At 44.3% G+C, this 72,089-nt stretch overlaps 3 protein-coding genes across 3 annotated transcripts; 1 reads left to right on the plus strand and 2 right to left on the minus strand.

Moving 5' to 3' along the window:
- The first annotated feature begins 17,599 nt into the window (after positions 1 to 17,599).
- On the plus strand, positions 17,600 to 23,345 carry LOC125544272 (70 kDa peptidyl-prolyl isomerase). The gene is made up of 13 exons (XM_048707887.2): positions 17,600 to 17,935; positions 19,207 to 19,293; positions 19,831 to 20,091; positions 20,173 to 20,247; positions 20,368 to 20,448; positions 20,525 to 20,719; positions 21,765 to 21,854; positions 21,981 to 22,153; positions 22,243 to 22,365; positions 22,477 to 22,623; positions 22,705 to 22,832; positions 22,900 to 23,017; positions 23,094 to 23,345. Exons 1-13 carry the CDS (start codon positions 17,743 to 17,745, stop codon positions 23,100 to 23,102), a joined length of 1,680 nt encoding a protein of 559 aa, XP_048563844.1. The 5' UTR covers positions 17,600 to 17,742; the 3' UTR covers positions 23,103 to 23,345.
- Positions 23,346 to 37,899: 14,554 nt separating this feature from the next.
- LOC125520314 (uncharacterized) lies at positions 37,900 to 42,280 on the minus strand. Its single transcript, XM_048685209.2, has 5 exons — positions 42,113 to 42,280; positions 41,813 to 42,013; positions 41,607 to 41,717; positions 40,164 to 41,021; positions 37,900 to 39,712 (listed from the first exon to the last, which is right to left on the minus strand). The coding sequence occupies exons 1-5, from the start codon at positions 42,144 to 42,146 to the stop codon at positions 38,076 to 38,078; spliced, it is 2,841 nt and encodes a 946-aa protein (XP_048541166.1). The 5' UTR covers positions 42,147 to 42,280; the 3' UTR covers positions 37,900 to 38,075.
- Positions 42,281 to 65,101: 22,821 nt separating this feature from the next.
- On the minus strand, positions 65,102 to 65,970 carry LOC125546857 (uncharacterized). The gene is made up of 2 exons (XM_048710970.2): positions 65,890 to 65,970; positions 65,102 to 65,806 (listed from the first exon to the last, which is right to left on the minus strand). The coding sequence occupies exon 2, from the start codon at positions 65,708 to 65,710 to the stop codon at positions 65,102 to 65,104; it is 609 nt and encodes a 202-aa protein (XP_048566927.2). The 5' UTR covers positions 65,711 to 65,806; positions 65,890 to 65,970.
- Between the last annotated feature and the right edge of the window lie 6,119 nt (positions 65,971 to 72,089).

Below are 72,089 nucleotides of genomic sequence, written 5' to 3' on the forward strand. Positions count from 1 at the left end.
CAGCTCCACATATTTTTCCCTTGCCTTACCTATTAAGCTTAAATAGTCTTGATCGCGAGGGTGCGAGATTGTTGAGTCCCTGTGGCTCACAGATTACTTCCAAACCAGATGCAGGGCCTTATAATTCCGCTCCAGATGACGCGCTTGAGCTCAAGTGGGAGTTCGACGAGGACTCTCAATGATACTACGTGTCTTTCCCTGATGATCAGTAGTGGTGCCCGGTTGGGGTGATCGGGACCGTGTCGCATGTTGGGTTTATCTTTCATTTTGGCGCCGTAGTCGGGCCATGAGTGTTTGGATGTTGTAATGCTATTTATGTTCTTGATTGACGTGGCAAGTGTAAGCCAACTATGTATCTCCCCTTTATTATTTATATTACATGGGATGTTGTGAAGATTGCCTAACTTGCGACATTACTTTCAATGCAGTTATGTCTCTAAGTTGCGCCTCGACACGTGGGAGCTATAGCCGCATCGAGGGCGTTACAAGTTGGTAATCAGAGCCTTCCCCGACCATTAGGAGCCCCCATTGCTTGATCGTTTTTAGCGGCCGAGTTGTGTCTAGAAAAATGTTTTGAGTCATTTAGGAATTATATATCGGAGAGTTTAGGAATTCTTTTTACTCCCCAGTCTCCTCATCACTCTGGTAAGGCATCCTGACGTAGAGTTTTGACTCTTCTCTTCTCAAATTTCACTAAAAAAAATTTAGGATCACGCGGGTATCTTGGAATCGTTCCGATGGTTTTGTGACGAGAACATTGTCTTGGTGCCTCCTGTCAGGAGTTTTGTGGCAGTGTCCTGGGGAGTTGAGCTCCGAGGTGTTGTCGTCATAATTTTATCGTTGCAGTTCTGGAATACCTGAGTCTAGTACGCCGACATCGAAAATCTCTTTTATGCAGTTCGTTGGTGAGATAACCTCGACGCCACCCAGTACTGGGGCGGGAGTTCGGGAGTATCGCCATAACTTGTATAACGGATAATTTTCGAAGGTTGAGGTAGATGGTTTCCGAAGTTTTTTCTCGGTTATGTGTTGAAGGATGGATACAGCTGGATGTAGGATTTGCTAGATTTGGGTGAGAATTATGCTTCCCCTGTATCCCCAACACCTGATTGCATAACCGGAAAGGTTCGGGAGTTTCATAGGTGGGAATTCTTGTAGCTCTAGTTCTTCTTCCACGGATATTTGGTTTGAGATTGGGATTTCTTACCAAGTATTCGTTCTTGATCCGTACCTTGTTGATTTATTTCTCTACCTAAATTCTAAGTGGCTTCTCAATTTATGGATATGTGAACATTTCAAGAGAAATGCATTCTTTCATTTTGTTCGGATGTGAAGACTTTATGTTGCAATTTTCATTCTGTTGGATTCAGCTTCATTTTATCTGTCTATGTGCTAACAGTGGTCAACCTCTTCAGGATGGCTCCCGCTAAGAGCACCAATCAAAATCAAGATCCGCCACCACCTCCACCTCCTCTGGAGGCATGGCAAGCTGTGATGGCCGCAACCAATGCAAACACACAGTTGATCATGCAAATTCTTCAAGAGCGCAATCAAGCGAACCAAGGCAACCAAGGCAACAATCAGAATCACTTTGCTACACTCAACCAGTTCCTTGCTAACAGGCCAAAGACTTTCAGTAATTGTGTTGAGGCAACTGATGCTGACGATTGGCTCGTGGATCTGTGCAAGCATTTCGAGTGCAGTAACGTCAGGCCTGAGGACTTCGTCAAGTTCGCTTCCTTCCAATTCAAAGATCAAGCTGCAGAATGGTTCCAGCAGTACAGGGATTCCAGAGGTGGACGTGTTATTACCTGGGATGAATTCCGTTAAGATTTCAGAGCTCACCATATCCCTCAAAGCGTGGTTGAAAGCAAGTGTGAGGAATTCCGCAACCTGAAGCAAGGCTCTTTGTCTGTCTATGACTACAACAAGTTGTTTCAGAAGCTCGCCCGCTTTGCTAAGCAGGATGTCCCTGATGAGAAGAGCATGATATACTAGTTCAGGGGTGGTCTCAGAGAAGAAATTCAGCTAGCTCTTGTTCTCTTTGAGCCCTTGAGGTACGTTGAGTTCTACAACATGGCATTGAAGCAAGAGGGTGCTCAACTGAGGTGTGATGCTTCCAAGAAGCGAGTCAGAGATGCTACTCCTTCTTCCTCTACTCAAGTGGCCAAGCAGTAGAAGTATTGGCTTCCTCCTCCTCCGTTCTGTCAGCCGTATCAGTAGAAGAGCAAAGGTGGCAGTGGATCTTCCCACCCACCCAACCCTGGCTTTCAGAACAAGACTTCGTCTCAAGCTCCAAGATCGAGTGCTCCGTATCACCGTCCGCTTTCAGAGGTCACGTGCAACAAGTGCCAACAGAAGGGTCACTATGCCAACAAATGCTTCAATCATAGGCGTCTTCCTCCTCCTCCTGTGAGATCGGCAAGTACAGCTGTGGTCAAGCATAACCCCAAGCATGCCAAGGTCAACTTGCTGAATGCAGCTCAGGCAGAGGACTCGTCAGATGTCATCATGGGTAACCTTCCTGTTAACGATATTCCTGTAAGAGTTTTTTTTACACTGGTGCATCACATTGTTTCATGTCGAGACCTTTTGCATCTAAGCATGATTTTGTTACTCAAGTGTTGTCGAAACCGTTGGCTATTGTCTCTTCGGCCCATCAAATGACATCTCGAGTATGTGTTCCGGATGTTATAATCACTTTGGGTGACTATAAGTTCTTGTCTTCTCCAAATGTTCTTGGCGACTCGGATATTGATCTTATTCTCGGTATGGATTGGCTTTCTAAGCACAAGGCGCATCTTGATTGTGCAGCCAGGCAGATTCAATTGACTCATTCGTCTGAGGATGTAATTGTCTTTGCCGCTCGTGATGATACCATCTGTCTGTTTTCTCTCAATGAGAAGGGTGAACTGGATGCTATCTCGCAGATTCCAGTCGTTTGCGAATATCAAGACGTCTTTCCAGAAGAGCTTCCAGGAATGCCTCTGCACCGGCCAGTTGAATTCGTCATCGATCTTGAGCCTGGCACGGAACCAGTGTGCAAGCGTCCTTACAAACTCGGACCTGAAGAGTTGAAGGAGCTGAAGAAGCAACTCGATATTCAAGAGAGAATGGGTCTCATCCGGCCTAGTTCTTCTCCGTGGGGTTGTGGTGTTCTTTTTGTGAAGAAGAAGGATGGAACGGACCGACTTTGTGTTGATTACCGTCCATTGAACAAGAAGACCATCAAGAACAAATACCCACTTCCCAACATCAACGAGCTGTTCGAACAACTCAAAGGTGCCCAAGTATTCTCCAAGCTTGATCTCCGTATGGGTTATCATCAGATTCGAATCCTTGAGCAAGATATTCCCAAGATGGCTTTCAGGACAAGCTATGGTTCATAGGAATACACTGTCATGTCTTTTGGCCTCATCAACGCTCCTCCGACTTTCTCTCGCATGATGAACTTCATCTTCAACGCCTACACCAATGACTTTGTTTTGGTCTATCTCGACGACATTCTGGTTTTCTCGAAGAACAAGGAAGATCATGCCAAGCACTTGCGTTTGGTGCTTGATAAGCTCAGGGAACACCAGTTCTACGACAAGTTCTCCAAGTGCGAATTTTGGCTCGACGAGGTTCTTTATCTTGGTCATATCATCTCGGCCAAGGGCATTGCGGTGAATCCTGAGAAGGTGTCTGCAATTGTGAATTGGGAACCTCCTCAGAACGTGAAGCAACTACGTAGCTTCCTCGGTCTCGCAAGCTATTGTCGAAGATTTGTTGAAAACTTTTCTAAGATCGTGAAGCCTCTCTCAAATCTTCTCCAGAAGCACGTCAAGTACGTTTGGTCTCCGGAGTGTGACATTGCTTTCAACACTTTAAAAGAGAAATTGATCACTGCTCCAGTTCTGACTCCGCCTGATGAATCCAAGCTGTACGAGGTCTTTTGTGATGCCTCTCTCCAAGGTCTTGGCGCAGTATTGATGCAAGAGAAGAAAGTTGTGGCTTATACCTCTCGCCAGTTGAAGCCCAACGAGAAGAACTACCCCACTCATGATCTCGAGTTGGCGGCAGTTGTGCATGCTCTTTTGACTTGGAGACATCTCTTATTGGGAAGAAAAGTGGACATTTTCACTGATCACAAGAGTCTCAAGTACATCTTCACTCAGCCTAATCTCAACCTTAGGCAGACTCGATGGGTCGAAATGATTCAAGAGTATAACCCGAGTATCGAGTATACTCTAGGCAAGGCCAATGTGATTGCTGACGCACTGAGCAGGAAGGCTTATTGCAACAGTCTTATTCTCAAGACTTATCAACCCGAGCTTTGTGAAGCTTTCCGCAAACTTAATCTGCAAGTTGTTCCTCAAGGTTTCCTCGCCAACCTTCAAGTATCTCCTACCTTGGAAGATCAGATTCGCCAAGCCCAACTTCTTGATGCTATGGTGAAAAAGGTGAAGATTGGGATTGCCAAGAGTCAACCCAAGTACAAGTGCTACCGCCTTGATGACAAGGATACTCTCTTCTTCGAGGATCGTATTGTTGTGCCCAAAGGTGACCTTCGTAAAGTGATCATGAACGAGGCTCACAATTCTCTCCTCTCCATCCACCCTGGGAGCACAAAGATGTATCAGGACCTCAAGAAGGCTTATTGGTGGACTCGAATGAAGCGCGAGATTGCTCAATTCGTGAATGAATGTGATGTCTGCAGAAGAGTGAAGGCAGAACACCAAAGGCCAGCAGGTCTCCTCCAACCTCTTGCCATTCCAGAATGGAAGTTTGACCACATTGAAATGGACTTCGTGACTGGGTTTCCAAAGTCCAAACGTGGCAATGATGCTATATTCGTTATCATCGACAAACTCACTAAAGTGGCTCACTTTCTGCCTATCAAAGAGTCAATCACTGCAGCTCAATTGGCGGAACTCTATACCTCTCGAATTGTCTCTCTGCACGGTATTCCACAAGTGATCTCTTCAGACCGTGGCAGCATATTTACCTCCAAGTTTTGGGATTCTTTTCAGAAGGCCATGGGCACCAACATCCGCTTCAGCACAGCTTTCCATCCTCAAACTAGCGGTCAAGTCGAGCGTGTCAACCAGATTCTTGAAGATATGCTTAGGGCTTGTGTGATCTCCTTCGGCATGAAGTGGGAGGATTGTCTTCCTTATGCTTAATTCTCCTACAACAACAGTTTTCAAGCAAGTTCGGGCAAGGCCCCATTTGAAATTAAGTATGGCAGGAAGTGCCGTACCCCTCTTAACTGGTCTGAAACCGGTGAACGTCAGCTTTTGGTAAATGACTTAATCACAGAGGCAGAGGAAATGTGCAAAGTCATTCGAGATAACCTCAAAGCAGCCCAATCCCGTCAGAAGAGCTACTATGACAGTAAGCACCGTGATTTGGCTTTCGAGATCGGAGATCATGTTTACCTCCACGTCTCTCCTATGAAAGGTACTCGTTGCTTCGGTATCAAAGGGAAGCTTGCCCCTAGATACGTCGGACCTTTCAAGATTGTCAGCAAGAGAGGCGATCTCGCCTATCAACTCGAGCTTCCTTCAAACTTTGCAAATGTTCATGACGTGTTCCATGTCTCAGCTCCGAAAGTGCTTCAAGACTCCTGACCGCACCGTCAACTTCGAGGACATTGAGCTCCAAGAAGATCTCTCTTATCGTGAGCACCCAGTTGCTATTCTTGAAGAGACTGAACGCAAGACTCGCAACAAGTCAATCAAATTCCTCAAAGTCAAGTGGTCACACCATTCCGACCGTGAAGCTACCTGGGAACGCGAGGATCACCTCCGTTCTGAGTACCCGGCGTTCTTTAAGTCCTAGATCTCGGGACGAGATCCTTTCGTAGTGGTGGAGTGTTGTAACACCCCGGATGTGATTTACCCAATATGTACTCCAACTCTTGCCGTTTCCGGCGTTAAGTTATTTTATTTTCTCGGGTTCAGGTTTTTGTCTCCGTGTGTTGTTGTCGTTGTCATGCATCTCATATCATGTCATCGGGTGCATTGCATTTGCATACGTGTTCATCTCATGCATTCGAGCATTTTCCGCGTTGTCCGTTTTGCATTCCAGCGCTTCGTTCTCCTCCGGTGGTCAATTCTACCTTTCTTTCGTGTGTGGGGATTAAACATTTCCGGATTGGACCGAGACTTGCCAAGCGGCCTTGGTTTACTACCGGTAGACCGCCTGTCAAGTTTCGTACCATTTGGACTTCGTTTGATACTCCAACGGTTAACCGAGGGACCGAAAAGGCCTCATGTGTGTTGCAGCCCAACACCCCTCCAAATTGGCCCAAAACCCACCAAAACCTCCTCCATCATCTAGAGCGTTCGATCACGATCGCGTGGCCGAAAACCGCACCTCATTTGGACACTCCTAGCTCCCTCTATGCCTATAAATAGGTCCTTCTCCGAAAATCCGGATCTCTCCCCCGTCCAAACCCTAAAATCGCTCCGCCGCCACCGGACTTTTCGCGCCGCCGCGCCCGGCCAGTGGCTGCGTGCCACGTGGCCTCCCGCCACCCATCGCCGCCCGCGGCCCGCCGGGCCCGAGGAGATCCCCCGCGGCCAGGGTCTTCGCGCGCCGCCGCCCGAGTCGCCTTCTTCGCCGCGCCGCCCGGTCTCCCTCGTCGTCGGCCGCCGCTCCGCCTCCACCGCGCCGGCGCCGCCCCGCCGCCTCGTCGCCGGAGACGACCCCGCCACCTCGGCGCCGCCCCGCGCCTCCTCAACTCCGGCAGCTGCTCCCGTCGACGCCGGCGAGAGCTCCGGCCGGTCCGCCAAGCCCGGCCGTCTTCCTCCTCCTCCATCGCCCTCCAAGTCCCACTCCGGCGGCCCACCTCCAAATCCAGCAAACCTCGGGAAACGTGCCCCGGATCTGGATCTGAGATCCTGTCTTGGTTGACTTTTCTGCCCGAAACCCTAATTATTTGCTCATATTCATCGCATCGTAACTTTGCATCCGTAGCTCCGTTTTGGGCATATAGCATATCAAAATGTTCGTCTCAGAGAGTACATCATTTCATCTCATTGCATCATTTTCATTTGAGTGCATCTTGATTCCCGAAATGCTGTTAGAAGAGTGCTATTTGAGATAATTGTCAGATCTGCTGCTCCAATTAGATATTTGTCATTTTTGCCATGATTATTGTGTGCATGATATGCCCATGAGCTCTACATATGTTTTGTTAAGGGTTTTGCCATCTATCCTGAGGTGCAACCCATGTATTTTTGTGATGTGTGTGGTGACTAGCACAAGCTTGCAAAGTGAGGCATTTGTTAATGCTGATTTCAGGGACTTATCATTTCCACTAAGTCCTTGACCTGTTTATCTCATATGGCCATATGTTCATGTTGTTTCCTAGTGATCTGTGCCTCTTTTGAGGATGATCAGTAAGGATGATTTGTTAATCTTGTAGTGCTCTATCCATCCATGTCTTTGTTTGCAATTATGGAGCACCCTAGCTTGAGTCAATCAAGCTCTACTTTTGTCATTTCGTGAATCTGGGCAGATTGTCTACTTGTTAGCGATTTTGCCGAGGATATTGTAGTTGATCCGTGCATGCTATGTTATTGTTATTGCCATGTCTAGCTTTTATTTTGTGTATTCTTGATGGGTGCATGCTTAGATTGTCATGACTTGCTCTGTAGTGAGTGCATCGAGCTCGTAAACATGCCTACTTGATATTTGTTTCGGCATGCTCCAGTTTTCACTAAGTCTGAGAACTGATTATGTTTTTGCCATGTTCGCATGCTTGCAAATGTATTTTCTGATCCCTTTTGGCTCAAGGTCACTAAGGGACTTTTGTTAAGCTCTATGAGTAGCTCCATGCCATGTTCACTTTGCCATGTTCAGGTCCTATAGCATATTGTTTTCATGCTCCAAAGTGTGCTATCTGATCTGAAATTCCAGACAAGTGTTAATTTCACCAAGTCTGAGATCTGTTTACCAAATGCATTTTTGCCATGCTTGTTTGAACCTGTTAATGGATGAATTGGCCGTAGCTCAGTGCTAGACTTTTGTTAAGCATCTTGAATGAATCCCTGCCATGTATTTTGATGCCATGTTTGAGTGCTGTAGCATGTTCATCTTGTTGCATTTAGATGGCTACTCGCTGTAAATCACAGAACGTGGTCATATTTGAATTGCTTGCCATTTCCAAACCGTAACTCCGATTCCGGCGTTCCTTATATCGTTTTCAAGCGATTCATCTCATCTTTCCAGTGGCACACTTGGATTTCCAAGTTGAGGCCAGGTTCATGCATTCCTTGTCAAATCTTGCATATGCATCCCGCATCGCATCCCGCATAGCATACCATCCTTGCATCATATTGTTTGAGCTTTGCACGTGGTTGATTGTGTTCCGTTTGCTTGTTTGTATTGTTTGGGTAGAGCCGGGAGACGAGTTCACTAACGAGGAGCCCGTTGAGTTTGCTTTCGAGGATCCAGTCAACTCTGACAACCTTGCAAGCAAGATGATCATACCCTCGAAATCACTACTATCTTTGCTTTGCTAGATGCTCGCTCTTTTGCTATGCCTATGCTACGATGCCTACCACTTGCTTATCATGCCTCCCAAATTGCCATGTCAAACCTCTAACCCACCATGTCCTAGCAAACCGTTGATTGGCTATGTTACCGCTTTGCTCAGCCCCTCTTATAGCGTTGCTAGTTGCAGGTGAAGATTGGAGACCGTTCCTTGTTGGAACATTATTTTACTTGTTGGGATATCATTATATTGCCATGTTATCTTAATGCATCCATATACTTGGTAAAGGGTGGAAGGCTCGGCCTCTCGCCTAGTGTTTTGTTCCACTCTTGCCGCCCTAGTTTCCGTCATATCGGTGTTATGTTCCCGGATTTTGCGTTCCTTACGCGGTTGGGTTATAATGGGAACCCCTTGATAGTTCGCCTTGATTAAAGCTTTTCCAGCAATGCCCAACCTTGGTTTTACCATTTGCCATGTAGCCTCTTTTTCCCTTGGGTTTCCGGAGCCCGAGGGTCATCTTATTTAAACCCCCCCCCCCCCCGGGGCCAGTGCTCCTCTGAGTGTTGGTCCAACCTAGAGCCCCTTGCAGCGCCACCTCGGGGAAACTTGAGGGCTGGTTTTAGTTGTACGGATTGCTTATCCGATTGTGCCCTGAGAACGAGATATGTGCAGCTCCTATCGGGATTTGCCGGCACATTCGGGCGGTGTTGCTGGATTTGTTTTAACCTGTCGAAGTGTCTTGAAGAACCGAGGTACCGAGTCTGATCGGAACGTCTCTGGAGGAGGTCTATTCCTTCATTGACCGTGAGAGCTTGTCATGGGCTAAGTTGGGACTCCCCTGCAGGGATTTGAACTTTCGAAAGCCGTGCTTGCGGTTATGGGCAGATGGGAATTTGTTAATGTCCGGTTGTAGATAACTTGAACCTTAATTTAATTAAAATGAATCAACAGTGTGAGTTACCGTGATGGTCTCTTCTCGGCGGAGTCCGGGAAGTGAACACGGTGTTGGAGTAATGCTTGCGCAGGTTGTTCTCTAGTTGCTCGCTCGCGCTTTGCCTCCTCTTCTCGCTCTCTTTTGCGAACAGGATAGCCACCATATATGCTAGTCGCTTGCTGCAGCTCCACATATTTTTCCCTTGCCTTACCTATTAAGCTTAAATTGTCTTGATCGCGAGGGTGCGAGATTGCTGAGTCCCTGTGGCTCACAGATTACTTCCAAACCAGATGCAGGGCCTGATGATTCCGCTCCAGATGACGCGCTTGAGCTCAAGTGGGAGTTCGACGAGGACTCTCAATGATACTACGTGTCTTTCCCTGATGATCAGTAGTGGTGCCCAGTTGGGGTGATCGGGACCGTGTCGCATGTTGGGTTTATCTTTCATTTTGGCGCCGTAGTCGGGCCATGAGTGTTTGGATGTTGTAATGCTATTTATGTTCTTGATTGACGTGGCGAGTGTAAGCCAACTATGTATCTCCCCTTTATTATTTATATTACATGGGATGTTGTGAAGATTGCCTAACTTGCGACATTGCTTTCAATGCGGTTATGTCTCTAAGTCGTGCCTCGACACGTGGGAGCTATAGCCGCATCGAGGGCGTTACAGTCAGCCACTTCATCGCCTGCTCCGGCTCGTTCTTGATGATCCCTCATCAGGATGTGTCGGGGCCAACCGTGGCCTTCCCATCTCAAGCTCGGTACTCTACCCCTCATCTATTTATCTCTAGAAATTGACTTGCGCTACAATTGATTTCAAGCAACTAACGAACTAACGAATAGCAAACGTGCTTGCATTCTCCTCGTCCATTTGCATCTTGCAAGAAAGACAGTACTTTTCCTCATGTCTTCCTTTCTCTCTACATGACCAAACTGCACCACATATACAACACATGCAGATATGCTACACCTTCGTTACTATGCTAGACATGCATATTGTTTGCTAATTTTTTCCTGGTACTTTCTTATTTCTTTTGTAAAAATATATCTGAAGCACCATTAGAACACAGTATAAAATCCAATTTATTCAATATGATAAAATCCACTAAATAATGCCAGTAAAGTATATACAAATTTGCACTTCCATTACTTTGAACGAAAAATATACATACATCCGCGTCCACTACTCCTTTCAAACAATGATAAAACATGATCACTTGTCCGTCTTTCAGCGGACAATCTTTGACTCCTCTAGTGACCTGGGAGCTGCGGAGATCACTCCTCAACTGACTTAGCTGTTTGTTTATCTAAACAATAAAAGGCTTAGCTTTTCGTTAATTTCAGTCTTGCAGAGTTGCAGCCCCTCAAGTATTTGGTCTCTGTATTTTCTTGTTTTTTGTCAGTGCCTTGTTTCCTAATTATCCGATGTATTTTCTTGTAGAGTCAGGCTTATTCTACACTAATTCTAGAACATCCTCGAGTTACCTAGCCTCCGTGGTAGCTCCTCCTCCCTTTTGCCACTCCATGTGCTAGCCTTGAAAATGCCCAATTATATTGTGTCCTTGCATTGTTATGTATGTAGTTCTGATCAATCACACAAATACCTAAAAGTAAAGAATAAAACTAAAGTGAAATTGCTAGGAAAATGTCAAGAAATCACATACTGCTAGTTAGGGCATCAGAATATCACATTATACTATCCTCTACAATGGTTACATGTAAAGCAAATTTGGAGGCATATACAACTAAAAAGTAAATCATTGTATCATGGAAATGACATACAAATATGGACCATGGAATAAAATACTATTGGAAGGCATGTCTGCAAGGATTGTTTAGAAACTTGATCGCTGTATCATGAAAATGATATTGCAAGAGCTGACCTTTCCCTTGGGCACATTCCCATGCTTTGACTAAAATAGAGCATTTGCAGTTCCTGCTTGGACGCTCACGTTCTTTCCGTTTACTCACTTCAGATGCTATCCCCTGATCAAATCAACAGCTAAGCTGATTATCCAGCCAACCAGCTCTGCTTTTGCAGTTTGCATTGAACACTCCAAAGGGAAAATTAGAGGGCACCCATGGCTTCAAGGATGAGGTAGTAACAGCAAGGTCGATGAGTAGCGAGAGCGCACCAGACACGGCCGCCCCAGCCCCTCCTCCCCGACGGCACCGCGGAGATTGAGCCGCTGCCGCACAGGGAGAGCCAAAGGAGCCGGTCAGGGAGACAGTACTGGCACACGTCGTTGTACACACAAGGAGTTAGTACGGTCACACTTCATCCTCCATTAACTCTGACATGGGCATGTAAGCGCCTGCTACAGAAAATGGGCGTGTAAAAATCCGCACGAGAATGCAAAGAAAATGGACAGTAAGGGCTTTGTTAAAAATGGTGCATCTAGTTGGTTAACAAACTGCAGCTCAAAGAAAAAAAATCAATTACTTGGTAAAAATGTCCCAATAATTCCTGGCCAGAAGCTATGTTGCAACAAAGATTAATTTTAAATTACCAATCACCTCCAAGCACGTTCTTACGTCCAGCCAAAGCTATGGCACCTTCATCAGGAAATAATATATTTCAAACATGAGTACATGACTCACGTAGCTAGTTCCATATACATACCCTGGGTGTATACACTACTGCAATTTCAGGCAACAGTGTGATGCTATCCGTTAGTGAAGCTCCATGAATGCTCCATTTATTTATTCAATCAAGGCATTTATGTCTTCCCCCATTCTCCCATCATCTATTTCTCACCTGCAAAGACATCAGACAATCAATAATGTAGAAGAGCCATCGTTATTTTTAACTACTTAAGGGCAGCCAGCCATAGGAACATAGCAGGTACTGAACCAAATAATAACAAAGAGATACAAAGGATTTTGAATTTTTAAACCACAGTTAGTCTATGTAGAGCATCTATATAGCAAACAAATATGAACTTTCACAACAATAAGGAATGACAAGTAATTACTTTGCTCCCTTAATAGTTGATACTGGTATGCACCCATATGATCTTTCTGAAATTAGTACCTTCAATGGACCAATATTAGTATTATCAGTGGGCCAATATCTACTCCAACATGAAAAACAAATCGTGGTGTAAAAAGTGATATACAGCTGGTCCAACTTATTCAAGAGATTAACAAAGAAAGAAAATCTCCGCAATTAGAGTATATAGCTTGCGTCTGAAGATATGGACATGCTTAGATATTTGTTAAATAAGTAATCAATATCAAACTTGAGGTATGTATGACTGAAGAAGAAGCAAAACATCTGCATTAAGAATTCAAAGCCAACGAAGGAAATGCAGAGGATCAGACATCTACAATAAGTAGACTGGGGGCCCATATATACCAATGAGTTCTTATGTTCTTCATGGAGCTGAAATCACTCACAAACTCAGTTAAGGAGGGAGATAGAAATGCTAATTACTCTGCCATATGGAAATAGCAATACATGAGAGAGCAGTCACTGGAAAATCTGGGATCCTGATTTATATGCACGAACACTGATGGCCTGACTTACAAGCATGAACAAATAAGGTTAACCTCTGGAGGCTAGGTGATTTATATGCATGTTTGGCTGCCGGTGAGCTACAACTGGTGCGTGCAGTACGCACTGCTTGCCGGTGGCAGCGATGGAGAAGGGGCCATTCGGATTAGATCAGAGGGCTAGGGTTTGTACGAGGAGGAAGCAAAGTTCTTAATTTCCTGGTTGGCCAAACAAGCATGTGCTTCAGGAACAATTCAGAATTTTCATTGATTGATAAGCTTATAATCTTAATAAGAAAATGAGTTGATGTCTACATCAAAAGAAGGGAATAAGAGCAATACTGTGGATATAGCCATCATTTTTGTACAGGTAAGAAAGGTATCATCTTTCCTGATAAACTCTTCTTATTTAATTACTCATTTAAACATCTCCTAATGTTCCTGGTCATGTAAGCAAATATTAAACCTCATCTCTTTCGAGGGACAAAAAAATCAATGTTCATTTTCACATTGACTGAGTAAATTTATTATTCCTGAAAACAATTGAATGCATAATGTAGTTTATGAAAAGATTCCAAATTGTGCTGATCCAATTTTCAGTTTCAAGGAATGGCATATGTATAGCACATAGCCTACGACCTGTGATCATGACATATTTACTTGCCTGACAATGTTAAATAAATTAAAAATTCTGAAGTGCAATGGCACCTTACTCCACACAAAGCGTTTAAGATAACTTCATTTACATAGTAATACAATTTTTTTTGAAGAGGACCATGTCTTCTGAAGGGGAGACATACCTTCTTGACAGCCTTCACATTTTTCCTACATGGCCAGCTACAAAGAATCTCAGGCGCCATATACAGAGTAAGAATTAGCAAAGCTTGCAAGAATAATACTTCTAAATGAAATCTTGGATTCACCACAATTTTCAGCGAGTCAATTGAAGTCTTAAAAATGCTTTTAATTATTCAGGAAAAAAATCCTAAACAAAACTTAGGAACAAAGAAGCTAATCTCCAATGTGAATCATTAAAATTGATCTGTCCAGGGACTTGGTCGTTGGAGCATTTGCCCATTCGGCAAGTATATAAATACATCAAGAAATACATGAAGTCGATGCAAGTTTTCTTGAGCTAATCAAGAGGAGGTGCATTCTCTTTGCATTTGGGAGGCCTTTTAGTTGGTTCAACCATGATAGTAACTAAACACATGAGGCCTTAACTCAAGATGCAAGTAGGTCATCTAACCTAGAAGTGTCACCCATTGTTGGCCAGGGCAACAATCCTAGAGAATTATTACTTATACGGTGTCCAGGGACAGTAATGCAGTACCATGCACTGTAGATATTTGATTCATGGATGCAGTCAACTTACGCATATGGCTTCATCATCGGATTCAAGGGTGCAGGTCCTGGATAGTCGTTGCAAGCTGCGGAGAAAGAAAAACTCAAATTGGCGTCCGTGAGAAATGAGCGCTAGCATAGTAAGGGGCAGTTTCATTCATTCATCCATCCATTGAGTGTGGTTCAGTTTTCAGCTAAGAGAGCCAACCAATTTTATTTATGACAGCAACTGTAAAAGGACTAAGAATGATAGTTAGATGGGGCAACGAGGAGAGGAGGAAGGCTAATGGATTCTCACCGGCGCCGCAATAGACGCTAAACAGAATAATAACTCCCAAGCTTATCATTAGGTCAACCTCGCCGTCATCATCGGGACCACACCACTACCTCAGCGCAACCTGGTCCTTTGGTTGAAATTACAACTTTCTTCACCATTGGTTTCATTCATCAAGAGGATTTCCCTACAATTGGAAGAAAACATGCCATTATGCAAACTTCTTAGCACAAAAGTACGTGAATAAGCTTAGCAAATACTACCTCAAAACATAATCCTCGTAGTAATTCTTCCTGGTCATAAAGAAATTACTTGTGAATATAATTAGATTATCATACGTTTGATATAAGAAAACACTTTCAGCTTCACATGGGTCAAGTATCTTACTGCTACCTATTATTGTATGATGCTTTAGTTCCAAAAACTCACATGAATCAACTCGATGCCTTTCTTTGAAATAAGAAGAATGTCGCTCCTTATTTTTGCCATTGTTTTTGCTGCTATACTTGCTATTCTCGTTGATGTACAACAAGAACACACATAGTGCAAAGCCCTTTCGTATTGACATGAAAAGGCCGATAGTTCTGTGGTGGCATATATACAATAGCTTTACTCGTACAACCGTACATGCCCTAAATACAGTAGAATGCTTTCAGACTTAAGCACGTGAAGAAAAAACAAACTTACGATGGTGGTGGAGGTCGTTGCTTGATGCAGTGGCCACACACGCGCTGCTTGAGGGCTCATGGCGTACAGTTACTTGGACCCCAAAGGCCACGGCCTTGGATCTGTCAGGAGGAGGTCACGAATTGCTGTTGAGGACATACTGACGGGGGAGAGGCAAGGCCGCTCGTGCTGCCCACAACGCGACCACGCCCTGCCCCGGGGTTCCGCGACGGCAGCGGCAGTGGCGGTGTCGACCCACAACCACTCGCTGACCTGTGGTTCAGCGATGGCGGCGGCGATGGAGGCCTCTGAGGTTGGATGCCGAAGGCTGGGAAGCCTGGTTCCGCGTCGGTGGCGGTGGCGACGACGTCATCCCACAGCCACGACCTAGGAAAAAGATCGGGGGAGGATAGGATCGAGAGATGGGTCGGATCCGCGATGCCCCAGCAGGTCCACCCCATCAACGACGTGACCGCCCCTCTCCCATCCTCGGTGCCCGCAACACGAGTTGGTGGCTAGGGTTAGCCGCAGGGGCGCGCGCAGGGGGGGCGGCGAGGAGGTGCTGGGGATCAATGGGGGAGACAGGGGTGGAGCCGCGCTGGTGGCGGCCGACGCGAGGGGCGGATGGCGTCGGCTGGAATGGAAGGCAGGGGCAGGGCAGGGCGGCGGCGGCAGGCCCTGGCAGGAAGGTGGGAGAAGGGACCGGCTGCGTCTTTTTTCGGCGACGACTCGTGCAGGCAATTGCATCGAGGGCACGAGGGTGCGAACGCCTAGCTAATTTTCTTAAAACCAATGGAGGGGAGTTGGTCGACGGTATGAAAAAAAATCTACCAAGGTTAACCTACGAAAAAACCCGGACGAAAGTGGTGGGACGAAAATTGACCGGCGGAGACTACCAACTGCTCCATTAGGAGTAGAGATAATCTTGCTCTACCGGCTCAGAGACCAAAAATAGTTCCCCGACAAATTGTTGCTCTTCTTAGTCAGGTATGCAAGGAAAACAAATGGTGCCAAGAGCTCAAACTTTTGCTTGGGGGCTTCTTCACCGAGCTCTTCCCATTGGTAAAAGGGCAAGTAAGTTCTCCAAACATATTGTGGGAGAATGTGTTAGATGTGCTACTTTAGAAGATGAAATGCACATGTTTTTTCTATGCCATTTCTCTAAAGCTGCATGGTTCTTCTCTCCTTGGTTCATTAGAACGGAGGTCATTGCAGCAAATCATCATTCAACTCCTCAAATAATCCAGGCTTTGCTCACTTCGGCTCATCCCTATATCAAAGTCACTAGTTTATACACTTTTTGTGGTCTATTTGGAAGGCAAGAAATGATGCTCTATTTGGTAGAAAATTTTGCAAACCATCACAGGTGTTCTCTATAGCTAATGCAATCATGCAGGACTCGAAGCTTGAAGATATGTTTTTGACTCCTCACGAACATCGCTGCACTCGCTCGGTAGACCAACACGTAGTGCCACAACGGGATATTTTTCTGCTTGCGGGTAATGCCATCTTCTGTGATGCTGCTTGAAAAAATGAAGGAAATGTCCAATCATCTCCAGTGGGCATTGGCATCATCACCCAAACTGGAGGCAATCAACATCACCAACAACTGCATGTCTCTGCTTTGTCTCCACCAGCATCGACTCCCCTGCAGGCTGAAGCATTTGGATTGCATCTTGCTGTGATGCTAGCTGAAGTACTTCATTTACAAGAACCATGTTTCTACACGGATAGCTCTGTCCTGGCATCGGCGGCAAATGCGACATCCATCTTCAAGGATGCAGGCTATTGGAGCATTAGGCCCACCCTTGCGGCCATTCGGTCATCCCTAACTTTCCATTCCAGCAAGACCAATCATGTCAGTATGCATTATAATATTAAGGCTCGCCATCACGCAAAGCTAGCTCTCAAAATTCAGAATAAGCCTCTAGCTGTTAGGCGTCTTTCTTCAGACACAGGTCTTTGCCTTGGTAGGGATGTTATTTCCATGTCAAGTGTGAGTCCATTAGCACTCCTCTATGTAAAATGTTGCTAATGGAATAAAATCTTGTTATGTTTTTAAAAAGGAAAGATTTGAGCTCATATTATGAAAAGAGGGCGTATAAAGTATTTATATGAATTTGGTAAATCTTATAACCCAAAGGTCTTTCTAGAAGGTCCTTTGAATTCAATTTTCTCCAAACTTCATAAAAAATCCTGCAATATGGAGAGGCTCCGAAAGACAGGCTTTAAACGCATGGCCTGTGCGTGGGGATTTGAATCTGATGAAATGTAACCACGTGATCACACTCAAGAGGGAGGATTACGAATTTACGATGCTACCCACCAAACCTGAAGCAGCCGCTGCCGTTCACTTTCCATTTCTAATCCCCCCGGAACACTCTAGAAGCCCAATTTGGTTCTCTTCTTTAAACCCTGACCCTCATCATCTCCCCCTCGTGCTCTCTCTTTCTCTCGCTCTCGAACCTTCCGAAGTCCAAACCCTAGCGAGCTCCCTTCCGCCTCCCCCAAGACACAAACCTCAGATCTCACCCAGCCCACGCCATGGACGACGACTTCGACATCCCCGCGGGCGACGACATGATGATGGGGGACGGGATGGGTGACTTCGGCGGCGCCGAAGGGCCGGGGATGAAGGTGGGCGAGGAGAAGGAGATCGGGAAGCAGGGGCTTAAGAAGAAGCTGCTCAAGGAGGGCGAAGGATGGGACACCCCCGAGGTCGGCGACGAGGTCGAAGGTATCCGCACTACCACTGCTACAGTATTCCTCTCAAATCGCAGATGCTGCCATGCCGCAGTTCGATCCAGTCCGTGCCCCGCTTTAGGATTCAGATGGAGTGTTGAGTGGTGCGGAGCTAGTGGACAAATTAGGAGAAAAATTTGTACGAGTAGACACCTTGTCTCACGCTGTATGGTCTGTCAATTTTGAATCGTTGCTGCGATGCTGTGATGCGTGAAAGGCTAGTTCGCTCCTCTGGAATCAGTGAGGTGCTTTTTTGGTGGGATGCGGAGTTAGTGGTGAAACTAGGAGAAAATTGTATATGACTTCTCGCATGCTGTCATCTGTGAAGTTCGAATCATTTTTATGACATGGTTTGTGAAGTTTTGAAATTACTAAGATGTTTTACTGTGGGATGCGTAGTTAGTGGTGAAACTAGGAGTAAGTTGCAGACGGCTTCGCTCATGCTCTCATCTGTGAAGTTTGAATCGTTTCTGTGACATTGTCTGAAGTTTCAATCATTTATGTGACATTATGCTAGTTTGATTAGTTTGATCCTTGAGGTGTTCAAGCATCATTCGTTGTTGCTAGCTCTACCACATGGTTATGACCTGCTGTGGAAAGTGTACTTTATGATTAACTTTTTTTTTTTGCGGATAGCGCTTGAATAATGAAATAACGGGAGTTTTTTTGAATGAAATTGCTCATTAGGGAAATTTATTATTGTTGCTATTGCTGTTGTGTCACTTATTGTTCCATGCCTGAACAGATTATGTATACTACTCCCTCCGTTCTAAATTACTCGTCATAGAAATGGATGTATCTAGAACTAAAATACATCTAGATACATCCATTTCTACGACGAGTAATTCGGAACGGAGGGAGTAGCAAATTGCCAGTGCGAACTTGAAAAAAGAACATGCTATTTTTGGTATATATATCACTAAAAATATGTTAGGTTTCACCAAAATCTATTCCTCTTACTTCTTTGGACGAGGTGGGGGAGGGATGGGGCTGATCTGGAGATACTGAGGAGTTTTCTGCAAATGTGGAGCAGAATGCAGGGTTCTTTTTCAAAATTACCACAAGTTACATTGCATGCATTGGGTGCAGATCGGATGGTCAAAAAGGACCGATGACAGAAACACCATCATCAGCAACCGAGTTTTATATGAGTGTATTTATATTTATATTTATGTATTTATAGGAGTGTATAAACTGCTGCATCCTGTTGGCTGAGGATTTGAATAAGTAATTTTTGGCTGATGTACCATTGCGTTGATGTTTCAGTCCATTACACTGGCACCCTCCTTGATGGTAAAAAGTTCGACTCCAGCCGTGATCGTGATGACACATTCAAGTTCAAGCTGGGACAAGGTTCATTTCTTCCTCCCTTTATTTTTATTATACATAATGTATTCTCATTTTTGGATAAGGTCTTGTAAACGATTTGATTGTGAGCAGTGTGCTGCACATGTTTACCTTTGGCTGGTGCGGTACATAACAGAATTATGGGGTTTCTTGTAGTTGATTAAACTGGGTAATTATTAAACGATCCTTCATTTGACAGGCTAGTTTGTTTTGGGCCTTGTGCTTGTGTGCTAAACAACTTCCTGCGAGCATGTGAGCTTTGGTAATGTGCACATGCAATCACCATTCTTGAACAAATACTGGACTGTAGTTGCTTGACAGAAGTTGCTGATGACCGACTAAATGCTAATTCAGCAAATTTCTGTACCAATGGGTAGTAGCAATCTTGTTCTTTCTTTAGTTTAGTCACGCTCGTCATTTATTAATTATTATAACAAAGTTAATTGCCGCAAGTTTGTTTCTATATGCTCCATGATGTTGGGATTGCACATTCTAGTGTATTTTCGTTACTTAGTTGCTAATTTGTTGCCAACTTATGTCCAGGTCAAGTAATAAAGGGATGGGATCAAGGCATTAAGACCATGAAGAAAGGGGAAAATGCACTTTTCACCATTCCTCCTGAATTGGCTTATGGTGAATCTGGTTCACCCCCAACTATTCCGGCCAATGCCACGCTGCAGTTCGATGTTGAGCTGCTTTCTTGGACCAGTGTCAGGGACATTTGCAAAGATGGTGGCATATTCAAGAAGATATTGAAGGAGGGAGATAAATGGGAGAACCCAAAGGATCCTGATGAAGTATTTGGTAATCTTTGCTAACTGAAACAGCTTCCTATCGCATGTATTCCCCTTCTTATTTGCGTAACCGACATTTCTTGTGTTGTAGTGAAATATGAGGCTCGGCTTGAGGATGGTACTATTGTGTCCAAGTCTGAGGGGGTTGAATTTACTGTTAAAGATGGTGATGCTCTCTCTCTCTCTCTCTCTCTCTCTCTCTTCCGCTCTTCTCTACACATGTGCAACCTGCTGAGAGTGTTGCACTCAATGCACTGCTTGCTAACAAATTAGAATCTGGTTTCAGGACACCTCTGCCCTGCACTGGCCAAAGCTGTTAAAACCATGAAAAAAGGAGAGAAGGTGCTCCTCACGGTCAAGCCACAGTGTAAGCTTATTTGAGGCTACCTTCCTTTGTATTTTTTCCCTTTTCCCGGGCAGGTTTTTGAACTTTGCATTGGCAGATGGATTTGGTGAGATGGGTAGACCAGCAGCTGGCGACGGAGGTGCTGTGCCACCAAATGCTGGTCTTATTATTGACCTTGAGTTGGTTTCATGGAAGACTGTCACAGAAATAGGGGATGATAAGAAGATCCTCAAAAAAGTTCTCAAGGAGGGCGAAGGATATGAACGTCCCAATGAGGGTGCAGTTGTTACAGGTATACTAGATGATACCCCGCGCGTTGCTGCGGAAATTTTATATTGATAAATAGAAATATTGATGGAGTTCGGAATAGAGAAATCATGATAGTGTTTTATGCTAACAATTAGTGCAAACATCGAAGTTCTTGCCATGGTATGAAACTGAAGCAAACGTACCCAAATGAGAGTTGTTCTGGATTGCAGTTGCACGGCCGGCCATTAGTGCAAGGAATATGGAACAAATTTGTCATTACATCTATAGAATAAGTACTGCTTCATTAGTGATAATGCATGGCAAAGAAGCAAATATAATTTTTTCAAAACAGAAGAGTATTCATTCATGCAGATACATGCACGTACCGGATCATCATGAAATGATCTCGGCCATAATTAAAGTTGATCAACCTAGTGATGGCTAATTGCTGATTTGGGATCAGGAAGAAGGCAGGGTAGATCATGAGAAGCTTGCATGGGTGTGGTTGACAATGTCCTGCATGTGGCGGAAAAAAAAGTTTATAGGTTACAAATATAAGGTGCACGTTTATTCAACATAAACGTAAATTCAGAGGCAAATTCAGAGATGGGGACTGAATAGTGGCGGAAGGGAGATGAATGGAAAAGATATGACCTGTTCTTTATCTACCAATGAATATTTCTTTGGGGTTTTTGTACGCATTTATCTTTTTATTAAAAGCCTTAACGAAGAGAGAGAGGTCAGAGAAACGGGTGCAGGATGTGGGGAAGGGTTGCAGCCATCGCTGGTTTATAAAGGCTGAAAATAAAACGCATGAGAGTGCTAGTCTTCTGTGCGTTGCATCTATTGGAAACGGAAGGCATGATGTGGCACGCATGTATGTTTGGAGATGATGATATGGCAAGATTGCTGAGGTGGATATGCTGCATGTTGAGATAAATAGTTGTAGTGGGGATCAACTTCTTAAGTATATATGATAAGCTTAACCATGATGGTTATTGTTTTAACTACACACGGCACCGCTGTTTGAGTATGAACTAATTGTTCTGTAATAAGTTATAACTGAATCGTATCTTTGTCATTGACAGTCAAAATAACTGGAAAACTTCAAGATGGCACAGTATTCTTGAAGAAGGGGCATGATGAACAAGAGCCATTTGAATTTAAGACTGATGAAGGTACCTTTTCTCTTTGCTTTTGTTTGTGCATGTTTTGGTCGCATTAAGTAATCCATTGAACTCCACTGTTGTACTGTGATGTGTGAATAATATGTTTGTTCCTTTTGGTTTATACTCTATTTCCAGAGGCGGTCATTGAGGGTCTTGATCGTGCTGTGCTAAACATGAAGAAGGGCGAGGTTGCTCTTGTCACTATTCCCCCTGAATATGCTTATGGCTCAACAGAGTCAAAGCAGGATGCTGTCATTCCACCTAACAGTACTGTGATTTACGAAGTGGAGCTTGTATCATTTGTAAAGGTGTGCTTCTCTTTGAAATGTTTCTGTGCATTCTTCTGATTCAGCATTCTGTGTACAGCCAAAATTATGAGCATCTTTTTGATACATAGGATAAGGAGTCATGGGACTTGAACAACTCAGAGAAGATTGAGGCCGCTGGAACCAAGAAAGAAGAGGGGAATGCCTTGTTCAAATCGGGCAAATATGCCAGAGCTTCTAAGCGCTATGAGAAGGTCTGACGTCTTCCTTTTGCTTTACATCTGTAGACATGTCATCTGTGTTCTCACTTTGCTCGGCTTCTCTATGGTGCCCGATTGACCATCTGAAATCCATTTACTTCCCAGGCTGCAAAGTTCATTGACTATGACACTTCGTTCAGTGAGGATGAGAAAAAGCAGTCCAAGCAACTGAAGATCACCTGCAACTTAAACAATGCTGCCTGCAAGCTGAAGCTGAAAGACTATAAGCAAGCCGAAAAGCTTTGCACCAAGGTACATTTATCACTGATCCCGCAATAGTGTATATTTACTATTCGTAACAAACCAAGGTAACACATCTCGCTCTTTTGACAGGTTCTGGAACTGGACAGCCAAAATGTCAAGGCTTTGTACAGAAGGGCTCAAGCTTACACTCAGCTTGCTGACCTAGAGTTAGCGGAGGTTGACATTAAGAAGGCATTGGAAATTGATCCTGAAAACAGGCAAGTTCTGATACTGACAAGGTTACACTGTCGATTTGATTTCTGACGAAGTTGCTGCTTGTGACAGGGATGTGAAGTTGACATACAAGACTCTGAAGGAAAAGATCAAGGAAATCAACAAGAAGGATGCCAAATTCTACAGCAATATGTTCTCTAAGATGACCAAGCCTTCAGCAGAAGAAAGCGTAAGCACATCTGCATCTCTCACTGTTTAATTTCGTGTCCACGCAGCAGATATCTAATTGGTTTCCCCAATCACAGAAAGCTTGAACTGGAGCAGTACCCAAAGGAAGGATAGGAGTCCCGGAGTGCGCTCAAGGAAGGGCCAGATTGCCTGCTCAGCTCTATGGGCTGGTTAGATCACACATGTGCTTGGAGTTGCTAAAAACTAGAGAAATTTCAGTTTTGAGGTTGCCAGGCGATATTTTTTCTTGTCAAGAACAATGCATGTTTAGACCTTTGCATATTATAGTGTGTGCTTTCCGGGAAATAGATGGTCCTTCCTTAAGAATCTGTGATGTGTGCTTTCCTAACGCACCCTTATGCAAGGTTTCGCTGCTTGAACGTCTCATTTCAGAGTTAATCTGAAGTGTGTCGGCGCTCCTGCTGAAGGCAGCGTATGTGATGATAGCCCCTAACACAAAGTATTAGGGTCTGTCTATGTTGCATCTAGATGTGAGATATCTCACATCTAACTATGACATGATCCCACGTCAGCAGGTAAACAAGCCCACACCCTGTCCATTGTTTGTATCAATTTCATGTATTTCTCGTCAGCGGTACCGCCCCGCCCAGTTAGTGCCACGAGTCTAGGTTGTCGTGCGTCTTTGTTTTTTCTTTGCGGGTGATCGGCGTCTTCGTTGACCCTTTTTCTTCTAGCGCGTGTACGTGTGTAAAGAAGTTAGCACTTGTAGGCCCAACGTGTAAGCCGGTGTTGTGATGGAGCCTGTCACATTGCGTAGAAAAGAACCCTGCTGATGTGAAACCCCTCTCTTTATCCCCTGTCACTTTCACCTTTATGCTTTCTTCCCTTTTTTAGCACGTGAAAAAGCAGCATGCATGCATTAATCAAGTTTGGTTTGGCAAAAAAATAAAATTTGAAAAAATGACATACTCGAATTTTTTTATGGACGAGATGATTTTTTTTAAATACATGTTAAACATCTTACAAACACATGACGAGATGAATTTATTTTTTAAACATGAAGAATATTTTAAAAGTCACACATGGAGAAAAAACCAAAAATAATCAAATTTACATATATAGAATGAACGCGCAACTGGCTCGATTGAGTTTTGTTTCATAGGTGAAAATGCACATGCGCCCACTTGCAAGTTGCAAGTGAATGTGTGCTTGCAACTGTGATGAAAAAAAAAACGCATGCTCCAGTTGCAAGTCGAGGGTGGGTTTGCAACTACTATGAAACAAAACACATGTTCAGTTGGCAGTCGAGTGTTAAGTTGCAACTGGGACAACTACGAGCCCATTTACTAGTTGAGGGTAGACTTGCAACTATGAAAAATACCAAACTATGAGCCTAGTTGCGAGTCAAGGGTTCGATTGCAACTAGGATGAAACAAACTATGTGTCCAGTTGCGAGTCAAGGGTGAGCTAGCAACTGTGATGAAAAATAAAAACACATACTCTGGTTGCGAGTCAAAGGTGGGCATGCAACTGGGACAACTACGAGCCCGGTTGCGAGTCGAGAGCGGACTTGCAACTAGGACAAATACAAAACTATGAGCCCATTTACAAGTCAAGGGTCGACTTGCAACTGGGATAAAACAAACTACAGACCGAGTTGCCAGTTAAGGGTGGACCTGCAACTGGGATGAAAAACAAAACACGGGCCAAGTTGCGAGTGAAGGTTAGACTTGCAACTAGGATGAAATAAACTATGAGCCTAGTTGCGAATCAAGCACGGACTTGCAACCCTGACAACTACACAAAACTACAAATACCATTTGCGAGTCGAGAGTGAATTTGCAACTAGGACAACGACAAACTATGATCGCAGTTGCGAGTCGAGGGTGGGCTTGCAACTGGGATGAAAAAACACATGCCCAGTTGCCAGTCGAGTGTGGTGTTGCAACTAGGACAACTACGAGCCAATTAGCCAGTCGAGGGTGGACTTGCAACTGTGAAAACTATGAAACTGTAAGCCTAGTTGCGAGTCAATGGTCCGACTTGCAACTAGGATGAAACAAATTATGTGCCCAATTGCGAGTCAAGGGGTGAGCTTGCAACCGTGATGAAAAAACTAAAACAAATACTCTAGTTACGAGTCGAAGGTGGGCTTGCAACTAGGACAACTACGAGCCGAGTTGCAAGTCGAGGGCGGACTTGCAACTGGGACAAATACAAAACTACAAGCTCACTTGCGAGTCAAGGGTCGACTTCAGCTGGGGAAAAAACAAACTACAAGCCCAATTACTAGTTAAGGGTGGACCTACAGGTAGGATGGAAAACAAAACATGGGCCGAGTTGCGAGTGAAGGTTGGACTTGCAACTGGGGAAACTACACAAAACTATGATACGAGTTGCGAGTCGACGGTGGACTTGCAACTGAGACAACAACAAAACTATGGGCCCAGTTGCGAGTTGAGGGTGACTTGCAATTGGGACAACTATGAACCTACAAGCCCAATTTGCGAGTCAAGGGCGGACTGGCAATTGGGATGAAACAAACTACTGGCCTAGTTGCGAATCAAGGACAGACTTGCAACCCTGACAACTACACAAAACTATGATATCATTCGCGAGTCAAGAGTGAATTTTCAACTGGGACAATGACAAACTACGAGTTGCGAGTCGAGGGTGGGCTTGCAACTGGGGAGAAAACGAAAACACATGCCAGTTGCTAGTCGAGTGTGGTGTTGCAACTAGGACAACTATGAGCCAATTAGACAAACGAGAGTGGACTGACAACTTTGAAAACTAGGAAACCATAAGCCTAGTTGCGAGTCAAGGGTCTGGCTTGAAACTGGGATGAAACAAATTATGTGCCAAGTTGCAAGTCGAAGGTGGGCTTGCAACTGGGATAGCAACGAGCCTGGTTACGAGTCGATGGCAGACTTGCAACTGATACAAATACAAAACTACGAGCCCAGTCGCGAGTCAAGAGTCAACCTGCAGCTGGGATACAACAAACTACAAGCCCAATTGCGAGTTAAGGATGGACCTGCAACTAGGATGGAAAACAAAACACGGATCGAGTTGCGAGTGAAGGTTGGACTTGCAATTGAGAAGAAACAAACTACGGCCTAGGTGTGAGTCAGCAGTGAATTTGCAACTGTGACAACTACACAAAACTATGAGACGAGTTACAAGTCAAAGGTGGACCTGCAACTAAGACGACAACAACAAAACTATGGGTCTAGTTGCCAGTCGAGGGTGGACTTGCAACTGGGACAACTATGGAACTACAAGCCCAGTTGCGAGTCAATGGTGTACTTGCAACTAGGATGAAACAAACTACGAGCCTGGTTGCAAATGAAGGATGGACTTGCAACCATGACAACTACACAAAACTACGATACCATTTGTGAGTCGGAAGTGAACTTGCAACTGGAACAATGACAAACGAGAAGCCTAGTTGTGAGTCGAGCGTGCACTTACAACTGGGATGGAAAACAAAACACATGCCCAGTTGCAACTAGGAAAAACGCGGACCCGGTTGCATGTTGAGGATGGAGTTGCAACTGGGACACAAATGATTACCCTCCGCCCCCACAAATGAAGATTGCGATTCAAGGGCGGACTTGCAAGATAGTTGTGTTGGGTTTCGTAGTAATTTTAAAAAAATTCCTACGCACACGCAAGATCATGGTGATGCATAGCAACGAGAGGGGAGAGTGTTGTCTACGTACCCACGCAGACCGACTGCGGAAGCGTTGACACAACGTAGAGGAAGTAGTCGTACGTCTTCGCGATCCAACCGATCAAGCACCGAAACTACGGCACCTCCGAGTTCGAGCACACGTTCAGCTCGATGACGATCCCCGGACTCCGATCCAGCAAAGTGTCGGGGAAGAGTTCCATCAGCACGACGGCGTGGTGACGATCTTGATGTACTACAGCAGCAGGGCTTCGCCTAAACTCCGCTACAGTATTATCGAGGAATATGGTGGCTGGGGCACCGCACACGGCTAAGGAATAGATCACGTGGATCAACTTGTGTGTTCTAGGGTGCCTTTGCCTCAGTATATAAAGGACTAGAGGGGGGAGGCTGGCCGGCCAAGGTGTGGCGCGCCAGGAGAGTCCTACTCCCTCTGGGAGTAGGATTCCCCCCCCAATCCTAGTTGGAATAGGATTCACGGAGGGGGAAAAGAGAGAGAGGGGGCCGGCCACCTCTCCTAGTCCTAATAGGACTAGGGGAAGGGGGAGGCGCGCAGCCCATGTAGGGCTGCCTCTTCTCTTTTCCACTAAGGCCCATCATGGCCCATTTAGCTCCCGGGGGGGGGGGGGGGGGTTCCGGTAACCTTCCCGGTACTCCGGTAAAATCCCGATTTCACCCGGAACACTTCCGATATCCAAACATAGGCTTCCAATATATCAATCTTTACGTCTCGACCATTTCGAGACTCCTCGTCATGTCCGTGATCACATCCGGGACTCCGAACAACCTTCGGTACATCTAAATGCATAAACTCATAATATAACTGTCATCGTAACCTTAAGCGTGCGGACCCTACGGGTTCGAGAACAATGTAGACATGACCGAGACACGTCTTCGGTCAATAACCAATAGCGGGACCTGGATGCCCATATTGGCTCCTACATATTCTACGAAGATCTTTATCGGTCATACCGCATAACAACATACGTTGTTCCCTTTGTCATCGGTATGTTACTTGCCTGAGATTCGATCGTCGGTATTCCAGTACCTAGTTCAATCTCGTTACCGGCAAGTCTCTTTACTCGTTCTGTAATACATCATCCCGCAACTAACTCATTTAGTTGCAATGCTTGCAAGGCTTAAGTGATGTGCATTACCGAGAGGGCCCAGAGATACCTCTCCGTCAATCGGAGTGACAAAACCTAATCTCGAAATACGCCAACCCAACATCTACCTTTGGAGACACCTGTAATGCTCCTTTATAATCACCCAGTTACGTTGTGACGTTTGGTAGCACCCAAAGTGTTCCTCCGGCAAACGGGAGTTGCATAATCTCATAGTTATAGGAACATGTATAAGTCATGAAGAAAGCAATAGCAACATACTAAACGATCGGGTGCTAAGCTAATGGAATGGGTCATGTCAATCAGATCATTCAACTAATGATGTGATCCCGTTAATCAAATAACAACTCTTTGTCCATGGTTAGGAAACATAACCATCTTTGATTAACGAGCTAGTCAAGTAGAGGCATACTAGTGACACTCTGTTTGTCTATGTATTCACACATGTATTATGTTTCCGGTTAATACAATTCTAGCATGAATAATAAACATTTATCATGATATAAGGAAATAAATAATAACTTTATTATTGCCTCTAGGGCATATTTCCTTCAGTCTCCCACTTGCACTAGAGTCAATAATCTAGATCACATCGCCATGTGATTTAACATCAATAGTTCACATCTTTATGTGATTGGTTCACATCTCCATGTGACTAACACCCAAAGGGTTTACTAGATTCAATAATCTAGTTCACATTGCTATGTGATTAAGACCCAAAAAAGTGATCATGTTTTGCTTGTGAGAGAAGTTTAGTCAATGGGTCTGCCACATTCAGATCCGCATGTATTTTGCAAATTTCTATGTCAACAATGCTCTGCATGGAGCTACTCTAGCTAATTGCTCCCACTTTCAATATGTATCCAGATTGATACTTAGAGTTATCTGGATCAGTGTCAAATCTTGCATCGACGTAACTTTTTACGACGAACCTTTTTGTCACCTCCATAATTGAGAAATATTTCCTTATTCCACTAAGGATAATTTTGACCGCTGTCCAGTGATCTACTCTTAGATCACCCTTGCTTAACACAGTGTAGGGTATACAATAGATCTGGTACACAACATGGCATACTTTATAGAACCTATGACTGAGGCATAGGGAATGAATTTCATTCTCTTTCTATCTTCTGCCGTGGTCGGGCTTTGAGTCTTACTCAACTTCACACCTTGTAACACATGCAAGAAACTTTTCTTTGACTGTTCCATTTTGAACTACTTCAAAATCTTGTCAAGGTATGTACTCATTGAAAAACTTATCAAGCGTCTTGATTTATCTCTATAGATCTTGATACTCAATATGTAAGCAGCTTTACCGAGGTCTTTCTTTGAAAAACTCCTTTCAAGCACTCCTTTATGCTTTGCAGAATAATTCTACATTATTTCCGATCAACAATATGTCATACACATATACTTATCAGAAATGATGTAGTGCTCCCACTCACTTTCTTGTAAATACAGGCTTCACCGCAAGTCTGTATAAAACTATATGCTTTGATCAACTTATCAAAGCGTATATTCCAACTCCGAGATTCTTGCACCAGTCCATAGATGGATCGCTGGAGCTTGCTTATTTAGTTAACACCTTTAGGATCGACAAAACCTTCTAGTTGCATCGTATACAACTCTTCTTTAGTAAATCCATTAAGGAATGCAGTTTTGTTTATCCATTTGCCAGATTTCATAAAATGCGGCAATTGCTAACATGATTCGGACAGACTTAAGCATAGATACGAGTGAGAAAATCTCATCGTACTCAACACCTTGAACTTGTCGAAAACCTTTTTGCGACAATTCTAGCTTTATAGATAGTAACACTACTATCAGCGTCCGTCTTCCTCTTGAAGATCCATTTATTTTTTATGGCTTGCCGATCATCGGGCAAATCCATCAAAGTCCATACTTTGTTCTCATACATGGATCATATCTCAGATTTCATGGCCTCAAACCATTTCGCGGAATCTGGGCTCATCATCGCTTCCTCATAGTTCGCAAGTTCGTCATGGTCTAGTAACATGACTTCCAGAACAGGATTACCGTACCACTCTGGTGCGGATCTCACCCTGGTTTACCTACGAGATTTGGTAGTAACTTGATCTGAAGTTACATGATCATCATCATTAGCTTCCTCACTAATTGGTGTAGTAGTCACAGGAACAGATTTCTGTGATGAACTTCTTTCCAATAAGGGAGCAGGTACAGTTACCTCATCAAGTTCTACTTTCCTCCCACTCACTTCTTTCGAGAGAAACTCCTTCTCTAGAAAAACTTCGAATTTAGCAACAAAAAGTCTTGCCTTCGGATCTGTGATAGAAGGTGTATCCAATAGTTTCCTTTGGATATCCTATGAAGATTTACTTCTCCGATTTGGGTTCGAGCTTATCATGTTGAAACTTTTTTCACATAAGCATCGCAGTCCCAAACTTTAAGAAACGACAGCTTAGGTTTCTTGCCAAACCATAGTTCACACGGTGTCGTCTCAACGGATTTAGATGGTGCCCTATTTAACGTGAATGCAACTGTCTCTAATGCATAACCCCAAAACGATAGTGGTAGATCGGTAAGAGACATCATAGATTGCACTATATCTAATAAAGTACGGTTATGACGTTCGGACACACCATTATGCTGTGGTGTTCCATGTGGCATGAGTTTGTGAAACTATTCCACATTGTTTTAATTGAAGACCAAACTCGTAACTCAAATATTTGTCTCTGCGATCAGATCGTAGAAACTTTATTTTCTTGTCACGATGATTTTCCACTTCACTCTGAAATTCTTTGAACTTTTCAAATGTTTCAGACTTATGTTTCATCAAGTAGATATACCCATATCTGCTCAAATCATCTGTGAAGTTCAGAAAATAACGATACTTGCCGTGAGCCTTAACACTCATCGGACCGCATACATCAGTATGTATTATTTCCAATAAGTCAGTTGCTCGCTCCGGAGAACGGAGTCTTAGTCATCTTGCCCATGAGGCATGGTTCGCAGGCATCAAGTGATTCATAATCAAGTGATTCCAAAATCCCATCACCATGGAGTTTCTTCATGAGCTTTACACCAATATGACCTAAACGGCAGTGCTACAAATAAGTTGCACTATCATTATTAACTTTGCATCTTTTGGTTTCAATATTATGATTATGTGTATCACTACGATCGAGATCCAACGAACTATTTTCATTGGGTGTGTAACCATATAAGGTTTTATTCATGTAAACAGAACAACAATTTATTCTCTTACTTAAATGAATAACCGTATTACAATAAACATGATCAAATCATATTCATGCTCAACGCAAAAACCAAATAACACTTATTTAGGTTCAACACTAATCCCGGAAGTATAGGGGAGTGTGCGATGATGATCATATCAATCTTGGAACCACTTCCAACACACATCGTCACTTCACCATTAACTAGTCTCTGTTTATTCTGCAACTCCCGTTTCGAGTTACTAATCTTAGCAACTGAACTAGTATCAAATACTGAGGGGTTGCTATAAACACTAGTAAAGTACACATCAATAACATGTATATCAAATATACTTATGTTCACTTTGCCATCCTTCTTATCTGCCAATCACTTGGGATAGTTCCGCTTCCAGTGACCAGTCCATTTGCAGTAGAGACACTTAGTCTCAGGCTTAGGACCAGACTTGGGCTTCTTCACTTGAGCAGCAACTTGCTTGCTGTTCTTCTTGAAGTTCCCCTTCTTCCCTCTGCCCTTTTCTTGAAACTAGTGGTCTTGTCTACCATCAACACTTGATGTTTTTCTCGATTTCTACCTTCGTCAATTTCCGCATTACAAAGAGCTTGGGAATCATTTCCATTATCCCTTGCATATCATACTTCATCACGAAGTTCTACTAACTTGGTGATGGTGACTAGAGAATTCTGTCAATCACTATCTTATCTGGAAGATTAACTCCCACTTGATTCAAGCGATTGTAGTACTCAGACAATCTGAGCACATGCTCACTAGTTGAGCGATTCTCCTCCATCTTTTGGCTATAGAACTTGTTGGAGACTTCATATCTCTCAACTCGGGTATTTGCTTGAAATATTAACTTCAACTCCTGGAACATCTCATATGCTCCATGACGTTCAAAACGTTTTTGAAGTCCCGATTCTAAGCCATTAAGCATGGTGCACTAAACTATCAAGTAGTCATCATATTGAGCTAGCCAAACGTTCATAACGTCTGCATCTGCTCCTGCAATAGGTCCGTCACCTAGCGGTGCATCAAGGACATAATTCTTCTGTGCAGCAATGAGGATAAACCTCAGATCACGGATCCAATCCGCATCTTTGCTACTAATATCTTTCAACACAATTTTCTCTAGGAACATATCAAAATAAACATAGGGAAGCAACGACGCGAGCTATTGATCTACAACATAATTTGCAAAATACTACCAGGACTAAGTTCATGATAAATTTAAGTTCAATTTAATCATATTACTTAAGAACTCCCACTTAGATAGACATCCCTCTAATCCTCTAAGTGATCACGTGATCCAAATCAACTAAACCATAACCGATCATCACGTGAGATGGAGTAGTTTTCAATGGTGAACATCGTTATGTTGATCATATCTACTATATGATTCACGCTCGACCTTTCGGTCTCCGTGTTCCGAGGCCATATCTGTATATGCTTGGCTCGTCAAGTATAACCTGAGTATTCCGCGTGTGCAACTGTTTTGCACCCGTTGTATTTGAACGTAGAACCTATCACACCCGATCATCACGTGGTGTCTCAGCACGAAGAACTTTCGCAACGGTGCATACTCAGGGAGAACACTTCTTGATAATTTAGTGAGAGATCATCTTATAATGCTACCGTCAATCAAAGCAAGATAAGATGCATAAAAGGATAAACATCACATGCAATCAATATAAGTGATATGATATGGCCATCATTATCTTGTGCTTGTGATCTCCATCTCCGAAGCACCGTCGTGATCACCATCGTCACCGGCGTGACACTTTGATCTCCATCGTAGCATCGTTGTCGTCTCGCCAAGCTTATGCTTCTACGACTATCACTACCGCTTAGTAATAAAGTAAAGCATTACATCGCGATTGCATTGCATACAATAAAGCGACAACCATATGGCTCCTGCCAGTTGCCGATAACTCGGTTACAAAACATGATCATCTCATACAATAAAATTCAGCATCATGTATTGACCATATCACATCACAACATGCCCTGCAAAAACAAGTTTAGATGACTTCTACTTTGTTGTTGCAAGTTTTACGTGGCTGCTACGGGCTTAAGCAAGAACCAATCTCACCTACGCATCAAAACCACGACGATAGTTTGTCAAATAGACTCCGTTTTAACCTTCGCAAGGACCGGGCGTAGCCACACTTGGTTCAACTAAAGTTGGAGAGACAGTCGCCCGCAAGCCACCTATGTGCAAAGCACGTCGAGGAAACCGGTCTCGCGTAAGCGTACGCGTAATGTTGGTCCGGGTCGTCTCGTCCAACAATGCCGCCGAACCAAAGTATGACATGCTGGTAGGCAGTATGACTTATATCGCCCACAACTCACTTGTGTTCTACTCGTGCATATAACATCAACATAAATAACCTAGGCTCGGATGCCACTGTTGGGTTTCGTAGTAATTTTAAAAAAAATTCCTACGCACACGCAAGATCATGGTGATGCATAGCAACGAGAAGGGAGAGTGTTGTCTACGTACCCACGCAGACCGACTGCGGAAGCGTTGACACAACGTAGAGGAAGTAGTCGTACGTCTTCGCGATCCAACCGATCAAGCACCGAAACTACGGCACCTCCGAGTTCGAGCACACGTTCAGCTCGATGACGATCCCCGGACTCCGATCCAGCAAAGTGTCGGGGAAGAGTTCCATCAGCACGACGGCGTGGTGACGATCTTGATGTACTACAGCAGCAGGGCTTCGCCTAAACTCCGCTACAGTATTATCGAGGAATATGGTGGCTGGGGCACCGCACACGGCTAAGGAATAGATCACGTGGATCAACTTGTGTGTTCTAGGGTGCCTTTGCCTCAGTATATAAAGGACTAGAGGGGGGAGGCTGGCCGGCCAAGGTGTGGCGCGCCAGGAGAGTCCTACTCCCTCTGGGAGTAGGATTCCCCCCCCCCCAATCCTAGTTGGAATAGGATTCGCGGAGGGGGAAAAGAGAGAGAGGGGGCCGGCCACCTCTCCTAGTCCTAATAGGACTAGGGGAAGGGGGAGGCGCGCAGCCCATGTAGGGCTGCCTCTTCTCTTTTCCACTAAGGCCCATCATGGCCCATTTAGCTCCCGGGGGGGGGGGGGGTTCCGGTAACCTTCCCGGTACTCCGGTAAAATCCCGATTTCACCCGGAACACTTCCGATATCCAAACATAGGCTTCCAATATATCAATCTTTACGTCTCGACCATTTCGAGACTCCTCGTCATGTCCGTGATCACATCCGGGACTCCTAACAACCTTCGGTACATCTAAATGCATAAACTCATAATATAACTATCATCGTAACCTTAAGCGTGCGGACCCTACGGGTTCGAGAACAATGTAGACATGACCGAGACACGTCTTCGGTCAATAACCAATAGCGGGACCTGGATGCCCATATTGGCTCCTACATATTCTACGAAGATCTTTAGCGGTCATACCGCATAACAACATACGTTGTTTCCTTTGTCATCGGTATGTTACTTGCCCGAGATTCGATCGTCGGTATTCCAGTACCTAGTTCAATCTCGTTACCGGCAAGTCTCTTTACTCGTTCTGTAATACATCATCCCGCAACTAACTCATTTAGTTGCAATGCTTGCAAGGCTTAAGTGATGTGCATTACCGAGAGGGCCCAGAGATACCTCTCCGTCAATCGGAGTGACAAAACCTAATCTCGAAATACGCCAACCCAACATCTACCTTTGGAGACACCTGTAATGCTCCTTTATAATCACCCAGTTACGTTGTGACGTTTGGTAGCACCCAAAGTGTTCCTCCGGCAAACGGGAGTTGCATAATCTCATAGTTATAGGAACATGTATAAGTCATGAAGAAAGCAATAGCAACATACTAAACGATCGGGTGCTAAGCTAATGGAATGGGTCATGTCAATCAGATCATTCAACTAATGATGTGATCCCGTTAATCAAATAACAACTCTTTGTCCATGGTTAGGAAACATAACCATCTTTGATTAACGAGCTAGTCAAGTAGAGGCATACTAGTGACACTCTGTTTGTCTATGTATTCACACATGTATTATGTTTCCGGTTAATACAATTCTAGCATGAATAATAAACATTTATCATGATATAAGGAAATAAATAATAACTTTATTATTGCCTCTAGGGCATATTTCCTTCAAGTTGTTTGTCAAGTGAAACACAAAAGGCGAACCAGTTGCATGTCAGGGTGGAGTTGCACCTAGGAAAAGAAGTCTATGAATGAAAATCACAAAAATCACAAAATCCCTAGATGAAAACACAATGCAAAAAGGCAAAAAAAGTATCCAAGGTCACATCACAGTCATCATTGATTGCCATCTTCTTTCATCGTGTGGACAAAGATCGAACCCCTTAGTCGTCTTCCTCCTTCCTACTCGCATCGGCTCTACTCCAAGGCAAATGGGGATGGGAGGGAGACAATGATGATGGAACTGAGGAAGCAGTAATCAACTCATGTCTTCAACTTATAAAATGCATGCCAAAAAGAAAAACGGGTCTCGAGATTGCATCACGAAGTCGGCCCAACAAAAGACACACACGTGAACAGGATGACAAGTGGACACCGGACGTACACGAGACATGGAAGTATAAGACGTGCATGAAAAAATAATCCATGATCAAGATTTGCACAAACATTTTAAAAGCGAACAGGTCGAGCGATCAGAAACCTAGATGAGACATTGCTAAATGTGTTGAAAAAAAGTTCATGAACTTGAAACAAATAAATAAACAAAGACAAAAAAATGCTAATCATGGATATAAATATGTTTCTGGTGCATTCAAAAATATTGAGTGTATATTGAAATAAGTTGACATGTGCTAAAAAAACCGAGTAAGATCGACAAAGAAACAAAGAAAAATGCATAAACCACCAAAATAGAAAAAAGAAATAGAAAACCCAAAGCCTATGGAAAAAAATGAAGACAACGATAACTAAGAAAAAAACAAAAAAGTCAAGAATGAAACAATTCAAACCAAAAAACAAAAGGTAACCAATGCAAAAATTAAAGAAGGAAAACCCAAGAAAGAAACAAAAAATGAAGAAAACCAAGAAAGAACATAATAAAGAAAAAAAAGGAAACAAAGAAAAAGCAAAAGAAATTAAAACAATGAATACCGAGAAAAGCAACAAAAAAATAAAATTAGCAACAAAATTATCATGATTCTTTTTAAAAATCATGAATTTACAAGCATTTAAATTTTAAAAAGTTCATAACTTTAACACAAATAAACAAAAAATAAAACGTAAAAGTGAAAGAAAAAAACAGCAGAACCGACTCGTGCATTTCTACCCTGCACCCCACCATGGAAAACAACACATCTTAGGCAGGAAAAACAACACATTTAATCATGAAAGAATGAAATCGCTGTGCCTTCCTATTAATGCCTGGCAAAAGGACATCCGTATAACAGTCTAAAGCTGTGTGTGCATAACAAGCCGACAAAAACAAAAAAAGCCCGGTCGTGCGCACACAATCAACCGAGGAAAACAAACAACAACGAGCACATCGATGCGAATCAGGCTCGTACAAAGAAACGGGCGAACGCAGGAGGCGGGGGCAGAAAAAAAAATGTGTGCACGAATCCTAAAGACAGTACAGAATCCAATGGCTCTAGACTTAGATGTGAGATAGCTATTTCACATCTAGATGTGAAATAGCAAATCTGAAAGTATTAAGCCACTTACACTTGCGATTGGGAAACCACATAAGTATAAAAGTAATTGTTTGGTAGGCAGGGGTTTCCCTATCAGGACCCATCAATATGAAGCCATTTCATCCCCGAAGCTCTATCTGAAGATCACGGAAGAAAACGAACACTTTCACTGTTCACCCGCTGCGGCTGATGACTGAGCACCGTCCATCCCGGATCCGAGGGTCTACAATCTTCTACTGTTTATCTTCTTTCTTGGGCTGATCCCGATGCTGGCTATATACCCGTGTAAGCGTAGAGGCAGTCAAATCTCTTTTGTATATGGGGTTGAACCCCTACCCAATGCCATGGTCTGGCCGGCATAAACTCTCCCGTGTAATTGCTTGATTCGAGTGAAGCATTCCTCTGATAGTAGCTAATCTCTGTGTAATGCTCTGTTTCACCTTGTTCTCTGAATCCCCTAGTCATTCCGTATTGAGATAAGGTGCGAAATAGCAGTTAAAATCATAGTAGGAATAGAATAGAAGAACTTTATTTGCAAGGAAGGTACAAATTAACAGTTTTGCTAAAGCACATGTAGACATTCCTTACCACTAAATTATGCAAAGCAACAAAATAGCATTGGTGAATGCTCTGAGTGAGCAGGCTGGCCAAATAAATGATGCAGGATGTAGCCGGGGATGGTGAGAAGCAATCAGGTGCAGAATGCAGAACACCAGCACACCAAATTGAGCTAGCACACTACTGCTGACACAATGGTTCTTTAATTTAATTAGTCATCAGATAAGAACAATGCTACTTCTAGAGCGTGCGTTCATGCAGGTGCTCCTTCTCTGATAAATGTACATCAACTGGCTAAGTCTTGATTTTTTACCTCATTAAGGGCACAAGTAAGGCCGGTGTTGGATGCATCAAGAGCCTCTTTTTGCTTACGAGGAATGGATTAAAACAAGAACTCTAGTACAGCTACTCAGACGTTAGGACACCACTAAGCTGCCAACCAAACGATTACACGATTCGACAGCTCCAGTTCTGAACCTAACAAGAGATCACGACAAAAATGGTACAGGGCAGCTGAACGAGGGACACAACAGTTCATGATGAACAAGGGACTGGATCAGTGACTAACGTGAATCGAGGTCTGTTGGGGAACTATTGGGACTCGAATTCGTTGAGCAAGTAGAATTTTAGTGTTAAGAAGAAGAAATCAACAAAGTACAGGACTACTCGAATCAAATAACCGAGCAACTCCAAACAAAAAAGTGATGATGGGACAAACTGAAGTCTGAGACATCATCAGTGCGGACACACGACAGAGCAAACCGGAATGACCATTTACAAATCTGGACAAGCCTAACCACACCGATACACTAGTATGAACTCCAGAAAGACCCTCAGCACGGTCAGTTCATGGAGTGGCAGCAAATAAACGGCATCCACTGCTGCTTCTTCCCTTTCGGCGACTTCTCCACCGGTAACCTGGCCGGAGAGTTCCAGTCTTGCTGCTCGGAAACAGGCTTGACAGGCGAAGGGTTGTCCTTCGACGATCGGCGCCTGAACGACAGCATTCGGTCCTTGGTGCTCGCCTTCTTTTCTTTAACTTCAAATTCAATGCCTTTCTCGGAGAGAAGGGACTTCAGGGACACATGGCTCTTATCTGAATCTATTGTCATTTCCTTGTCTGTGATCTCTTCATTTGGATGGTCATTTGCGCTATCCTTGGTTTTGGTCTCTGCTGCAGTCTCTTCCTTCTGCTTCTTTTCTTCAACACCATCAGTCCGAGCATGGTCCGCGGCAGTGTTTTCATCCCGGTCCTCTTCTTTGGCATCATTTGTGCCCTGTGGTGTGCTGTTCATGTGAGAACTAGAGTCCGCGACAAGGATAGTACCTGCATTGCCTCCGGCATTGACGGATGTAGGGTCCGAAGTAGGCTCTTCACTCTCCTTTCCTTTGACATTATCAATGGTGTGGACCAAGCTAACATCAAGAGTAGATTCTGGAGTTACCTCTTCTTTCTCCTTTCCTTCAACGGCATCAACAATGCTTACCGCATCAGTGTTGTGAGAGGTTGGCTCTGACATAGTTTCTTCACCCTTCTCTTTAACAATATCTGTGTCGTCAAGTACATTTTCGTGAGAACTAGGGATCTCTGTCATGTCTTCATTCTGCATATTGTCTTCGTGTATCACATTAATAGCATGAGGAGCAGGACCTGGCGTAATTTCTTCATCTTGCTTCTTTTCTTCAACTTTATCTGTAATAATGTTCGTCATCTGAGCAGTAGGGTCTGCGGTAGTTTCTTCACCGTGCTTCTCTAATTCAACTATAGTTGGGAGGTCTGCGGTAGTTTCTTCACCATGCTTCTCTAATTCAACTATAGCTGGGAGGTCTGTGGCAGTTTCTTCACCGTGCTTCTTTAATTCAACTATAGCTGGGAGGTCTGCGGTAGTTTCTTCACCGTGCTTCTCTGATTCAACTATAGCTGGGATATCCACCACATTTATCTCATGAGCAGTTCCGACATGGACAACACTCTGTTCCTTTTGCACAATTATGTCTCTGCTGCTTATCACATCGATACTGTCAGAAGCAGGATCTGCTATCACCTCTTCAATCTGTTCTTTTTCCTCAACACTACTTGCACTCTGTAATATGCTGGTCTTCAGAGTACCATCTTCTGCACTGATTTCTTCAATCTGCTTAATCTCTTCGATGTTATCCGTACTGCATACATCATTAGTCTCACGGGAGGTAAGGTCCACACTAACGTTCTCAATTTGTTTATTCTCATCAACATCATGCTCGCTACTCATACTGATCTCCTGAGTAGGGTCTAAGCTAGGCTCTATTGGGTCAATTTGAGATGGCATGGAAATGACATCACTTGTATGGCTTGAATTATTCTGTGTGTCATCTTCTGTTGTCACCTCGGAGGTATCTTTCTTTGTAACATCAGAAGCACTACCAGCTGATATGACCTCAGCAACAGGACTATCCACAGCAGGCTCTGTTGCACTTGATACAGCTTGGGTAACCTCATCTGCAGAATGCTCATTGAATGTCAGTTCATAAACAATAGTCATAAGGGAGATAAAATAGTTGGAGATATTTATGACCATGTTGTTACTTGTGAAATAAAATTACGGTATTCCAGTTTATCTAACTTGTAGACAGGGCTAGATGATTGGATACTGAGGCCTCCTATTTGAGCTGTATAATTAAATTTCAAGCATAAGATAAAATTATCTTTGTGATTTCAATAGAACAACCAATAAGCTAACAACGCCACCGTATTTAGGAATTAGGGATCGTTTTCATCATATGTTGGTTACTATAAGTATAATGCACAAATATGAATTCTGACAGCTCAACCTGACCAAAAGCCCAAAATCAGACTTCACCACTTCTTACAAAAACTTTTGCAACCGAACAACAAAAATAGTACAAAATACAGAGTACAGGATCATCAGCACAAAAACTCAAAGTCTCACCTGCACCAGGATAGCTTGACCCTTCTTCAAGGCCCGTCTGTTTGGAGTTTGTCAGCTGATCTGCTACCACAGAAGTAGAATCAATTTGCTGTTGTGTTTCGACAACATCTGCTGCCTCCAAATGACAACCACCAGAAGCAAGTTGAGATAAATCATCACTACTGGTATCATCTGTGTGGGCATTATTATCAGTATAAGGCTCCTTATTCCCAAGTACATCGACAGGTTCCTTGATGGTACAAACTTGCTCAACTGGGTTAGGTTCGATAACCCTGCTTTCGTCCTTGGATCCAGTGTCTTCACTGGGGTTTTGCTCTCCGGGAACCACACCTAAGTTGTTGACATATAGATCTTCCTCCACTGTAGTAGGACTATGCCCCTCAACAATTTTGGTTTGCAGCTTCTCTTGATAGAACGAATCAACCTCATTACCTTTTACCAACATGCCCTCACTAGTTTTGTCTTCATCAATGGTGTTGATCATACAATCGTTTTCAGTAACGGCAATACCATCAGTGCTACCAGCTGTAGCAATTGTTTGTGCAGAAAATTCACCTGAAGCGGCATCTGATGCCAGGGACACAGCATTAGACTTGCTTGTTTCATCTGCAGAGAAGTCTGGACTGAATCTTGCACCATCTTCAGGCTCTGACTGACAATGGGAAGCGGAGGCATCCTGATGCTGATCACCACTACAATGTGATTCAGACGGATACAAATCTTGAAAATGCGGTGCGCTTTCAGGCAGCCGCAGATCAACTTCAGTTTGAACGTCAGTTCCATTAGCCTTAGGAGGCCCTTCAGAAGTCACATCATTGATAATGACGTCAACTCCGGCACTATTAGAGGAAGAGTGCACTGCAAAATAAATCCACAGAATAAATTAATTACAGTTGTAACGCATCACAAAAATACAACAGCAGTGAGAAGAGCATTGAAGAAAGTGTACGCATATGGCACGGTGAATAATTAAATAGCCCTGGACTTTCTGGCAGTGTGCTATGCTGCCAGCACAGGATGTTGACAATTTCACAAGACCCCTAGTACTAAGGAACAACAAGCTGCCGGCCTCGCTAATTTACTGAGCGGCATTATTCTACCGATCTTTGGCATGTACACACAGTATGGGATTTCCAAATCATCATTACCCCGAAGAATATTATCCTAACCCCGAAGTTGACAACGAAGTACACACAATCTGAACATTACACCGCTAATCGAGAAGACAGGAACCGCTGTACTGTATTCCAGCCTTGAACATCAGTACGATTTCACCTAATCATGGAAGTTCTTCTCTGCATAGGCAGGCTGATAAATGGGAGGGAAAAAAGAAGTAGAGTAGCAATTTCCACCTGACGAACCGCAACCAAATCATTCGACATAGATTTTTGGCAAATAAAACAAAGAACGGGGAATATTCGGGGAGGAATAATTGGAGCAAACCTCCAGTGTCGTCGTCATCTACTGCGTTCCCAACATCCTCCGCAGATCCGGGCAAAACGGCGCCAGAATCCGAAGCAGGCGCCCCATTTCCCTCTCCTCCGACATCCTCACCTGGGTCGTCGAGGACACGCAAACGCATCAGCGCAAGAACAGCGCAGACGCAAGCAACGCGCCGGAAACAGAGCGGGAAAGGAACCGCGCGGTACCTGGCACCAATTTCTTGCCTTGGCGCTCTTCCTCTGCCTCCGCACTGGCGGCGGCGGCGGCGGTGGGCGGTGACTTGCCGCCGCCAGCGCCGCAGTTCTTGCGGTGCGCGCGCCGCTGCTTGGCGCTGGGGTGCGCGCTCGCGTACTTGTACCCGCACAGGTGGCACAGGTGGCCGCCGCTGCACGCGCCGTCCCCTCCCCCTGCACACACGCACACACGCGGGAACCGCCGCGGTTACATCACACGACGAGCCAGGAGAGAAAAAGAGAGCAAGGGGCGCCACAATGCGCTGAGCTCACCGGCAGCGCCGCTCCTGTTGCCGCCGCTGTCCATGGCGAAGCGAGCAGTGTGGGTCTCGGCGCTCCCGTGCTCGGCAATGGCGGCGGCGGCGGCGAAGAGTAACCAGTAGCGTGGGTCGCGTGACAGGTCGCGTCCGGGTCTCCCTTCTTGTGCTGCTTTCGCGAACTCCACTCTGCTCTTACTCACCCCGCGCTGTCGGGGCCCACGGCATCCGGGCCCACGCGTCAGCGATAAATTAACGGTGGCGCGTTAAACGCGCGGCGCGGGGGGCCCTCGGCCGCGGAGGGACAAGAGACTTTCTGGTCGTTTACGTGCAGTTGGGGCCCGCGGCGCTTTCCCTGGAAGAGATCTGGGCCGTCCGTCGCGCAGCTGACGGCCAGAGATGCGGATAAGCTGTAACAAACCGGCCAAGATTCTTCACGAGCGCAGGGGTACCCCACGTGGGGGGTAAAGCGAAGGATTCTTTCCTCGCTCCGGGTGGTAGTAGTTAAGGTAACCTGCGCAGCCTTTCGGTTGCGGATAAAATCATTTCTTGTTTTGTGTAAAAAAGCATCACTATCCATTTAAGCATAGTACAAATGAAGACGTTTATACACATGAGCATACAGTCAACCATATGAACGCATGCCTACCCTTATAAAAAAGACTGAGCCGACATATTATTTTAAAATTCATGATGATGTGACCACATACACCTATATAGTTAATGGAAACATTTTCTTTAGAAAAATGCAAGCATCAGTGCAAGTCTAAAGACTTAAACTCTAGCGCACCGGTATGTCATGGTATGAAATTCTTTGGACTACAAGATCAAATAGTAAAACAAGGTCTCATGAATAATGTTCAACAAATGAGAATTTGGTTTTATCTAAAACTTAAACTCTGGCGGACTGGTTTCACCGTAAATAATCTAACCATGTGACCGGTTCCTTCCTCGTGTGTTCATTCCGCTCATGGTTTTCACTTGGGGCAGTGTGGCGATGTGATGTTACCATCCAAGCCACCTCAGCCCAACCGGGATATCGGGTCCTACTGCATGTGCTCACTGGCGACAGCTTCCAACCAGAACCAGCGTGTATCATATGAGCTGCTGATTGGGTTCGTAGACAGGCGCGAGCAATGGCAATGGTGGTGTCGTGATTGAATCATTGGTAGCCAGGGGCGCAACCGGCGTGACCGCCGTGGCCGAATCATTGGATGTGTTGTTGGACAGGTAGCACGAAACCCTCATCTTATTTGTTTTTGGGAGAGACAAGTAGTAAATCGGGCGCATTATTGGCGCTTTGGTCCAGCCTCTCGTCACCCTTTCTTCGTGTCAATCTCGCTTAGGACCAGCCACCTTTACACCAGTTTGAGCAGGATGTAGAGAAAGAAACTCGCCGCACTGCATTAGTTTTTTTTAGTGCTATGTAAAGGTATCGTTTGGACGGTTCGGCGTGGTAGTTTACCCAATTCCTCGTTCGTGATTTCTGCTCGAGGTGTTCACAACCGATGCGGAATTTACTAGTGAAGGTTTTTGGTCATTAGAGCAACTCTAGTAGATCCCGCAAAAATACGACCCATGAAAATCATTTTTACGGGTCAAAAACATACGCGGCTGAGCAGAACCCGTATCTAAATCTGCATAATTTGAAAAAATTATTTCGCAGAAGAAATTGCACGAACAGAGTTCATCACACACTACATTGTTCATGGCATACTACATAGTTCATCACAAACTACAAGCTTAGTTATACTACATACTACGTTAAACTAGTACTAGGGGGTCGGATCTGACGGCGGCGAGGTCGCGGCAACTGGACGACGCTGGAGAGAAGCCGGACGCTCAATCCTCCTCGCTGGAGCTGCACAGATCGACGTACTTCTCCGACTGCTCCTTGCAGATGCGGCGCCACTCGTCCGCCTTCTCGTTGGCGGCGACGTTGTCGGCGATCGCCTGCCGCCACTCGAGGGCTTCGAGCTCCTCGGCATGGCACCGACGCTCCTCCTCCTCGCGCACGCTCCGCTCGGCGATAGCGTCGAACTCCGCGACGTAGTCCTCGGGCGACTCCGCGGCGGCCGAGCGGAGCGGGCTCCTCGGGCTCCTCCTTCACCGGGACGAAGGCAAACGGCGCCGACGGCTCCGGTTCCTCCTCCTCGTCCGACCACTCCCTCTTCACGGGGAGGAAGCCCGCAGCAGAGGAGGAGGAGGATCCAGCGTACGAAGAACGCGCGGAGGAGAACGACGCGCGCCGGCGGTCGTACTCCACCGTCTCGCGGTGGTCGAAACTCGCCGGCGGCGAAAGCCCGCGGTTGGTCCACTTCCTCGCGCCGTCGAACCGGACGCGCCGCTCGCGCTCCAGGTCCCTCTCCCGGCCGGATCTGCTGCCGGAGCCGCGTCCGGCGCTCCACATTCGCCCCCACATGGCGGCTGGAGGCGGGGCGGAGGGTCACCGGCGGCGAGAAATTGGGAGAGGAGAAAGGGGAATCGGGTGGCTCGCGGCGGCGGGGGGATAGGGTTTGGACCCGCAAAAGGGTCGCGGAACCGCACTTATAGTGCTCGGGGGGGGGGGGGGGGGGGTTGCGGCAAAAGATTTTGCGGGTCGGGCGAGTATGCGGGGTCTGTTCTGGCCGCAAAATTGGCCTGAGCCCGCATACTCGCCGGAATTTTTGCGGGCCGGGCGTTTTGCGGGGTCTGCTAGAGTTGCTCTTAGGAGTTTCTGTGCGTTTCCAGCATACAAAAACTGATGACTGAAAATTTGAGAACCACATGAAACATGGCGATCCGATGGTGTGTGTGTGGGGGGGGGGGGGGGGCAGGGGGCGGATCTGACGGTGGGGAGGAGCTCGGCGAGGATGGTGGCAATGACGGCGGAATATCGCGAGGTGGTGCTCGGGGACGGCGGCGAGAGCTTGGGGACGGTGACATGGTGCTCAGGGTTGGCTGCGGGAGCTCAGGGATGCTGGCGCGGTGCTCGGGGATGACAGGGGGAGCTTGGGCGGGCGGCGGTGTGGAGCGCGGTGATATCGGGTAGCAGTAGCGCAAGCGCAAAAACGATCCTCAGGGTCACAACAGTGGCCCCGAGCAATGGGGCTAGTCACGGCCGTGTGACTGGCACCGGTGGCTGGAATTTGTCGACGCGGAGGTGAGGTGAGGCGACGCAGCGGTTTGTGGAAGTTCAGTGAGCGACGGCTTGGTTTCCGCCGTGACTTTTGTTTTTGGTCGGCTGCTAGTGGTGACCCAAATGCATATCACCTGCAGCAACTTTTTGGTCACGGCCAAAATATATGGCCGCCCTATAGGTATAGGGCCGTTGTTGAAGCTGTTTTTTTACACCCGAAAGGTAAAAAAACTATTTTCGGCCACAACTGCGTTTTTTGGTATGTTGTCGGAGATGCTCTTAAGTCGACTCCTAATTTTGCTAGGTGAGAACTCCTGTGAGAATGGACTCTTCCGTAAGTAGGAAGGGGTCGTCTGACTAATTGCTCTTAGAGCAACTCTAGCTGACCAGTCATATTCGCAACCTCTAAAACAGCTACGAGTGCTCTCCACAAACTCAGATTCATCATTCTGCAATCTCTATATTTGTGGCCAACTTGTTAGCCTCTATGTCCTTTCTTCAAATGTAAATATTGCATTTTCATCGACATTATGTTCAGTATCACATGCAAAACAATGCAATTTTTGTCAGCGGACCTTGAGTTCAACATCATATAGGCACTACAAAAAAAATTCATTGAGCTGGCATGAGAATTTTCTAAAAGGAATGTTTTGTTGGCGACCGCCTTTCGAGGTGACCTCACAGCAAAGTGGAGGCTTTGGCTGCGTCGACTTGGGCGTGTGTCTTATATGTGGGAGATGGCCATAATGGATTCTCCCTCCATATGCACTGCTTCGACTTCGATGTCATCCTTCACACGGGGACACAACGGCCGATGTAGGAAGGTGCTCGTCCTTGTTGGTTGATTCAACTTCAAGTTAGGTTTCAACATCGACCTTTTCAGAGTACCACTACACCTTCTCCTGATATTGATGGGTGTCACGTTCTCTTTAGTGACAGATTCATGAGAAAATGGGTGCAACATAGAGGGGATGAGGTGAGTGTGAAGGAAGATAGGTGGCGGAGAGGAAGATGGCGAGTGCACTGGCATGCTCCAGGATGATGCACTCCGGTGAGAAACAGGGCGATAACGACCAGGTACGCGATGGGGACCATTAATGGGGAAACATGTTGGAAATATGTGCTAGAGACAATAATAAAGATGTTATTATTCTATTTTCATGTTCATAATTAACTTTATATTTTTGTGTTATATATTGAAATGGTTCCTGAATGTGAGATTCAGGGGAAAACCTATTTGCATGTCTGGAAAGATAAAAACCTAATAGATCCCTAGTCCGACCTCTAGACTAGCTCATGTATTATTGATGATTATGTTTTCTTAACCATGGGTATTGTTAGTGTAACACGGATGCTGACACAATGATAAAATTGTTAGGGTGACAATGGTGTTGGATAGACCCAACTTATGAAATACTACGAGATCACTTCATCAATATGGTGTCGGTATTTTCATAGAAAGTATCAATGTTTACTTACGTTCTTAGACTGTGAGAATATCATATATGCAGATATCGAATGACTACTTTAGGGTTGCCAAATGTCACACCGTAACTGGGTGATTATAAAAGTAGCTTTTAGGTATACCGGAAAAGTATGTTGTGGTATTCGATATGTCAATATTAGGATTTGCTCCTCGCGCGATGGAGAGATACACTCTGGGCCAACTTGGTATTACAGTGTTCATCGCCTCGCCAGACATAGTGACTAAGGTGTTAGTCATGGGGACACCGGAATCCAGAAACGTGTACAGAGTACAAGCCAGTAATGAGGAAACTAGGTATATATAGTGATCAAAGTGTTGATCATGGGGATACCGAAAAAGTCTCACCTCGGATTTTGTAACATATGATGAAGCACAGGGAATGGTAATAAGTTCGCTCAATAAAGATCTTCGCTAGTATGCGGGAATTATTATGGGTGTCCATATACCGCTAATAATTATTGATTGGAAGGTGTCCAAATAACATCATGACTGACTGACGATAATTATGAGGACTTTACTTACAACCTTATACTTGCGCTGAGAGTCTTGTCTTGATTTCCAACATGGTCTTGTAGACACCATTATGATGTGTTCTCAGTGCGTCCAAGTAACATCATGACTGATCAACAACCTGCATCGTGAGTCTGTTGTCCAACCATAGCCCTTGTCGCCACACGGGGTTACCTTGGTTATTAAGGATTTCTCCAGACCAATGCACTGCGCGTTTAGTTACATTGGTGTAATACAACTTCAAGCATTCCTTCGAGGACATGAAGTGTTGGGGAACACAGTATTTCAAAAAATTTCCTACGATCACGCAAGATCTATCTAGGAGATTCATAGCAACGAGAGGGGAGAGTGTGTCTACATACCCTCGTAGGCCGAAAGCGGAAGCGTTTAGTAACGCGGTTGATGTAGTGGAACGTCTTCATGATCCAACCGATCCTAGCACCGAACGTACATCACCTCCGTGTTCAAACATATTCAGCACGATGACGTCCCTCGAGCTCTTGATCCAGTTGAGGACGAGGGAGAGTTCCGTCAGCACGACGGCGTGGCGATGGTGATGATGAAGTTACCAGCGCAGGGCTTCGCTTAAGAACTACGACGATATGACTGAGGTGGTAAACTGTGGAGTGGGGCACCGCACACGGCTAAAAGATGTCGGTTGTGCCTTTGGGGTGCCCCCCGCCTCCGTATATAAAGGGGGGAGGAGGAGGAGGAGGTGGTCGGCCTAGGGGGGCACGCCATAAGGGGGGAGTCCTACTTGGAATCCTAGTCCAAGTAGGATTCGACCCCCCTCCTTCCTTCCACCAGAGAGGGAAAAGGGGAAGGGAGAGAGAGGGAGAAGGAAAGAGGGGGGCCGGCCCCCTCCCCTAGTCCAATTTGGTTTGGGCAAGGGGGGGAGCCCCTCTCACGTGGCCTTTCTCCTCTCATCCAATAAGGCCCAATACTTCTCCCGGGGGGTTACGGTAACCTCCCGGTACTCCGGAAAAATGCCCGAACCACTCGGAACCATTCCGATGTCCAAATGCAACCTTCCAATGTATGAATATTTACCTCTCGACCATTTTGAGACTCCTCGTCATGTCCGTGATCTCATCCGGGACTCCGAAAAAACTTCGGTCATCAAATCACATAACTCATAATACAAATCGTCATTGAACGTTAAGCGTGCGGACCCTACGGGTGCGAGAACTATGTAAACATGACCGAGACACATCTCCAGTCAATAACCAACAGCGGAACCCGGATGCTCATATTGGCTCCTACATATTCTACGAAGATCTTTATCGGTCAAACCGCATAACAACATACGTTATTCCCTTTGTCATCGGTATGTTACTTGCCTGAGATTCGATCGTCTGTATCATCATACCTAGTTCAATCTCATTACCGGAAAGTCTCTTTACTCGTTCCGTAATGCATCATCCCGCAACTAACTCATTAGTCACATTGCTTGCAAGGCTCATAGTGATGTACATTACCGAGAGGGCCCAGAGATACCTCTCCGATACACGGAGTGACAAATCCTAATCTCGATCTACGCCAACTCAACAAACACCATCGGAGACACCTGTAGAGCATCTTTATAATCACCCAGTTACATTGTGACGTTTGATAGCACACAATGTCATGAAGAAAGCAATAGCAATAAAACTAAACGATCATTATGCTAAGCTAACAGATGGGTCTTGTCCACCACATCATTCCCTAATGATGTGATCTTGTTCATCAAATGACAACACATGTCTATGGTAAGGAAACTTAACCATCTTTGATTAACGAGCTAGTCTAGTAGAGGCATACTAGGGACACTCTGTTTGTCTATGTATTCACACATGTACTAAGTTTCCGGTTAATACAATTCTAGCATGAATAATAAACATTTATCATGATATAAGGAAATATAAATAACAACTTTATTATTGCCTCTAGGGCATATTTCCTTCAGTCTCCCACCTGCACTAGAGTCAATAATCTAGATTACATAGTAATGATTCCAACACCCATGGAGTCTGGGTGCTGATCATGTTTTGCTTGTGAGAGAGGCTTAGTCAACGGGTCTGCAACATTCAGATCCGTATGTATCTTGCAAATCTCTATGTCTCCCTCCTTGACTTGATCGCGGATGGAATTGAAGCGTCTCTTGATGTGTTTGGTTCTCTTGTGAAATCTGAATTCCTTTGCCAAGGCAATTGCTCCAGTATTGTCACAAAAGATTTTCATTGGACCCGATGCACTAGGTATTACACCTAGATCGGATATGAACTCCTTCATCCAGACTCTTTCATTTGCTGCTTCCAAAGCAGCTATGTACTCAGCTTCACACGTAGATCCTGCCACGATGCTTTGCTTGGAACTGCACCAACTGACAGCTCCACCATTCAATATAAATACGTATCCGGTTTGTGACTTAGAGTCATTCGGATCAGTGTCAAAGCTTGCATCGACGTAACCATTTACGACGAGCTCTTTGTCACCTTCATAAACGAGAAACATATCCTTAGTCCTTTTCAGGTATTTCAGGATGTTCTTGACCGTTGTCCAGTGATCCACTCCTAGATTACTTTGGTACCTCCCTGCTAAACTTATAGCAAGGCACACATCAGGTCTGGTACACAGCATTGCATACATGATACAACCTATGGCTGACGCATAGGGAATGACTTTCATTTTCTCTCTATCTTCTGTAGTGGTCAGGCATTGAGTCTGACTCAACTTCACACCTTGTAATACAGGCAAGAACCCTTTCTTTGACTGATCCATTTTGAACTTCTTCAAAACTTTATCAAGGTACGTGCTTTGTGAAAGTCCAATTAAGCGTCTTGATCTATCTCTATAGATCTTTATGCCCAATATATAAGCACCTTCACCGAGGTCTCTCATTGAAAAATTCTTATTCAAGTATCCTTTTATGCTATCCGGAAATTCTGTATTATTTCCAATCAACAATATGTCATCCACATATAATATTATAAATTCCATAGAGCTCCCACTCACTTTCTTGTAAATACAGGCTTCTCCAAAAGTCTGTATAAAACCATATGCTTTGATCACACTATCAAAGCGTATATTCCAACTCCGAGAGGCTTGCACCAGTCCATAAATGGATCGCTGGAGCTTGCACACTTTGTTAGCACCTTTTGGATCGACAAAACCTTCTGGTTGCATCATATACAACTCTTATTTAAGATATCCATTAAGGAATGCAGTTTTGACATCCATTTGCCAAATTTCATAATCGTAAAATGCGGCAATTGCTAACATGATTCGGACAGACTTAAGCATCTCTACGGGTGAGAAGGTCTCATCGTAGTCAACTCCTTGAACTTGTCAAAAACCTTTCGCAACAAGTCGAGCTTTGTAGACAGTAACATTACCGTCAGCGTCAATCTTCTTCTTGAAGATCCATTTATTTTCTGTGGCTTGCCGATCATCGGGAAATTCAACCAAAGTCCACACTTTGTTCTCATACTGGATCCCATCTCAGATTTCATGGCCTCAAGCCATTTCGCGGAATCTGGGCTCATCATCGCTTCCTCATAGTTCGTAGGTTCGTCATGGTCAAGTAACATGACCTCCAGAACAGGATTACCGTACCACTCTGGTGCTGATCGTACTCTGGTTGACATACGAGGTTCGGTAGTAACTTGATCAGAAGTTTCATGATCATCATCATTAGCTTCCTCACTGATTGGTGTAGGAATCACTGGAATTGATTTCAGTGATGAACTACTTTCCAATAAGGGAGAAGGTATAGTTACCTCATCAAGTTCTGCTTTCCTCCCACTCACTTCTTTCGAGAGAAAATCGTTCTCTAGAAAGGATCCATTCTTAGCGATGAATATCTTGCCTTTGGATCTGTGATAGAAGGTGTACCCAACAGTCTCCTTTGGGTATCCTATGAAAACACATTTCTCCGATTTGGGTTCGAGTTTATCAGGTTGAAGCTTTTTCACATAAGCATTGCAGCCCCAAACTTTAAGAAATGACAGCTTAGGTTTCTTGCCAAACCACAGTTCATATGGTGTCATCTCAACGGATTTAGATGGTGCCCTATTTAACATGAATGCAGCCGTCTCTAAAGCATAACCCCAAAACGATAGCGGTAAATCAGTAAGAGACATCATAGATCGCACCATATCTAATAAAGTATAGTTATGACGTTGGGACACACCATTACACTGTGGTGTTCCAGGTGGCGTGAGTTGCGAAACTATTCCACATTGTCTTAAATGAAGACCAAATTCATAACTCAAATATTCACCTCCATGATCAGATCGTAGAAACTTTATTTTCTTGTTACGATGATTTTCCACTTCACTCTAAAATTCTTTGAACTTTTCAAATGTTTCAGACTTATGTTTCATCAAGTAGATATAACCATATCTGCTCAAATCATCTGTGAAGGTCAGAAAATAACGATACGCGTCGCGGGCCTCAACACTCATCGGACCGCATACATCAGTATGTATTATTTCTAATAAGTCAGTTGCTCTCTCCATTGTTCCGGAGAACGGAGTCTTAGTCATCTTGCCCATGAGGCATGGTTCGCAAGCATCAACTGATTCATAATCAAGTGATTCCAAAAGCCCATCAGCATGGAGTTTCTTCATGCACTTTACACCAATATGTTGCTAATGCCGGCCTCACCAACTTTATCACAGATGAGTGTGACGAGCACCAAATCCTCACAAACATCTTTGTTCAGAGTTTTACTTTCCTGCCTAGAAATAATCCCCCTGAAGTGAGCTTTGATGCTGAAAACCATCAGATACCACTTACTAAATTTTGTGATATATGCATGATCCCTTTTGATGGGAGTTTGGCTGAGCCTAGGCCGGCTGAGTTTGAGGCCTTTTATCGCACTTTGACAGTGGGGGATGAGAGAGGGGTGTCAGCCACCATGGCTGCTAGCATACACTTTCCTACCGTACATTAGTTTGCTTTATTTGTTGCTAAGTGTTTGCTTGCTAGAAAGAAAGTAGGTGCGCTCAGCGCAACAGACTTTGCTGTTTTACGCCGGGCACTAGAGGGCGACAACACTCATAGCTTGGGAGCTATTGTAGCTCGGCGCCTCCATCTTAATAAATCTCAGGGTGAAATACATGGTGGGATTTTTGCTACTCGTTTGGCGGCTCACTTTGAGGTTGAGATACGCCCTCATGATTACCCTCTGACCAAGGTTTATCTAGACCGTGCAGCCATGGAACGCCATAATTTTCTTGCACAAGATCATCCTAACATTCCTATTCCTTATAACCTGGTCTTTAGCGTTAAAACTCGTGATATTATTCCGTTGCCTGCTCCTGCTTTGTTTGATTCTGTTGCCAGGGGCAGATATAGGATTATGCCCGAGGACATCATCGCCTACTGGAATGCTCAGGCTGCTATAGAGGCAGTGGAGGAGCCTCCGCAATGGGATCGGTGGGTGCCTGCTCCTCAGCACCCCTACTACCCTCCAGACTACTGACCGATTACCAACTTAGGCCAAAAGCCTAAACTTAGGGGAGTACGTGTTTCTCACCGACATTACATTTATGTCTACATGTCATTCTATTTGTAGGTGTTCACACTTTTTGATTGTATCATCCATGCTTAGATTTTTTTTGCTTTCTTCTTGCATGTTTGAAAAACTTTACAAAAACCAAAAAAAAATAGTTGTAGCTAGTTTACTTTCCATGCATGCTTAGTTGTAGTATTAAAAAGAAAACCCCAAAAGATTTCCTTGTTCTTTTTTTGCTTGTTGGGAGCTTTCCCTTGTAAATAGTTTTTCTCGTTTTTGCTTTTCCCTTTTATTTGCTTGTTCAAGAAAACCAAAAACTCCAAAAATATTTCAGTGTGTTTCTCTGAATTTCTTTCTCTTTATTTGAGTTGTACCAAGGAGAAGACCATGATGAAAATGTTGAGTGGCTCTCATATGAATAACTGTTGAACTAATAAAGAGCCCATTTCACCTTGTCTTCTCCTGTTGAATAAAATTTTTTGCAGATTCCAGCTTAGCCCATGGCATTCTTGTACTATTATTATTTTCACATCGTTCGGTCGTGCAAGTGAAAGGTAATAATGACGATATTCGATGAACTGGCCGTGGCAGAGAGAAACTGGTATGAACTTGACTTGTTCTTTTTGTGTAAATATGTTTAACCTAGTATCCATGATTCAATCCATTATGATTAAACATGTTTGCAATGACAATTAGAGATTATAGTTTCTCATGCCACGCATAAGTAGCTGGGAGTTGATAATGATTTATCTTGGATATCAACATTGCGTTAAAATGATTGTGATGTAGTATGATGATATGGTATCCTCCTCTGAATGTTCAAGTGGCTTGACTTGGTACATGTTCATGCATGTAGTTGAATCAAAACCAACATAGCCTCTATGATATTTATGTTCATGGTGTTCATATCCTACTCATGCTAGTGTCCAATGTTACTTATGCATAATGCATGATCATGATCGTTGTTGCTCTCTAGCTGGCCGCTTCTCAATCTAATTCTAGCCTTTGCCTGTACTAAGTGGGGATTCTGCTTGTACATCAAAAACCTTGAACCCAAAGTTATTCTAGGTGAGTCCACCATATCTACTTATATGTGGTATTACCCTGCCGTCCTAAGTAAATTTGCATGTGCCACCTCTAAAAACTTCTAAAAAAATATCCGTTTTGTGTGCATGGATCGTTCATGGAATGACAGGAGGTGGTCAGTATCTTCCATGCTAAGCGGCTCATTCTCAGGTCGAGTGTTTATTCACTCGCCATCGCATGAGAAAAGGGCAGTATTAGGAATGCCCAGTCCCAAACTGCAAACTACAAAAAGAGTTAATCGCTCGAATAATCAAACAAAAACTCCCATTGGAGTCAAAACCTTTACTTTTATCGCTTGGGAACTGCCACTAGCCTGTTTAGCATGAGAGATATTGATAATTGATGGTCATGAAGTAAATGAGAAGGGTGCATATCTCAAAATAATCATTTGTCTCTGTTTTAAAACTTGAGCTCTGGCACCTCTGCAAATCACTGCTTCCCTCTACGAAGGAACTATCTATTTACTTTTATGTTGTGTCATCACCTTCTTATACAAGCGCTAGAAACTGAGAGAGCACAGCTGTCATGATTTATGCATTGTGTGTAGCTAATGTTGGGTGCATCATGACTGGATCTTTTCTACCATGAATTACAATGTTTAGTCGTTGCTTGGACTTTGGAGGTGCTCTGCATTTATGTTTTGCGGTCTCGGAAAGGGCTAGCTAGATACCACTATTGTCATATTATATCATGGTTGTTTTGACAACGTGTTGCCGTTTGAGATGCCTTATTATTGCTCGCTAGCTGATTATGTCATTGATATGAGTCATTATAATCTTTAAGAGTTATTATCAACATGGTTAGTTTTATAATGATGGCTGAAAACCTGGGTGCTGTTTAAGCTTATTTATGCAAACACGAGCAAAAGAGTTCGTAAAAGTTTTTCTTTTTCACTTTCAGTTTATTAACTGAATTGCTTGAGTACAAGCAAAGGTTTAAGCTTGGGGGGGAGGGGTTGATACGTCTCAAACGTATCTACTTTTCTTAACGCTTTTCCTCTTGTTTTGGACTTTAATTTGCATGATTTGAATGAAACTAATCCTGGACTGATGCTGTTTTCAGCAGAACTAACATGGTGTTGTTTTTGTGCAGAAATAAAAGTTCTTAGAATGGAACGAAACTTTTCAAGAAATTTTTATATAATATATAAGAATTTCTGGAGCCAATACCTACCGGAGAGGGGCCCTTGGGTGGGCACAACCCACCGTGGCGCACCCCCTGTCCTGGCGCGCCCAAGTGGGTTGTCCCCACCTGGTGGCCCCGCAGACCCTAAAACCGACACTATAAAATCCTATTTTCGGAGAAAAAAAATCAGGGAGAAAGAATTATCGTGATCCACGAGATGGAGTCGCCGCCAAGCCCTGTTCTTCCCCGGGAGGGCAGATCTGGAGTCTGTTTGGGGCTTCGGAGAGGGGGATATTCGTTCTTCGTCATCACCAACCCTTCTCCATCGCCAATTCCATGATGCCCCCACCGGGAGTGAGTAATTCATTCATAGGCTCGCTGGTCAGTGAAGAGTTGGATGAGATTCTTCATGTAATCGAGTTAGTTTTGTTAGGGCTTGATCCCTAGTATCCACTATGTTCTTAGATTGATGTTTCTATGACTTTGCCATGCTTAATGCTTGTCACTTTGGGCCCGGGTGCCATGATTTCAGATCTGAACCTTTTATGTTATCACCATTATATTCATGTTCTAGATCCGATCTTGCAAGTTTTAGTCACCTACTACGTGTTATGATCCGGTAACCCCGGAGTGACAATAACCAGGACTTCTTCCGGTGATTACCGTAGTTTGAGGAGTTCATGTATTCACCGTGTGCTAATGCTTTGTTCCGGTTCTCTATTAAAAGGAGGCCTTAATATACCTTAGTTTCCAATATGGACCCCACTACCACGGGAGGGTAGGACAAAAGATGTCATGCATGTTCTTTTAATAAAGCACATATGATTATTTACGGAATACATGCCTACATTATATTGATGAACTGGAGCTAGTGCCTTATCGCCATAGGTTATAACTGTCTCATGATGAATATCATCCAACAAGTCACCGATCCAATGCCTACAAATTTATCTTATGTTGTTTCTGCTAAGTTACTAATGTTACCATCACTGTTACACTTGCTACAAAATTACTGCTATCACTGTTACTGTTACCGTTGCTGCTATCACTATTATCAAAACTATCAAAACTACCTTGCTACTGATTACTTGCTGCAGATAATTAATCTCCAGGTGTGGTTGAATTGAAAACTCAGCTGCTAATACCTTCAAATATTCTTTGGCTCCCCTTGTGTCGAATCTATAAATTTGGGTTGAATACTCTACCCTCGAAAACTGTTGCGATCCCATATACTTATGGGTTATCAGACACCATATGCATGATATGGGCAATATAACCCTGCCAAATTAGAGCATGCACCTCGGGGGGGGGGGGATACGACTGGTCATCTGTCTCTGAATCCTCCTCTGAGGAGCTATCTGTAACCGGCAAGAAATCTGCATTGACAGGTAGCACTGACTGCTCAGAAGACCTTGTTTTCACTCCAGATTTTCCCATGACCGACTCAAATGGCTAATGCACAAGAAGAGTAGATGAATGTATAAACATTGTTGACAAATGGAATACATTATGAAAAAAATATGGCACGATACAATTCACATATATGATGACTGGCTAAACAAGATGACATTGCATGATTCACGTATATGATGCCTGGCTAAAGAAGATGGCATTGCATAATTCCCATATACTCCCTTCGTTCCTAAATAGTTGTCTTTTTTTAGATATTTCAAATTTACTACCACATACGGATGTATATAGACATATTTTAGAGTGTAGATTCACTCATTTTTCTTCGTATGTAGTCACTTGTTGAAATCTCTAAAAAGACAAATATTTAGGAATGGTGGGAGTATGATATAGAAACCAAACAGGTGGCATTCACACAAAGCAAATCTAAACTAAGCTGATGACATATAAGATGTATAATGTAAGCAATGCGAGGCGCCATATGCATGATATGACCAACATCAGCATGCCAGGTTAGAGCAAACACCTCAAGTGGTAAATAGGAGTGGTCAGCTCCCTCTGAATCCCATCTAAACAGTTATCTTCCTCTGGAATACAATCTGGAATGGAAGGAGGGGGGTCCACTTCACCCACCATGGAGCGGCGTCTGCATGACATTATATTGCCACGCAACGGTCTTCTCTTTTTCTCTACATGTTTAGTATGATTGTGTACAATAACTGACACGCATAATAAAAAATAGTTAGATTTTGTAAGGCCTAAGGGGTGCATGCAGAAATCAAGACTAATGGTAGCAAACGAGTGGATAGATCCAAAACTAATGATAGCAGGTAGATTATAGCTTCAGTTTAAAAGGATAGACAATGGATCATCTACTGTTTGTTGCCCACCCAACATGAACCACATAGAAGACCCTAGATGAACTAGATAGTAGACAGATACTATTCGTTGCTGCCTCGATATGTGCCCCACGAGCATTTTAAAACTCAAGTTTGAACGATAAAGTAGCAGGTAATAATAACCGATGTATAACGTAAGCAAACACAAAAGAGTGCGACATCTCTTCCGGAACTGTGTAGTCCTCAGGTTCATCTGCTCAGTCGATGATGGTAATGCAGTTGGCGTGGCTGCCGGCAACGGGGAAGATGATCTGAGGCGGCGAAAGAAAGTCTGCAGGGGGAATCTCTGCTGTAGTGAACGCTTCTGTCCATGGTGCACCTCAGGTGGGGTGGATGATGGCATGGTAGGAGTAGGACATAACACACAGAGTTTTCTTTGACGCCTATCTGAAAATGAAGTAAATCTGTAAGGGCTCCTTAGAATTGGAGGATTCTATAAATGTAGGGACAGGAAAAACACAGGAATAGGATATGAATGCATGTGCAAAACAGAGCATTTGGAAACATAGGATTTCTGTCAACCTGGGTGTTTGGTTCACATGAATTGGAAGAACACATGAATGGATAAACATGGTCAAATTAAAGTCAAACCACATGAAAATGAAAAAATAATAATCTTATTATGCCAGTAATGCAATTAGTCATGTTCTTCATGCATATTAATTTGAAAAGGACATCCAAGTTGATATTAAAATTCCTACCCTTTTTCTTTGAAAGAGACACCAAAGGAAAAAAAATCCTCCAATTTTGCTTTGCTCCACTCCTTCTAACCAAATGCACGAATAGTAGTACCATAGTAGTTCCATAGCAAAGGATCCCTGAGGGATCAACATGAATGCAGAGTAACAAAGTGATGCGACAAGTGTACAACCTCTTTGGCATAGCCTTGTCGACCTCAGCATCATTGGGTTGGATGTGGAGGATGGTGATGCTGGTGTGACTGTCGGAGGCGGGGAAGAAGATTTGAGGCCTCTGGAAACGGTGCCGAGGGTACTGCTCGGCTGTGATGGACGGTTCCATCGTTGGAGCAGCTCCGGTGAGGTGTACGGTGGCGAGGCTGAAGCAGGACAAGACAGACAATGTTAATCTAAAGTGGGACTCTAGTATCATCTGCAATAGATGATGTAAAATACATCACCAAAAAGTGCTAGATGTAAAACACATCAGCCGCACCACGACCGCTCCGACAGATCCTGTAAATACTGTTCACTCTAAACTTAACTGAAGAAACTGAACTTTACAGTCGAAACTGAATTTTACTATCGAAACTGATTGGACTAGTAGCAGAGCATTGCAATAGATGTTTAGGGTGTTTGAGCACTAGTAGCAGAGAAGCAGTAATCTAAATCAGCAGACGCTCGACCAGGGAACGCACTAGCAGAGAGCAAGTCGTGCAGCAGCACTACGAGCGAGTGCTAAAGCAGCAACTCCTGTAGCTGTCGGAGGTCGTGCAACAGCAGCAGCGCAATTGAGAGCAAGAGCACAGCAGCAGCACGAATGAGAGCAAGAGCGGAGCAGCAACGCGACCGACAGCAATACTAGAGCAGAGCAGCAGCACAAATGAAAGCAAGAGCAGTGCAGCAGCGCGACCAACAACAAGAACAGAGCCGCAACACGAGCGAGAGCCGAAGCAGGTGCAGCTAGTGCTGGTGTGGAAGTCGCCGCCGAGGAAGCAACGGCATGGGGGGGGAGACGCCATGGATGAAGTGGCCGGTGACGGCGCCGTTGATGGAGACCCGCCATGGCTGCTCGGTATCGAGCACCGACAGCCCCGTGAGATCGAATAAAAGATAAAATGCAGCGGTGAGTGCAGAACCTCCTTGGTGGCGCCGAGTTGGCCTCGGCTTCATCGGAGGAATTGGTGAGGGTGATGCGGTTCCGGTGGGGCAGGTCAAGACAACGCTGTGGGGATGGAGGTGGCGTGATAGACAAGGCGAATGTCGGGGCAGCTCCTTGGAGGCGGAGGACAGGGCGGCTGATCCGGCGAGACGACGAGATCGATGACGGATCCTCATCCGGTGCGGTGGATGAGGGATGGCGAGCTGTTGCGTTGGAGGACGTCGTCGGGGAAGAGTCTCCGGCTGGGCAGCGGTCCAGAGGCCGACGGAGGAGCGTGGGGTTTCGAGGGTTTTGACGGCCTCGGTGTATGAATGGGGGGACGAAGGGGAAGATAGGGGGAGCCATGGCTTAGGGACGTGCTTGTCCGAAATGTAGGGTAAGTTACCAGCGTACCCCACCGGTTTTGACCACGCAACGTCGAGCCGATATTTCCGGCTGAGGGGTAGAAGGGGGATTTCGTGTGTCTGGGCTGCGGGACCAATTTCGGATGAGGAGGGAGTTTTCGTGCGCGTCGAAATTTCGGGATAACAAGGTGTGGCACGGGTTGAAGAGGCGGGAGTTTCAAAGCAGATGAGACAAAAGATACTCGAGCTTGAAAATTTCGGGATAACAAGGCACGGATTCCATGTTCGGCAGAACAAACTTAACATGTACAAAAAAACAATTCATACAAGACACAAGAGAGTCATGTCCCCTTTTACTATATTGCTATAAATGCCATTGAAAAAACTACAAGAAAAATGTAAAAAAATTCGGGAGAACAAGATTACCCCGTACAGTACCAAATCGATTCGCACTTCCCTCAACAACAACAAAAAACAAATCAATTCCCACTAAAAGAAAGAGTCATGTTCCTTTTTATATGATTACAAATGCCAGGATCTTGAATTTCAATTTTTGATTCCACGTTATGTTGAATTCGAATATATCGTTAGGTGACCTTGCAGTTTATAATGGATGTAGTCCTACATTTTGATCCTCCATCATATATGAACATTTTACTCCACCCTATGAACATATATATTGTCATCTACCATATGGACTAAATTCAAATCAATTTTTCTTATTTGAATACGATTGTTGTCAAGTTATACCATCATTTAAATATTATCTTGATATCAAAAAACATGCATATAGCAGTAATCATATTTCACTATGAACTACATGTACCATACGATCTCCAATTCAAATATTTGTATCCATTTTATGTTGAATTCAAATCAGAGTACATTGGTCTAGGTAGCGAGATGTTTGGGACAATCTAAACCCTATTTTCATATGTATAATTTTTGGCTGAATTGGGACAAGTTTTGGTATAAGCTTTTTGCAAAACCGAAGATTATCTCAACAAGCCTCGTGGTTCCGAGAGGGAACATGTCACCTTTGTGTGCGAAATGATATACGCTGCCTCCCCCTGATTTTCTTTACAGAGGTAACATAGAACTATATGAGTGCCCTGTTAAATTTTGGAATTATTCCGGGTTCATTTGGCCTTTTTTATACATTAATTGAGTTGTTGGACATTTAATGTGCATAATTCAAATTTGAACTTCAAGCACATGCTCCGGTGCACCGAAGTTGGTTGAAAAATCACATGTGTGTCATTGGGTGAATTTCTAGGTCCCATGCAAGAAATGTGAATGAAATTCAACATCTGGGCGTCGTGACTCGGCCGAGAACATTGAGAAACTTGATTTTTAAATTCCCGCAAATCCAAAACTCGCCTGGAAATCATGAAACTTGGCATGGTGTCATGCCATGTCACTAACATGCCGTGGTAAAAAACTGGGCCAAATTGTAACAAGTTTTGGCATAAGCTTCTTGCAAAACCAGAGATTCTCTCAACAAGCCTCGTGGGGCCGAGAGGGAACGTGTCACCTTTGTGTGCGAAATGATATCCCCTGATTTTGTTTACAGAGGCAACATAGAACTATATGAGTGCCCTGTTAAATTTTGGAATTATTCCGGGTTCGTTTGGCCTTTTTTATACATTAATTGAGTTGCTGGACATTTAATTTGCATAATTCAAATTTGAACTGCAAGCACATGCCCCGGTGCACCAAAGTTGGTTGAAAAATCACATGTGTGTCCTTGGGTGAATTTCTAGGTCCCATGCAAGAAATGGGAATGAAATTCAAACATGTGGGCGTCGTGACTCGGCCAAGAACATCGAGAAACTTGGTTTTTAAATTCCTGTAAATCCAAAACTCACCTAGAAATCATGAAACTTGGCATGGTGTCATGTCATGGCACTAACATGCTATGGTAAAAATTGGGCCGAATTGGAACAAGTTTTGGTATAAGCTTCTTGCAAGCCGGAGCTTCTCTCAAGGCTCATGGTTCTAAGAGGGAATGTGTCACCTTTGAGTGCGAAACGATATACGCTGCCCCCCTGAGTTTCTTTACAAAGGCAACATAGAACTACATGAGTGCCTTGTTAAATTTTGGAATTATTCCGGGTTCGTTTGGCCTTTTTATACATTAATTGAGTTTCTGGTCATTTAATGTGCATAATTCAAATTTGAACTACAAGCACATGCTCCCGTGCACCAAAGTTGGTTGAAAAATCACATGTGTGTCCTTGGGTGAATTTCTAGGTCCCATGCAAGAAATGGGAATGAAATTCAAACATGTGGGCGTCGTGACTCGGCCAAGAACATCGAGAAACTTGGTTTTTAAATTCCTGTAAATCCAAAACTCACCTAGAAATCATGAAACTTGGCATGGTGTCATGTCATGGCACTAACATGCTATGGTAAAAATTGGGCCGAATTGGAACAAGTTTTGGTATAAGCTTCTTGCAAGCCGGAGCTTCTCTCAAGGCTCATGGTTCTAAGAGGGAATGTGTCACCTTTGAGTGCGAAACGATATACGCTGCCCCCCCTTGAGTTTCTTTACAAAGGCAACATAGAACTACATGAGTGCCCTGTTAAATTTTGGAATTATTCCGGGTTCGTTTGGCCTTTTTATACATTAATTGAGTTTCTGGTCATTTAATGTGCATAATTCAAAATTGAACTACAAGCACATGCTCCCGTGCACCAAAGTTGGTTGAAAAATCACATGTGTGTCCTCGGGTAAATTTCTAGGTCCCATGCAAGAAATGGAAATGAAATTCAAACATCTGGGCATCGTGTCTTGGCCGAGAACATTGAGAAACTTGGTTTTAAAATTCTTTTAAATCCAAAACATGCCTGAAAATCATGAAACTTGGCATGGTGTCATGTCATGGTACTACCATGCCATGGTAAATTTTTTTGGTCGAATAGGAACAAGTTTTGGTATAAGCTTCTTGCAAGCCAGAACTTCTCTCAAGAAGGGTCGTGGTTCAGAGAGGGAACGTGTCACCTTTTTGTGCATAATTCAAATTTGAAATACAAGCACATGCTCCAGTGCACCAAAGTTGGTTGAAAAATCACATGTGTGTCCTCGGGTAAATTTCTAGGTCCCATGCAAGAAATGGGAATGAAATTCAAACATCTGGGCGTCATGGCTCGGTCAGAAACATTGAGAAACTTGGTTTTTTAATTCCAGTAAATCCAAAACACACATCAAAATCATGAAACTTGGCTTGGTGTCATGACATGGCACCAACATGCTGTGGTAAATTGCTGTCCGATTTGCGAAGGCACACACATTAACAATCAACAAAGTCATTTTGGAACTAGTGCTGTCACGTTACAATCTGAAACTCAAGTATTATTGAAACCGTGGGCATTCTACTTACCATTTACGTGCCGCCACACGTCCCTTTTTTTATTAGCTAGGAGGTGCCGTGCAGGGTAGCTATTTGAGTACGGGAGGCGTGCGATCAGACCCCTGCGCATGCTTACCGGGAGGAGAGCCCTTTGACCTCCATCTGCCGCCCACCTCTCTCCCAAGGTCTCCATTAATGGCACCCGAGCCTCTATTTAATGGCGTGGCTATGTCTCACTCGACTAAGATTTAAGAGAGAAAAAAGAAATTTTTGCACGGATCTTGATGTAATATCCGACGGACCTTTATAGCATCTACTGCGACTTATAGCAAGACTGATGGATATATAAGGATGACGACAATGGATAATAATTGTCTTACATAATTAGGAAGATAATTAAAAAAGCCACATGCGGCTACGCCTGAAATACACAAGGGAAAAAGAAGAAGGAAGACAATGATCTGGCCCGCTGATCTCTACTTTCTTGATGCATTGCTGCAGGCCGCGGGAACTAGTCTCCACGACGAGTGGCGATGAGCTTCATCGTGTCCTCAAGACACTACTTGAGAGCATCCACGGATTCCTCCACTAGCCTTTGGCGCTCGATGCGGAGCATGTCATTCTCGTCCATAAGTTTCTTGACGATGACGCCGGTCCTCTTCAATAAGGCACTGGTCTCCTCCTGCTGCTCTGCACTTCGGACGATCTTCGCCCTCAGCAGGTCGCGCTTGGCTCGAAGCCTATCATTGCCCTCCCTTAGTTGTCGGATGACGCTGGTAGCCTATTCAAACAAGGTGTTCATGTCGTCCTGCAACCTCGCCTAGCCGGAGATATGATCCATCTAGCTATGGACGATCGCATGCATGCGCCTGTAAGAGTCGCTGCCTGCCTGCGAGACATTTTCCCGGGCCTCCGCGGCGCAGCAAGACATCTCTGATGCATTCGTGGCACGGCGGGACATCTCTGCTGCTTCCACGACGAGGCCGGACCAGTCTGCTGCATCGACGGTGCGGCGGGACCTCGGTGCTGCTTCGGCGGGGCGGCGGGACCTCTGTGCTGCTACTTCCGCGCGGCGGGACATGTTGGATGCTTTTGCAGCGAGGTGGGACATCTCTCATGCTTCCGCTTCCATGCTCCCCTCTCCCCGGTGGTAATCTCTCGACCCTGAACACACGCTGGCCATGGCAGACGCAAGGGAAGGATGCTGAATGACTTGTTTGTTTTTGTGGATGAGGAGTTGAGGAGGAATGTGCAGTCATCTTGGCGTAGTAGTATTTATAACCGAGTACTAATACGCTCCTAAGTGGGAAAACGTTTAGGTTGTGATCGGTGTGAACAGGTTTGCAATTAAATATAGCATGGTAGTAGTAATTTGGAATGTGACGAGACGCAAGCTCAAAATTTATTGACGGTTCTAGTTTGGAAGTGTGGCACTATTCCCGGATGGCGTAACGTTGGCACATGTTCTCGGCCGTGGTGTAGCATATGCCATGTTACTTCTTTTTCTACTGCTGTGTACGTGCAATAACTGGCACCGTCGGATACATATCTTACGATTATTGGGGCGTTCGACAGGAATAGCCTCGTGGCGAGCTATAGACTAGTCTTTTTTCAGACGCGTTACACCTATCTCTCGGGACTTCTCGCATGCACCATCTCTAGCTCCCTAGGTCGATGCCACCCACATACACTTGTACTCTGAGTTTAGTACGTTATACATGAAGAGAAGAGGTGCACGCATGCACTCATCCTCTCTCACACACGCATCTGTAGCTACGAATTGTAGTGTTCTCAACCATCCGATTGGCTCTATCATAGGTTTCACGTTGCTCCTTGGACTTGAGATTGAGAAGTTTAAAACATGGAGGCTAAGCTGGAGGCGCGAGGTTTTGGTTAATGTGCGGGCCACACATGACACCAACACGACACGAGCTTCGTCTGCCTAGTGCGCAGTCGGGTGAGTTGTCCAAGTATAGACACAACTAGGCCCTCCTTGGTATCTGTGCCTTGACTTATGCATAGAGAAATTAGGATTGGAGGGAGTAGTACAAGTAGCAGTACTACTTTGATGTGTCGCGTCAACTCGCACAAGTATGCAACACTTCCTGAACAAACAAGCATATAAGCTGTTACACTACTTCTTACCCAAAGGATCTTTATATCCAACAGACACAAAATATCCGTTCGACTATTGGAAATTACTTTAACTGCTGATCTGATGTCGAAGTAATTGCTGCATTGCCACCAAAACCCACCATCTCTTAAGCTAAAGTAGACCGAGCTAACCCCTATATTAGCATATTACTAAGATAAATAGAAGGCACTGTAGAATCATTTAGGAGGTGAGCTTGTTAATCTGAATGTGGAGGGACACCGTCCTCGACAACCCAGCCCCGGCCAGCTGCTTGGGCGGAACTGTGAAGAAGGTCAGCTCCTGAACGGCGATGTCGCCGGGATCCTTGCTGCTTGTCACCTCCATTTTCACCTTGACGGCGTCGGTCCTGCCTTTGGGCTCCCCTGGCGGGCCATTCGCCCACAACTTGGCCATGTAGTGTGGCAGTGGGGACGCCCCCGCTCTGATGCAGATGATCGACACGGCAATAGGCGAGCCGATGTCGAGCACGCTGTCGACCAAGAAAAACGCGCGACCGTCCTCCTCCGTGAACAGCAAGAGCTGTGGCTCCGACAGTGGCACTTGCAGCTGGAGCACCTTGCCGTACTGGATCCTGTGCACGGGCATGGGATGCACAATGCTGATGTGGTGGGAGAGCGCTGGTGGTGGGCCTTCGTAGCCGCAGACGGGCACAGGGTATTTGTAGGGCGCGAGCGGACACACACTTTGGTGATTGGCGAGCTTGTGGTAAGTGACGTAGAGCCCATAGCCTTCGTGCGGGCACTCCACCCTCACCGAGGAGAGGACAACGTCCACCGCCGTGTTCTGCATGTCGAAGCCGCCGCCACGCTCACACTTCTGGCACTGCCGCTGGTTCCCGGGGCACTCGACGCGGCAGTCCGCGCAGGCCAGGCGCCCTCACTTGCACTGCACAAATCAATCGAACAACACATCAATCAAGAAAACCCCCACCTTGCTCGATCAGCCAAACGGACAAGGTGTATTTGAACCTCATACATTGGAGGCTTCAAGGGGCGGAGGCACAAGGGGCAGTGGAGCAAGGTGAGGTCCATCGAGACCATAGAGAGCTCCATCGTCGGGTCCTGTTCCGTCGGCATGATCTCACCCTCCTCGTGCACAACCATCTCTTGCTTTAGGGCCGGGGCATTACAAAGCTTTACCATCACATATTCATACTACTTCAAGGTGCATTAAATCAACACATGCAAGTATCAAAAGGAAAGTCATGGCATGCATGCATGCGTTGTAATTAATGCATCGGTAAACGCAAATTATTGAAATATAGTGAGTGCAGTGCTTTGATGTGTTACGTCAACTCATACAACAACAAGAAGTTTGATTACAACGCCCTATCCCTCACGGACTAAGCTCCGGTGCCTTAACTGCACCTGCCTTTGGCTATATGACAGGTGGGCCACCCACCTGTTGGGCCCACCTGTCATACACGCAAATGCAGGAGTAGTAAGTCAATGAAGCTACGTCCACTAGTACGCGGCGATGCTATACAAACGGTTTTAACCCCTTTCCGCGACGACATTTAGAACCGTTGCCTAGTGAGTGACGGCGATAGGGGGTCCTTCCCACACGACCCAGAAACCGTCGGGGATATGGCCCTCCTAGCACACACGCTCGGCAAAATGAGTTCGTGTGTGATACGTCTCCAATGTATCTATAATTTTTGATTGTTCCATGCTATTATATATTCTGTTTTGGATGTTTAATGGGCTTATTTATACACTTTTATATTATTTTTGGGACTAACCTGTTCATACGTCTCCATCGTATCTACTTTTACAAACACTTTTGCCCTTGTTTTGGACTCTAACTTGCATGATTTGAATGGAACTAACCCGGACTGACGCTGTTTTCAGCAGAATTGCCATGGTGTTATTTATGTGCAGAAACACAAGTTCTCGGAATGACCTGAAACTCCACGGAGCGTATTTTTGGAAATAATAAAAAATATTGGCAAAAGATCAAGGCCAGGGGGGCCACACCCTAGCCACGAGGGTGGGGGGCGCGCCTGCCCCCTGGGCGCGGCCCCTACCTCGTGGCCCCCCTGGAGCTCCTCTGACCTCAACTCCAACTATATATATTCGTGTTCGGAGAGAAAAAAATCAGGGAGAAAGATTCATCGCGTTTTACGATATGGAGCCGCCGCCAAGCCCCAAACTCTCCCGGGAGGGCTGATCTAGAGTTCGTTCGGGGCTCCGGAGAGGGGAATCCGTCGCCATCGTCATCATCAACCATCCTCCATCACCAATTTCATGATGCTCACTGCCGTGCATGAGTAATTCCATCGAGGGCTTGCTGGACGGTGATGGGTTGGATGAGATTTATCATGTAATCGAGTTAGTTTTGTTAGGGTTTGATCCCTAGTATCCACTATGTTCTGAGATTGATGTTGCTATGACTTTGCTATGCTTAATGTTTGTCACTAGGGCCCGAGTGCCATGATTTCAGATCTGAACCTATTATGTTTTCATGAATATATGTGAGTTCTTGATCCTATCTTGCAAGTCTATAGTCACCTACTATGTGTTATGATCCGGCAACCCCGAAGTGACAAATAATCGGGACCACTTCCGGTGATGACCTTAGTTTGAGGAGTTCATGTATTTACCATGTGTTAATGCTTTGGTCCGGTACTCTATTAAAAGGAGGCCTTAATATCCCTTAGTTTCCGCTAGGACCCCACTGCCACGGGAGGGTAGGACAAAAGATGTCATGCAAGTTCTTTTCCATAAGCACGCATGACTATATTCGGAATACATGCCTACATTACATTGATGAACTGGAGCTAGTTCTGTGTCACCCTAGGTTATGACTGTTACATGATGAACCACATCTGGCATAATTATCTATCACCGATCCATTGCCTATGAGCTTTCCATATATTGTTCTTCGCTTATTTACTTTTCCGTTGCTATTGTTACAATCACTACAAAATACCAAAAACATTACTTTTGCTACCGTTACTTTTGCTATCGTTACCACTACTATCATATTACTTTGCTACTAAGCACTTTGCTGTAGATATTAAGTTTCCAGGTGTGGTTGAATTGACAACTCAGCTGCTAATACTTGAGAATATTCTTTGGCTCCCCTTGTGTCGAATCAATAAATTTGGGTTGAATACTCTACCCTCGAAAACTGTTGCGATCCCCTATACTTGTGGGTTATCAAGACTATTTCCTGGCGCTGTTGCCGGGGAGCATAGCTCTATTCTTTGAGTCACTTGGGATTTATATCTGCTTATCATTATGAAGAACTTGAGAGATCCAAAAACCAGGATTTATCCCTCAACTACGAGGGGAGGTAAGGAACTGCCATCTAGCTCTGCACTTGATTCACCTTCTGTTTTGAGTAAGCTTGCGACACCTAAACCTACTTCTGCTATTGATTCTGATATGTCGCATATTATTGATGATGCTACTTCTGCTACGCATGATACTTATGATGAAACTACTTCTATGCCCGATACTACTGTGCCACTTGGTGAATTTCTTGATGAACAACTTGCTAGGGCTAGAGAGAATGAAATTATTGAAACTGATAATACTGATGAAAGTGATTATGAAGGCTCTCCTAATAAATATGAAGTACCTGTTGTGCCCGAGGGCTATGTTATGGATGAAGAAACTAAAAGAGACTTTCTTGCTTGCAATGATAGAAGTGATCTTAAGAAATTATTAGCTAAGCTTAAACAAAAAACTCTGAATGCTAGAATGAATTATGATCCTGTTTATGCTACTTCACCTATCTTTGTTACTGATAAGGATTATGAATTCTCTATTGATCCTGATATAATTACTTTGGTTGAATCTGATCCTTTTTATGGCTATGAATCTGAAACTGTTGTGGCACATCTTACTAAATTAAATGATATAGCCACCCTCTTCACTAATGATGAGAGAACTCGCTACTTTTATATTCTTAAAATATTTTCGTTCTCATTAAAGGGTGATGCTAAGATATGGTTTAATTCTCTTGATCCTGGTTGTGTGCATAGTCCCCAAGATATGATTTATTACTTCTCTGCTAAATATTCCCATGCTCATAAGAAACAAGCTGCCTTAAGGGATATATGTAATTTTGTGCAAATTGAAGAAGAGAGTCTCCCACAATCTTGGGGGAGGCTTCTCCAATTACTTAATGCTTTGCCTGATCACCCTCTTAAGAAAAATGAAATACTTGATATCTTTTATAATGGACTAACCGATGCTTCCAGAGATTACCTGGATACTTGTGCTGGTTCTATTTTCAGGGAAAGAACACCAGATGAAGCTGAAATTTTATTGAATAATATGTTGAAAAATGAAAATAATTGGACACTTCCTGAGCCACCTCCTGAGCCTATTCCTAAACCAACTCCGAAGAAAAGGGGTGTTCTATTTCTCAGTCCTGAAGATATGCAAGAGGCAAAGAAATCTATGAAAGAAAAGGGTATTAAAGCTGAAGATGTTAAGAATTTACCTCGTATTGAAGAAATACATGATCTTAATTTACCGCCTACTGAAGAAATACATGGTCTTGATAACCCGACACAGGCAGTAAAGGTAAATTCTCTCTATAGATATGATAGATCTGAAATCCCATTTACTAAATTTGCTAGCCCATGCTTAGATGAGTTTGATAAATTTATGGTTAAGCAAGAAGACTTCAATGCTTATTTTGGTAGAGAATTAAAACGCAGTGCTGATATGCTTGAACACTTGGGTGATTATATGGCTAATGTCAAAGGTGAACTTAAACTTATTAGTAAACATGCTTCTATGGTTACCACTCAAGTAGAACAAGTACTTAAAGCTCAAAATGATTTGCTCAATGAATTGAATAGTAAGAATAAGGACTATGCTGTTAGAGTGGCTACTAGAACTGGTAAAATGACTCAGGAACCTTTGTATCCTGAAGGCCACCCTAAGAGAATTGAGCAAGATTCTCAGAGAAATAATATATATGCACCTAGTCCTTCTAAAAGGAAGAAAAAGAAAAATGATAGGACTTTGCATGCTTCTAGTGAACCTATTGCTGAAACACCTGAGAATCCCAATGATATTTCTATTTCTAATGCTGAAACACAATCTGGTAATGAGCCTGAAACTAGTGATAATGTTAATGATAATGTTCATGTTAATGCTCAACCTAGCAATGATAATGATATAGAAATTGAACTTGCCGTTGATCTTGATAACCCAGAATCAAAGAATCAACGTTATGATAAGAAAGACTATGTTGCTAGGAAACACGGTAAGGAAAGAGAGCCTTGGGTTCAAAAACCCATGCCTTTTCCTCCCAAACCATCCAATAAAAAGGATGATGAGGATTTTGAGCGCTTTGCTGAAATGATTAGACCTATCTTTTTGCATATGCGATTAACTGATATGCTCAAAATGAATCCTTATGCTAAGTATATGAAAGATATTGTTACTAATAAAAGAAAGATACCGGAAGCTGAAATTTCCACCATGCTTGCTAATTATACTTTTAAGGGTGGAATACCTAAGAAACTAGGAGATCCCGGAGTACCAACTATACCATGCTCCATTAAAAGAAATTATGTTAAAACTGCTTTATGTGATCTTGGAGCCGGTGTTAGTGTTATGCCTCTCTCTTTATATCGTAGACTTGATTTGAATAAGTTGACACCTACTAAAATATCTTTGCAAATGGTTGATAAATCAACTGCTATTCCTGTCGGTATTTGTGAGGATGTGCCTGTTGTGGTTGCAAACATTACTATTTTAACGGACTTTGTTATTCTTGATATTCTCGAGGACGATAGTATGTCTATTATTCTTGGAAGACCTTTTTTGAATACTGCAGGGGCTGTTATTGATTGCACCAAAGGCAATGTCACTTTTCATGTTAATGGTAATGAGCATACGGTACACTTCCCGAGGAAACAACCTCAAGTCCACAGTATCAATTCTATTGGAAAAATTCCATCAATTATTTTTGGAGGTTTTGAATTTCCTCTTCCTACTGTCAAGAAGAAATATGATATTCTTATTGTTGGGGATGTGCATATCCCCGTTGAGGTAACCTAGTGTTATTCAAAAATTCTCGAGTTCCATGTTATTCGGAATGAGTTTGTTAACAAGACTTGATCAACCTTGTTAATGGATTCCTTTTGTTGATCATGAGATGGATGAAATTAGAAAACACAACTCTCTGTACCCTTCTTTTACTTTCTGTTATTCATATTAAATAAAATAAAAATAGTATTTTCTGTCTGTTATCTGAATTATCCTTGCAATATAAAAATACCCCGAAAATAAAAGTTCTCTAAATGCCCTGAAATTTAAATATGATTTTTTCTGGAATATTTGAGAATATTTGGCACTGAGAACACAGTAGGGGGGCATCCACCTGGCCACGAGGGTGGAGGGCGCACCCTACCCCCTGGGTGCGCCCCCTGCCTTGTGGGCCCACGATGGCCCTCCTCCACTTATTCCTGCACAGGGCGCGCCCCCTTCCTTGTGGGCCCACGATGGCCCTCCTCCACTTATTCCTGCACCCACACACTCCTTCTTCCTCCCACAAACACCATTATCCAGCTCAAGCACAAGTTCTAGCTCATTTTGCTGCAATTTTCGATCTCCTTGCTCAAAGCACCTCTCACAAAACTGCTTTGGGGGATTGTTCCTTGGTACGTGACTCCTCCATTGGTCCAATTAGTTTTTGTTCTAGTGCTTTATTCATTGCAAATTTGTGCTGCCTAGGTGACCATGTTCTTGATCTTGCATGTCAAATTTATGTGGTTCCAAGTAGTTTTGATGCATGATATAGGCTCTAGGCACCTGTAGGAGTAGTTTCTATCAATTTTGTTGAGTTTGGTTCACTTTTATTTGAAGTTACTAAAAAATTCAGAAATTTTTCAGAGGAAGAAATATGTTTAGGAAAATGTACCAAGGTGGTTCTTCAAGGAAACAAGGACCCAGGCTTGCAATGCATGATGCTGATGATGAGCCACCAAGGGACGCTCCAGTGCGGCCTTGTGAATGGCCTTCAGAGGACTTCATGGATCGAGCGGGAATTAAGGAAGAATTTAACGCATATATGCGTAACGCTAATCTTGTGAGCTTCGAGGAAGAAAAATGCCGTCAGTACCACTATATCACTAGTTCCTTTGTGAGGAGGTTTGAATTTTCATCTTCACGTAATTCTCAAACTGTCCTGTTTGATC

Source organism: Triticum urartu, chromosome 7A (assembly GCF_056163025.1).
Source record: "Triticum urartu cultivar PI428250 chromosome 7A, HENAU_Tu73, whole genome shotgun sequence".
In the NCBI taxonomy this organism is placed as follows: Eukaryota; Viridiplantae; Streptophyta; class Magnoliopsida; order Poales; family Poaceae; genus Triticum; species Triticum urartu.

Coding starts and splice junctions, on each gene's coding strand:
- LOC125544272 (XM_048707887.2), top strand. CDS start 17,743: ATGGACGACGACTTCGACATCCCCGCGGGCGACGACATGATGATGGGG. Junction 20,248..20,367: donor TGAATTTACTGTTAAAGATG/GTGATGCTCTCT, acceptor ATCTGGTTTCAG/GACACCTCTGCCCTGCACTG. Junction 22,624..22,704: donor CCGAAAAGCTTTGCACCAAG/GTACATTTATCA, acceptor CTCTTTTGACAG/GTTCTGGAACTGGACAGCCA.
- LOC125520314 (XM_048685209.2), bottom strand. CDS start 42,146: ATGGACAGCGGCGGCAACAGGAGCGGCGCTGCCG. Junction 42,014..42,112: donor CAACAGGAGCGGCGCTGCCG/GTGAGCTCAGCG, acceptor GCGTGTGTGCAG/GGGGAGGGGACGGCGCGTGC. Junction 41,718..41,812: donor AGGCAAGAAATTGGTGCCAG/GTACCGCGCGGT, acceptor TCGACGACCCAG/GTGAGGATGTCGGAGGAGAG.
- LOC125546857 (XM_048710970.2), bottom strand. CDS start 65,710: ATGCAGAACACGGCGGTGGACGTTGTCCTCTCCTCGGTGAGGGTGGAG.